We start from the raw sequence: 71,409 nt of genomic DNA on the forward strand, positions 1-71,409 counted from the left end.
CTCGGCTGAAAGTGTCTTTCCCGGTCGGATTCGCTGAACATATCCAAGATAACCTGACCAGAGATGAGAAAGAACAAAAGAACAATGAAAAGAAAAGAAAATTGGAACGCGTTCAATTCCTCTGTTTGCTTATTTGGTTTTTGTTTTTTCATTCCATGGCGCAAAATGAATGTAGCTAGTTTCGCCTGACTTGGGCGCTCTTCCTCTGATCTCGCGATTTGAGAAATTGTCCACTTTTGCGATCACCTAGCTACGACTCAGTATCTTCATTTTCCTTTCTTTTCGTTTTGTTTCTTGTTTTTCTTTCTCAATGACTGAAAATGTAACGAGCAATGCAGCTATAGTAATTAATATAAAATGAGCGATACTCACAAAGGACGCGTTCCTCGGTTTTTTCAAACGTACTTGTAGCCAGCTTCTGACCATGCCGCTCCAGCGAATGCGGCCTGGTGAAAAAAGATTTGGTCTCCTTCATGAATCTTTCCAAGTTTGGTGGGAGATCTGTAAGACGCAGGGCGTAAGCTGTTCTCTGCTTAGGAAGGGGGGCGACTAGAGGCTGTTCTGGCTCTTCTTCATCTCCATCATCTTCCTGCTCGTCATCGTCAGATGGTATGCTTATTACGACGGGTGGCGGTGCTGCAGGCATCGGTTCAGAATGATCAGATTCTTCCTGGTCGCTACAACTGGACGCCGACTCGCAACTAGACTCCGCAGACTGTGTCGAGGAGCGGGAGCTGTCATCTTCGGTACGCGCTCTCTTGATCTCGGGAGGACAGTTATCGCTATCGGTGGTGTTCTCCTGATCGTCCGGTTGCTGTGCATCACCGTCGTGCCTGAATCGATTGCCCGGAGAAAGAGGTCTCGCCATCGAACAGTAAATGTAGCTTTGATCGTCATCTCTATCGTCGTTATCAGACCCAGACGTCAGGTCATATTCCACAACAGTCACGCGCTTACCAAATGCCATCTTCAAAACTGTGCTATGTTCGACGCGCGTTCCCTTCTATAACTGATGCTAAGTGACGCTAACACGAGTCGCGTCCCCCCACCCGCCTCTAACAATAGCGAGTCTCTTGGGGACTGACGACTAATTACAACACCTCGGCGACTTCGGGCTAGTTAGGTCGGAATAGGAGGAGGGATCAATACTATTGAAAAATAAATCAGACTGTTTTTTTTTCTTTGTTTTCTAATTTTTTTCACAAATGCCCTCAAGAACCAGTGTACCCTCTATGAAGAGATCAAATGGGCTTAAAACGCCAGCCGTCAAAGTGCTAAAAAAATCTAACCGTCTGCCGTGCAAAATGCAATTTTTTTTTTTTTGACCGTCAACCGTCAAAAAGTTTCAAGCCACCTCAATCTTGCTTATTTTAGTATTTTAGCTGACCGTCATGGACTTCTGACTCCTGAAGAATCGCGCTCCAAACTGCCAAACAGTTCCCACGTTCTCAAAAAAATTCCTTTTAGACATCACAAGACCCAGTTAGAACTTGCGTAACTTCCGAAACTATTTAGAAACATATAACTTCAAGGCCAACATATTTTCAGAAAACATACTAACTTTCACAGTTTTAACTTACTGACAGTTAGTACAAATTTTCACCGCGCAAGGTAAGTTCCAGCAACCGATAAAAAATGCTTCGTTGTCGCAAAATTCATTCTTACTTGAAGCCGACATGCGAAGAAAGATACAGGGGCACCCAACGTCAATTTTCGGAAAATATCTGTTCGGAAGACGATTTGAGATCTAGAATTTTCCGCTCATTTTTTGTAAAATTTCTTGCTTGCCTACCTCTCCTAGGATTTTCGAACATCTAAAAATTGGTGTAATTGCCCATTTTTACCGAATTTTGGCGCTAAAAAGCTCACCTAGAATTTTCGGGAGCCTTTTTTCTGGCTGAAATTTTCGAAAAGGTAAGTTTTGATCCCTATGATTTTCGGATCTCGAGACTTTCAGCTAGGAACTCCGAACAGATAAAAAATTTTTAGGGGATAAAAATATGCCTATATCTACCGTTTAAATACTGAAATACGTTTAACAATGCTATGTTTAAGTGGTTTTGAACTATATTCTCGTTGGGTGCCCCTGAAGATAGGGAAGCCTTGAACAATGCGAAACTTTTATCATTCACCCCGATTAAATGATAAAAATATCTTCAGGAAATAGAATATATGGTTACCCCAGTTTTCCACTTGTACGCGTAAGAGATATGAAGAAACGCGGTGCATTGTTTTTTTCCGTGAATTGAAGGAAAAATTCATTCTTATTTGCAGCCGACATGCGGCGAAACATTGGGAACCCTTGATTCAAAAATTCTTAAACTACGCCAGTCTTATTTTCTTATTTTCTTGTCTTTGTTGTTGTTGCTGTTTTCTAAGTCCCTGGGTAACCGACCCCCCCTCCCCACCCCTCCCCAAAGTCACAAGGTGGTCAGAACCTCGATCCATGCGTCGTAAACAATGCGAAACTTTTATCGGTTACCCAGATTTAATGTTTAAAATGCTTTCAGGAAATATGTTTGGTTATCCCACTTTTCCAGCTCTACGCGTAGGATATCTCAAGAAACGCGGTACGTTGTATTTCCCGTGAATTGAACGAAAAATTCATTCTCACTGGAAGCCGACGGGGTGAAATTTTCAGTTGATTAATTCCTTCGCATCCATGTTAACGAAAACACAAGAAGAGAACCATTAGTTCGAACAAATTGCTTTTAATTTTAGTGTTTTTAAACACAGTTTTTGTCTTACAAGTCACGTCGCCTCAAATGCAGGGAATCCCCTGCGCTGTCAATCATCCATTGTCATCGCGCAGAATCTGCGCGGAAACAATGGTGCCATTTTTGGAAACTTGAAGCTATGATGTAATGTGGGGAAGAATCGAGAATCATGGCGTACGCATCGTTTTGAAGTGAATAACTCATTAAACCTGACCTAATACAGCGTCGTTTTTGAATTCCTTATTACATAATTGTTCTTACGTGTTCATAGCTTCTCTCTTTTCTCGGTTAGCTTCCTAAAATTCGCTCGAGGGTCCTAACTTTGATCGTAAATATTACCTCATCGAGAAAGAAATAAACCCCTGTTAATCTGATTAGTAATGATCTGTTTGGAGCTATGATGTAAACACTGTTATTTAAACACAGCCTAGCTGGGATCTTTAAATCATTCCCCATAACAACTTTTACTGTTAAGGTTCATTCAAAGATGCCGAGAATAAAGCGTACAAAAACAGCGGCGGAGAATCCAGCAAGAAGTTCGGAGCTGATCGAAACGCAAGCTGCGGAAACTAGCAGGTTGGTATTAAACGCCCTAAAAAACCTAGTAACTTTTCGCCCGGAAAACGCCAAGGATACTTTTGTAGAGTGGTCTGTTTTTTTTCCCCGAGGTGAAACACACGCAGTAAAATATTCACGCAGTAAAGTGTTCATTTGGAAAAATTTTATTTCCGTTTCTTTCTTTTCTGCATTGCACTTTGAACACTCCAGGATCCTATACACGCTCGATTTTTAATTGGTGTTCATAGTGAAAACTCTTTCACATTGCAGTTCCCGTGCTGCTGGCCCCGTTGAAGAAGATGACAGTCCAGGCGAGGAAAGGTATATTAAATTTTATTTAGTGGGCACATATTAGATTCTATCTACTCCTCCAGAGTTACTTATTGGGACAGGGAATGTCTGGTTTCTTTCTTTCTTTCTAGCAAAGTTTTCAAAAAATCCGAAGAAAACACAATCATAGCTCCCCCGTCCCCCCTCTTTTCTTTTATATACTTGAATCATGGAAGGGGTGCCCCTTCTGCATGGACACACCCGCCGGGAGTTGTTCAAGCAAAGCAGTAGTCTAAAAAACCAAATGACTGTGAAATTAAGTGAAATCCAGGAGTAATTGGACTTAGTTCCAGTGAGGTTGAGTCCTCAAGGTTCTAAATATTGCCACAAAAATTCACAGATCTCAAATATTTTTTTGTCAAATCGTTAGAATTAAAATGATGCCCTTGAAAATTTGCAGCCAATTAATTTGGTTTCAGTGTTCGAGAAATATTGTAGCATAATAAAAATAGCAGTAAAAACTTTTTTACTATTATTTTCATTATCATTATTATCATTATTATCATTATTATTATTATTATTATTATTATTATAGCTCTGTTAATATCATCATAATCCATGCCTTAGTAGTTCTCCAAAAAACGTGCTCATTGTATATATATATATCGATGGGGCTAAAATTGTCAGAGATAACTGAAATGGTTATGCTCTTTCAATATTCAAAAATTTTATTTCTTCATGAGATAATGATGAGCCAATGCTAATGACGCAAAAGATGTAAACAAGGATTCACCCATATTCAGAAATGAAACCGAAGTAGCTTTTAAGCATGGCAATTCATGTTTTTTTTTCCTCTAGCCGTGACGACGACTCACTCATCGATGATGGAACACAACCCCAGGACCCACCAATGTTCCACGTAGCCTTGGACAACCAACGTGAAAATCAGCCATCCACAAGCCGAAATGTTGCACCGGTCATTATCGTACCGTATTTCCCACTTGGACTGGCAGTATCACCAGAAGAGAGAATGCAGTTTAACTTCAATTTGTTTCTGTATGACAGCTTGCGTTTGCCCAATGGGCTTTTTCCTGATGATGGAGCTGGAGAAGTGGTGTTTGAAGACCTGCAGACATGCAGGGAGTATTGTTCACGCTATGTACAGAAAAGAGAGGAATGGTGCGGAAGAGAGCAGGTAGAGTCAGACCACTCGCAAGAAAGAAGAAATGAACTGTCCAAGGAGGAGATGTTTCTAACCGCAGGAGAACCCTTGGATGTAACCCTGAAATATGGCAACGAAGCATTCGACCGCAACTTGAACTTAATACGCCTTGACCTCTTTGGGAATGTCATGATCTTGAATGCTCCCCACTGGAGCGATGTCGCTGCACAGTTCACACATGGTTTCCCTCGTCGTCTTATCATTAACAGCCATCGTGGAATCTTGCCTGGCAACATCACTGTGGCAGCACGCATTTCAAACCAAGCAATTCGAAGTTTGTCCCCAGGTAACTGAGAAAAATGATAGTAATGAATATTAACCCTTTAAGTGCCAATAGTGACCAACATCAATTTTCTCCTAACGATATCCATAGATTGTCAAGTGCAGTCTAAGAGAATTAATAAAATGATCACAAAGAAAAATCTTTGATCTTTCATCAAATTCTCTCAACTAATATCTTAAGGAAATGTATGGAGATCAGTCTGGAGAATTTGTATGTAGATATTGGGGCTTAAAGGGTTGATAATACAGCACTATGATGAAAACATGTTTTAACAATTTTTTCTTCAAAAAACTCCTGGATGTAGCATGGGTATAGTATTTCATTGTATTGCATGTCTTCAGCAATCGCCCTTCACGAGAACAAAATAATCACTTTGTACAAAAGGTAATCAGATGCACTGCATCGAAAACACAAGATGTAATAACTGAGGTGAATTACTGAGGAATCCCAGGTTTGATTTTTCTTTGGTGCTAGCAGAGTTGTCATTATTACCTTTGACATTGACTCTCTTGCAGGTGACATAGCTGCTTTCACCTCCAAAAAAATGATGCAAGGTTTGGGATTGACCACAACAGAGCTGATGCTTGCGCGGGCTATGGCAATCAGATATGCAGGAAAAACAGACAAACCTGTACGTCTAATTGACATGATGGCACGCTTTGGAGTTGACTTCCTCACCATAACGCCACTGGTATCAGAACAAGTACAAGGGCTCCGACAGGCAAGTTCTTCACACTGGAGGCGTATGCTAGCTTCTGCTTCAGACGACAACCACAGCAGTTCAGATGAATCGGAGCTTTCTGTTAGCTGGGATGCTGCAGACGAAAGAGAGCCACTTCCATCACAAGGAACACCAGAATACAGTTCATCCGTGACCAGACATGTAGAAAATCTGCTGCAGTGCTATGTGTCTGTGTCCACGTCTACGCAGACAACAACTCAGGTAGGGTCTCTCATGTGATTAAGAGTAAGTCAGTCCATATCCGATCCCTGGTAAATAGAAGGGTTAGATATAGATGGTTTTCATAGTGACGTCATCAAATTGTAAGGTCAAAATAGCAAGGTTTCACGAGTTTCTCATTTACACTAGGTTGAAGACAAACAAAAAGTAAATCGTTGTACAAGTTTCCATTCCTGTAGCATGTTTCATTTCGAAAGTACAGCAATTTGAACTTCCGAGTTTTCACAGTCCGTGACACCAAAATAGGAATGCTGTCTCGTTGGAAAAAGTCTCTCCTCTTGATTTTCAGCTGTATAACCATTTCAAGTATTAGGTGCGCGAAACGTTTCGGCAAATAACTCAGAAACTTTGGGCCACAAAGACCTGAGACTTGGATAAATTGTTTAAAAATTAGTCTTTTAAAACATTTCATTTTCTTGGCTTCTTCCACTGGACGGTTTCCAATTTATTTTTTTGTTGCGTGACAGTGAAGACGATCTACATCTTGTTAGTTCTCTAAAACAAAGGTCTTGGATGATGAAAATGATCGTAAAATTAGTGTATTATGGTTATAACAGGCACTGCAAGTTACAGCGGAAGCAACACGAAGACCCAGTGGCAGTTCTGGGATGGTACGAAAAAGAAAGCAGAAAACTCCCAGACGTGTTGTACCCAGGACTACAGCATCCCAGGTCCCCGAGGGAGCACCAGCTGCCGACAACCAAAGACAGAGGGATGAAGAACCACGGCCGCAAGCAGTACCCAGCCCACGCGAGCGTCTGCTAGCACTACCAGGAATCGTAGCAACACGTATCCCCAACACTGAGTCATTGAACAGGCTTCAAAAGTTCCTGCAGGAGAACCAACCTTGCAACCCACAGCAGGTGAACTAAAATTAAAAAACATTAAAAAACTGCACATTGGTTTGACAAAATGATTTGATAGGTGCTAACTTCAAAAATATTAGATTGGCATTTGCTGATGGTTTGCATAATTTTTAATTTGCATCCTATTTCCTGTGAAAACAAATCATCTTGAGATGTATTTATAACAGGTCAAAGTTAAATTTGGGTCAAAATGTTTCTACCTAGGCTGATTTTCAATTTTCCTTTGTTCATAGCTCTAATTCATGAATAATTTGGGCCGGGAGACAAAGGAAATTGAGAGTCAATCTGACCTGTTAAAGAGACAAGGAAAATTGAGAATGAACCTAGGTAAAAAAATTTTCACCTGATTTTTATTTTGTTAAATTTTCACTGCTTGCACTTGTAAAGCACTTTTTATTATTTTTCATTTACTTCATTGATACAAAGCACCCAGTGAAAATAGTAGGATTGGAGACTTCTTAGTCCTTTAAAGTCGTGTAAATGCATTGACAGTACTTTCTGAAGAATGAACTTGAAATTCCCCATTCTGAAGAGCGTTAATTGTGTACTTCAACAGTTTAAAATTCATCAAAATTAATTCAATCCAACTCACCTGTTACTCTTTTTTTTTCCCTAGGTAGAACAGGCGAGATCTTCAGAAACACAGACTTTAGAAGAGGCTAGACAAACTGTAGCTCTTCGAGTATACACAGATGAACGTGAAGAAATAGTGCAGCAGCGAGTGTGCGATGTTTGGACAGCTTCTCGGTTGGACTGCACCTGCCTCGGAGAACCAGTGGCCAGAGATTCACAGGATGAAGGAGACCAGAATTGCCCATACTGTCTATGCCAGGAAGCAGGGGGAAATATCGCCAGTGTGAGAGGCAAATGTAGGAACCAAACCTGTGCTGTTTGCATGCTGATGAATAAGCTGGACCAACGCACAATGACTGCACTTGGCTTAAAACGCAATGAACGCCTGACTGCCATGCTAGAATTGGCACCCTTCATCACAGAATGTTTGAACACTGGAGACATGCCTGAAGATAGGAGGATTCAGGTTTCCAGGGCCTTTGAAGACATACTAAGTTGTAGCGCATCCAGACTGCGATATGTTGCAAACACTGGCATGCTAATCATGCTCTGTCCACGGCTACGACACCTTCTCTTGCAGAAAGGTTGGGGCAATGTCTGGTGTAACCTGTCTAAGATAGCTAGTGCAATTGGTCATCACAACGATCACCGCAGCCAAATTGCAGCTCTGATGTTCATCCGTCGCAGGTGCATACCAGACACCAATAGCAAATGGCTGTGGTTTCTTCAGTCAGAAGATCACGCTGAAGAAGAAGAAATTGACAGGAGTGTGTTCCAATAAGACCCAACTCTGGAAGATAGAAGAGATTTTAAGTCAGACTATGAACTTTAACTAGTATGTTCATTTTGGACTTCAATATGGGCCAGTGTGTTCCAGAAATGTTATGTTTGTAAGATTTTTAAAAAGTTTCTCACAAACCGTTGATAAATACTCGACGTACTGCAGTAGTGTTTCTTGAAGAAATTCATTTTTGTGACAATCATGATGGGTAGTTTTGCTCAAGTTTATAACAAAATGATGATCAGTGTGATACTGCCCCACCAAAAGTTAACATTTAAAATAAAATTGACATGATAGTTAGAGAAAATGTGTGCTTGTCCACTGCTATAATATTATTTTCAATAACCGCCACAAAAGGGAAGTAGGTCGCTGTGCCCCCAAAGGTGAGAACACACTCAAAAGTGTCTCCTTTAATTCTGGCTACCATCGCTATAAATGGAGCCTGCCAACCAACTGCAATAAAATATTCTTTTGCTTTCACCTGCATTTTGCTAAAAAGGTTTGCAGTTCAGAGAAAGGAATTGAACAACGATTAGACTGCCGACAAAACTCTGAACAGAGAAATTCAAATTCTTTTTTCAGTTCTCAGTCTGAGATCTCTTTTTAGAACACTTTCTATTTTGCCAAGTTTCAACCTCCATATTGAAAGGAAACAAATCCTCACTAAGAAAAGCAGTGCATTATAGTCTAAATACAAAGTTTTACCCAGACAGGTGGTAAGGGTTATTATTTAAGCAAATTCATTCCAAATGAATAGTTGCAGTGAGAAATCCACGCTCACCTACTTTTTCCGGCTAAAATTTTACCCTTGCGTTTTAAGGTTAGGGTTAGGGTTTCGCCATTATATAAAAAGACTGAATACATTCATTCAGTTTTTGACCCTCAATTTTAAATATGTGTGGCTCTAGATCTATACACCTATGCAGTCACGTTATCATGGGAGAATGGAAGAAGAAAATGGATTTTGAAACCGCCAAGAAGCAATACCTTAAGGCATATGTCAAATTAATTAAGCTTATGCTTGAAAGATTAAACAGCACTGCAAATTTTTTCACGACTATGGAAATTTCAGAACGTAACTTGCTTGGTAAATCAGTCTATTTGGCTTTATTCTTCGGTGTTCGTTTTGCTTTTTTCCCCTATGAAGATAAAAATTAGGTTTGCGTTTTGTTTACGTCTATCAAAATACTGATGTACGCGGGACAAAAATCCCTCGGACATTTGGCAAGCACTTACGATCTTCCAATAGAACATCGACTGATCGTGTTCTCTGTCTGTTTGCCAGAAAAAGCCTGAAAAGGTTCCATGAATCTTAAACTGAAAGTCTTCGACACCTGTTCTCATTTCCGCCATTTTGTCAACAAAGCGATACTTGTGTGTCTGAGGACTACCGCATAGCGGTAATCCTATTGGCTAACTAAACCAAGCGCTCCAAAATTAAAAACCGTATTGGTGAAAAATTTCGCTTTTTTGGCGATGGGGCAAAGTAACTACAAGTCGCAGAAAATGTGGGGGTTTAAATCGCGAAGATAAGACCCCTCTAACTCGGCAATCTGGGTTCCCTAAATTGCTGTCGTTTTTAAACATCTTTAATACAGCGAAACCTCAAAAAACCAAAAAAACCGGCTAAAACCCAGTGGAATGACCCCTTGTTAATATATGGAGGTTGCACTGTCCTGTTTTAATTCCCAAAGATGAAGGACAAAATCACACGCTCCTTTTGAAATAAATTATGGCACCAGTCTTTATTTTCAACAACAACAATATATATCTATTTATTTCATTATTACTGACTGCTGTACCTATTATCTCCGCCCGCCTCGACTAGCACCTGTTATTTGTGGGAGGAAATGGACTTTATGTAAATGTAGCTTGTTAATAATAATAATAATAACAACAATAAAGTGTATATTCTATAAGGAAAATTGAAAGGAGCCCAGTGCTCTGGGGCGTCAATAAAACCCGGAACATGAGGTAGCTGTGTGAGTAAAGCTTGAAAACCCCCCTCCTCGCGACCCATTTTAATATATTTTGAATTTAGAAGGAAGCCTTCACTCATTACTGTCATTTGCATGGACCTTCACTCGTCCAACAAATTATTTGCGACAAAATATTGTTTTCTCATACTCGGAGATGAGTTTCTTTTTCTTAATCATTTATTTATTTATTTACTTATTTATTTTTGTTATTTTATGTTATTTTGTTATTATTAATTTTTACAAAAACTATGTTATTATTATCATTTTATTTAATTAATTTTTTTTCATGAAAATTACTTTTATTTTTTCATGTTCCGGGATGTTCCGGAATGTTCCATGTTCCGGGTTTTATCGACGCCCAGTGCTCTGGTGTGGGGTTGGAAATACAGGGGTCAATTTAATAAAACTTTTACACCTGCAATTTAAAAGTGTAGCCATTGTCTTAGAGTCTGAAAACAATAGCTACACTTGTGAATCACACTTGTAAAAGCTTTATTAAATTTACCCTAGGTCACTTCTTCACAGGTAAGCATGGTACATGCCACATACATGAATGGCATTAAAAGTGACAGTGATTTGTATGAAATTGTCCACCCGAGCCTTGACCTAGTATTTTATGTTTGCTTACTGGAGCGGAATGCTGAAAAGGTCTATCAGATAGAGGGGAATCCGTGTGGTTTGGTAAGTTATGGATGGAGCACTGACCTGTACTCTTGACCTGTGGAATGTAACCTATACTTGTGACCTAGAGTAAAGCCCTGCTGAATAATAAATTTAGTGATAATAATAATGATGATGATGTAGACCAGGGAGCAAAATGTAAAATAACTGTTCTTGTTTACTCAATTCAGTTATGCAGTATTGTTTTCACGATAAAAAATTCAATGATTATTTACTACATGCATCTGGTTATGTATTTCTCTCTTTCTCTTGTTTTGGTCCTCAAATTTGCCTTTGAACCCTGCTCAATCCTTGATCGATGCACTTGACAGCTAGAACACAACACACAACAACAGTTCCTGCAGTGGCATTCTACCTGTTACAACTGAAGAAAAGAGAGAATGTTACTTATCTGCCTGACACAGATAAAAACTTCAAATCGTACCTCAAAAAGAATGAAAATTCCTAAAACCCGAACCTAGCTTCACACTGAATTCCTACACTTTTTGAGCAAATAATAACTAAACCAGTTTATGATAAATTGCCCGATCTTACGTACACACAGCTCCAAATGACAAATTAATGTTAAGGATTGATATGATAATTATTGATGGAGTTAAAAGTTTGTAATGGCTGTCGTTTCCATAGCAGAGGTCTAGAGCTTGCCGCAGACTGTTGTACTTGTAGCGCCAGGTTCCCACAAAGCCTACGCGCGTAGCACAATGGTGATCATAGCCTGTCGGGCGAAGGACAAGCTCTTGTCTGTTTGTGCAGTGAAGGAAATGTTATGTAGACAGGTAAATGGATGGAATATTTCAGAAATCTAGTAATGTAATTGACCATAATTACCTGCAGGCAACACAACAGCTGTTAAGAATGACAATAAACTTTATCAACATGTCTAGCTAGTATTTATGAAAATGATGACAAAATCATGACCAGTGATAAGAGCAAAGTGATTATACTGACTCACTTTAGTAATTTCCTCATGGCATCAAGAATTGTAGCAATCTGATGAACTTGTGAGCTGGATGACAGCTGTGAGGGAGTCAAGCAAAATTAAGTTAACATAAGGTAACTTGACCACAGTCGCCCTCTGGAGCGCGATACCTTACAAAGATCCTAACAAGACATTGCACATGGACAAGGAAAAACACTTGAATGAAATGCTTAGTTCTAAGACTAACACAAATTGTGGTCAATAAATTGCTACGGAAAGAAATATGTCCTAACATTTCCCGAGAGTACCAGCCCAAATCCTGATGTAGTTGTGACTGGTTCAACCTTTGTCCTTGGTATAAATTAATTTTTATTTGCCTTTGTTCTAAGCTCATTATCAGGGATGTACCCAAATACAAAAAGAGAACAAAAATTTAAACCAAGGATAAAATGGAACCACAACATGCGATCCGCCAAAAGGTTGTTTTTCAACCTTTCTGCTTGAGTGCTAACCCTGACTTCCCTCCATTGAAATTCAGTGCACAGTTTCATGCCAGTAGGCTTAACATCCAACTAAAGAAGTAAACTCACTGGAGATGTTGGCTATCTATTGTCTATTGATCAAGAGGTTCAGGCCTCATCAACAGTGAAACTCTCTCTACAAGACCACCTTTCGAAATGTTTTTTAAAACTATTGGAGTGATTTATTATTATTATTATTTATTTCATTGATTTGTTTATTTACTATTTTGGTGTCAACTGCAAAACATCTTTCGTAGCTGAGTCATTGGTAACATTGTATGCACTTTGTCGTACCTCACTGGGTGAATGTGCATGACTTCCTCCTCATCTTGCCTAGGGAAGGAAGGAAAAGCCGGGAAATTAACAGTGAGATTAAATTTGACAGCATACTTTTCATTAAAAACTATAACTGAATACCAGCGGCTCCACCTGACAACATTTAATTTACCAGCATTTAAGAGAAAGAATATTTATGAATGTACTTTGTGTTGTCAGTGGTACTTGCCTTATTACTGTTATTAAATGAGGTTGCTGACAACATGAAATCTCTCCTGACAATGTCAATAGGCAGTCAAGAGAAGAGGTAGTGAGAAGTAATGGAATGATCAGTGGAGGAAAGTTGAACAAATGCTGACAAGTTGTACCACCAGAGATGAATGAGAGGTGCAACTTTGAGAGGCTATCGTTGGCAGACCACTGTCCGATTGGAGATGGCAAACTGTTGAGGATGGTCCCACAAGGTCGACAAGTCCTGTCGCGCGTCGCAAAGTGAGCAGGATTGCTTCTCGGGGGGATGGCAGGGCATTGTTTGTGCAGAGGGGAAGGAGTGACATACACGAGCAGGTAGAGATGTTAATTTTGCAATGGTCTGTTTTCAGTTTGGTTAGTTATATCTGATAACTGGACGTCACAAAATACTAAACAGTACTATCGAATAACCGCGTAAACAAGCCACCAAACTGCATATTTTTTTTTGGGCTAATAATTGTAACAGGTGATCGATGTCAAGAGGAAAAATGACAAATGATGGTAACTTAGACACTAACTAACAAGAGGTAATTTTATGATGAGTTGAATTCACTCGATCGTCAATTACCACTTGCAGTGCCTCATAAACGGATGTGGAAGAAGGAAAAGAAATTATCCACCCGACCTCGGACTACTAAAGAGATCTTAGCTAAAATCAAATACGGACCGAGACAAACTCAAGACTCGAATCTCATCAGGTCTAATCAAGGCACTTATTTGAAGCTAGGGTTTCTTTACCGAAAAATGCAGGAATCGTGCAGCGAAGGATATTAAACTGGGTAAAGAAAACTATCACAAGGAATACTTCCAACATTGTACATGCTCATAGAACTGAAAAAATTGGGGTTGGTACCAGGGACATCCAAGACTGGATACGGTCCATTCCACATGAAAACAGAAAACATGACCAGTTTTTGAAATAAATTAATTACCCTTGGATTTGAGCTGCATAGCCAGAATGCATGAGGACTGAAGTTTTGAAAATCATCAGGAACGTAAGTGCAGATCCACCATTCCATACTGAGGGCAAACAACTGAGTTCAATGAAGATCATGAGCTGTTTAGTTCAACCATATCTCTGCATTAAAAACCACAGTATTTTCAAATTCCATTTTTTCGGAGAAATCAGTAACTGGCCAAACTATTGACACGAACGTGCGTGGAAATCGAAAGGACTTTTTTTTCTATCACAGCTGTTGTCTAAGCCGGATAGAAAAAAATAACACAAATTCTCTTTCATTTGACCAAGTAACATAACATCTGTGACAAAACAAAACAAAACAAAACAACAACAACAAAAAAAACCAGTCAGTTCCAAAAGGACACACAAAAAATTGGATGTTAAAATTATCTGTCATACTTCATGGATGTTACTTTCATGATGGACGTCACTTTAGGACAACAATAAATGCAGGAAGCTCACTAGGATAATATTATTGCCAAAAAAGCCTGGTTCTAACATCAATTTGATATAAATAAGAAAAGAATTTTTAAGAAGAGATCTATCACAAATCCCACTGATATCGAAGCGTTAAACAGCCTTGATGACTTTTCCCCGCTCACGTCGGTAAATCAACTGCTAGAAAGTGACATATCCCATCACTGTTCGTACTCTCTCAGGGATATAAAATAATATTACTGACTCCATCTACCGTCACTTTTCATAAGAGTTGTTGATACGGTTGCCAGTAAGGAGACGAGACTTGCAAGGCAGCTCGGTGTTGGGAAAGAGGTGGCTTTCAGAGGTCAAGGTGAACGGCCACGAGCTATTTTGATGAACCTGTACTAGGGACAGTTGAAAATCCTACACAGTGTGGCGATGTGGGCACAAAATGAATTACAAGTTTCTAATGGCCGTCATTTCCATAGCAGAGGTCGAGAGCTTGCCGCAGACTGTTGTACTTGTAGCACCAGGTGCCCAGTAAGCCTACGCGCGTAGCACAATGGTGTCAAGCGCACTACGGGCTCTGGTTTGTGCCAGAAAATGAGCTGAGATTTGTGCGATTCAAAGCACGTACATTGGTCTTATTAGAGCGACACGAAGCAATTTAGAAGTTAGCACAGAGCTATATTGACCATTTGATATGTTCACTTTAAAAGATGAAATACCTGATCATACACTTATAATGATTATTAAATTGTTGTCCCTATAATAATATTATTATTCATTGTTGTCTCCAGTAAGATTCTAAGTGCTGTCTTTATAACAACTCCATCATAATATTTGGCAATGCTGGATTACTATTGATATTTCTTTTTTCCCTGACTACTGTCGAGCTTGCTGCATTTGTTGTTGACACGATGTAACGTCCATAAAGGTAGCATCCAAGAGAAAATGGAATGGCATAATAATTATTGATCATTATGACTGTGTTTCTTTCCTCTTTCAAATGTTTGAAAAACGAAATTAGCAGTTAGCCTGCTGATAGGTGAATCGGTCTTGTCAGAAAGAAAACAGACTTTATCATGGATATTGTAATTTGTAAATTAATGATGCATTTCGGTCATTGATCTTAATGAAAAGAGTCTTTCTCAAATCATTACGGAGATCTCAGCGAAACAACACGGGCATTTCACTTTCAACCGAGTTTAGATTGCAGTGATCCCAAATTCGCAGATCTTCAGGAGTTCTAAATCTTCCAGTCTCTACTTTTACATTATGATTTCCAATCCTAAATTTGGAAGCTACAAGTCTACGTTCGGGATTCCTGATAGGATTGATGAATTCAGAGTAATTTGTTTCACTTTCGAGGACGGAGTAGAATTTTAGTTTTGTCTTTGTTCTCATCAAATTTAGCCCGGTGGTTTTTTTTTTTTCAGATGTTTGGACAAATTATTTCCAGCTTTGCATAGGAAACTAGACTCAAGGGCAATTCCACGCGAGACAATGAAATTTTGAATTTTTTAAAATAAAATTTTGCACAATGAAACTTAACCAACAGAAAGCTGAAACAATGGGCTGTTTGAAATGACTGAGATCTTGTGCGTCTTGTCCATGTGCTTCATGTGAGAAGGCTTAAAAAATCCAGAGAATTTGAATCTCACTATAGTTGGAATTTTCGGAGGGAAATTTTAAACAAAGTTTTAACATCTAAGAAAACATTACAGTTAACATAAAAGTATGTGTGTATTATAACCTTATAACCTATAAACTCCGCAACACAAACTTTTGTTTGTAGAATCACTGGAACATTAGGTTGCATGGAATTTTTTTTTTTTCGACAGTTGAAAAATCTAATTATTGTTACGTTTCGAAGGCACAATTATTTTCTGCTCAAGGTTAAAAATTCACAGGAAAATCTCTTTCAAGAAAGTTACTTTAAAAAGTGGTTGTTTAAACCGTAATGTCCGCGACACACTTTCTTCAACTCAGCCGTTCAAGGTCTTAAGAGCTAGCCAAAGCATCTTTTTATTAGGTACAAAGGGAACACTAACAATACTTTCTAGATATGTTTCAACACCCTTAATGAACATTTTGACATCTAAATTGGGGTTTAAAATGTCAAGTTAAAGTTAACTGATTGTTTGTTAACATTAAGTTGCATGCACAAAAGATTTGTTTCATTAATCAGCCCTGATTTACTTTCTTGGGCCATTTTATCCCATATGTTTCAGCAGAGTTTAGCGATGCTGTCGGGGGGTTGATTTTCAAGGTGAATCCAAAACTTGAAAATGTCCATTGCAAATTGAGGGAGAATCTGCCAAGTTCATCTCTTCAACCTAAACACATCTCACAAAAAGATGTACACGTGTTTTCTCAATGGAGTCTTCATCCCAGCGGCTATAATCACTTTTTTTCATAGATTCAGACCACACAATCAATCACAAGTTTTTACGAAACTCTCTTATAAAATTTTGTCTGGTCGTGCGAATGTTATTCTTAAATGCAACAGTTCCTTGCATTGTCATAAAAACGGCTGTTCTGAAAAAAATATGACTTGTAAACTAAAGCTGCAAAGAAAAGGAAACCGACTATTCTTACCAGAAGACGACACACCCGTGGCGACACGTGACACACTTGTACGTGTGTACAAATTGAGTTAGCACTGACCCATCGTCTGGACTTCTCCAACTCGGAGAGGTGCGTAGGGTGGCGATGACACTTCAAGAAATTAAAAAGGAAAAAAAAAAGCCGTCAATTTCCATTTCCTAAGGGGTCTGAAAGTGAATCGACTGCTGTTTTATCGCTGCGCGGGTGAAATTAGGTAGGTTGGCTTTCATGAGCTGCGATGGCTTGCTAGAGGCGTCACAGACATATCGCAAATGAATGAACATTACGCAAAGCTGCAAAGTAAGGTTGAAATCAACTTACAGCAGTCGAAAAGCCTTTGTTTCACGCCCGGACTCCAATGAATGATATACAGCACTACAGAGTCTCCAAAGGCCACACAAGCCGTCATTCTTTGGACAAGGTTACCTTGAACAGCGGTTATATCGACACCTACTGAGCAGGCGCGCACACCCTCGGGGGGGGGACCTTTCGCGGTAGCTTTACATGAACTATGGACGCAAATGCTCTGATAAATTTCTAGTCCAAGAGTTCGAAGCTCATAACTACTTATCTTTCCCAGGTAATTATGGATTCCAAATGATATTCTTATTTTTTTTTAAATTCCCTTCATATTAAGCTTAGCTCACCGTGGTGTAATCTGGCAGGAGTTTCACTTTTGGTTTCCTCCTGTCGAGTGTGTTATTTTTGGCAGAGGTGCAAATGAAATTCAGGTGAACATCTTATGGTAACCCGGGTTGATTGAAGTACATGTACGGGAAATTATCCCAAGGGCCATTTCTTTCGGTCATTCTCCCCCAACAACAGTTACCGTAACTGACCGACACACAGGAACATTCCTTTCACACTTTTATTTTACACACTCTTCGGGCGGAATTACAATTGGTATCAGCCAGCGGTCGACAACCTCTAGCTTCCGAAAATCTCCTCCACGAATGTCATTTTCCTCCCTTATCGTACATTTCTGTGTTAGAAAAAAAAGGAACAACTGGTCCTAGAGTTCTCATTTTGATCCTAGTGTTCATTTTCATCCTGTTTGAAAAAAAAGAAACATCCTAGACTTGTCATTTTGAACCTAGTGTTCATTTTCATCCTGTTTGAAAAAAGGAAACATCCGCGAGTTGTCATTTTGATCCTAGTGTTCTCATTTTTGATGCTAGAGTTCTCATTTTGTTTTGCTCTTCCTCTTCCGGCTTGCAGGTCAGGATTCCCGCGTCCCGTCCATGACTGCTTTGTGTATGGTGCGCAAGCTGGTCTTTAGACGTTGGCCATACGGACGCCCTTTGGCTGGAGCCACCTCCACGGGGACTAGCGACTCTTTCGACTCCACCCACTGTTCACCATCCAAGTGAGGGGTATAGACGCCACCTGCAGTGTTCCTGTACCACAGAAGGAGGACCTGGTGTTCTGGCAAGAATGCTTGGACACGCCCCAGGAAGATCGAGGGCTGCTGTAGGGTGCTGTCCTCAGCTACGAGTCCGACAAAGTCTCCAACCCTGATCTCCGGTTCGTCGGTGGCCCCCCGGTGGCTGGGCCCAGCAACCTCGAGGTCAGCTGGCCCTTCTTCGGCCTTCCGCCTGGCCAACTCCAGTCCCATGGTCTTTCTCTCGTTGGCGGTGCGTCGGTCGTACGTCTTCTGGGCTTGCTGTCGAGAGTGTCGGAGGCAGGCGGCAAGGCTCTCTTTCATGCGGTCGTCGCATTCGCTAGAGACAGAGGAAAGAACACAGACGGTTATCAGTGGCGTGGCTATAGTGTTTTAAAGCAACAGATCCCCAAAATTTGGGGGGCAACGGCGGGTCTCGGGGACCCACCACCTTTATGGCGACGTGCAGCTCAATAGTGATGCCGACCCACCTCTGTGAGTACGCCCAGGTCACGAACGACGACCTCAGCCCAAAGCTTGCCACCTTGTTCCCCGTCAGCTGTTCAAACATCTTCTGTAAACGTTGCGTGAAGGACGAACTCGAGAAGGGTGCACCTTTCGCATTCTGAAATGAAATGGAGAGGAGAATCGAAAGTCAGAGCTCGTCACTCCATTTTTTACACCTCACTACTGTGACCTACAGTTCTCAAGAGTCCTGTTTGGCCTAAAAATGCCTAATCAAGTTTCAAGTGCTATTTCACCAAGCTGGACAATTTTGCTGAGCTATAGCAGCTAACACGGATACTTACCAGAAACACGTAGTTGCTGGACGGTCGTGGGTGAAGCACGCTTCTGAATTGCGACACAAACTCTTTGAAGAGTCTGCAGAGTTCGCTGTCTGCCTGCGGGGAAGGAACAGAGAAAATTTACTTGAAGTCCAGTAATTTAAATTACTTTTAATGACGAATAATGCTATTTGAAGGGAAAAGATGCACCCCGTGGATCTGCTAAGTAGGCTGTTGTTATCATCCTTATTGATTCAGACACGTGCTTAAGAGCTTTTTGCTTTCCTCAGAACTTTATCCTTCCCTGGTCATTGATCGTAGCCATCAAGTTGTTTGGACTTTGATAGGGGAGGTAGGGGGTAATGCGATTTGTCGTCAGGAAAAATATGCCACAGGGAACTCTGCTTTTGTTCGCATAACTCGAAGAAGTAACGATAAGAATTACCTGTATTGGAATTGTTTCCGTGCCAGTGTGCTTGGCTGTTTTGAACATCCCCAGGTGGAGCATTATTCCTCCTTCTTTCTTGACGAGGGCCACATTTCTGTCACGATAGCGTGCCTGCTCAAAAGGCTCTTCGAGTTCGCGTTCCCAAACCAACTCCAATGTCCGGACCTCTAGGCCTCTGCTGGGTGGGAGGTGGGTGTAGAGTGACAAAATCAGCAGGTCACAGGCCTCCCGAGCCCGTTGCTGCCGGTCTTTGGCCAGCTCAAAGCGGCAACGCTGGGCTTCCCTGGCTTGGAGGACTTCATCCCTTAAGAGAAAGTGGGGAGACGTGATATGTTAACAAGCGAGTGGGTCATTAGTCATTAAAAGAGGCTGATTTCAAAATGTTGAGATCGATCTTTGTGTTGTTGTTTGAAACTTTGCAACGCATTCCACTTGGAAAAATAAGGTTCGGGTGCCTAGCCTTGGTAACACAACTATTTTCTTACTGGCATCAACGTCACTAGGGGATGCCATTCATTCATTTATTTATTTTATTGTTCTGCTCGGTTTTATACTAGCAGACTTACCAATGCAGCCACTTGCTCTGGGCCCTCAGTTCTTCAACCGTGCTCACCCTCTCCACATCCCCCTGTTTTTGAAGTACGGTAGCGGTTCTTCTGAGCTGGGATATCAGGGGGACACCTTCGAATTTTGGCCCTCTTTGCCGGTGGTAGTACTTGAGAGGGTATAGGAGACTGCTTGCGTGGTTGCTAGCGGTTGCGGCACTCAAATTCCTCTCCTCCTGATATAGAGATGAAATGGCAACATATCATCACCTATTCCGGAAGACCTCCCTTCCCGGAACAAGAACGAGAAGTCCAAAGACCACTGCAAAGCTGATTTAAAACAACGTGTATTGTTGTTTTTTTTGGGCGTTTTTTTTTAAAACAATATTTCGGCTGGCCATAGCAGCCTTCGTCAGGTTTACAGATGTTACTGAACTTATGCAGCAATCACAATAAAATATAGATGGAGACTGTCTCCATCTATATAATATTGTGATTGCTACATAAGTTCAGTGACATCTGTAAACCTGAAGAAGGCTGCTATGGCCAGCCGAAATATTGTTTAAAAAAAAACAACAACAAAAACAATACACGTTGTTTTAAATCAGCTTTGCAGTAGTCTTTGGACTTCTCGTTCTTGTCTTTATATTTTGGCTGATTTGATCTCTTTTCTAGAGATCCAACGTTCACAACTAGCAGGATCTTCGTCCACGGTTTTTGCAGTTAATTTCATCCCTTCCCGGGGCGTGGTTCTCAAAAAATAGCCTCACGACCTGGGGTACCGTATACATTGTTTCAAAGAAATCCTATAGACGGTTCTTTAGGTATGACAAAAAGACAAATTTCCACACTTCAGTTTTGTCGCAAAAATTCTGTCTACGGGATTTCTGCTTCTCCCTCCCCAAAACCAAATTATTTCTAAGTGCTAAATAAATCCTGGTTTCCAGTCCCCTTTTTTCGGCGCTCGGTCATTGTATTTCGCGTTATACTGCGCAATAGAATGTCTTTGGGAGGTAAACTGACAACCTACATCAATATTGCAGCGATTAACAGTTCAGTGGAGGTCTTCAGCTGCTAAAAAATGACCCAATTTGAAAAAGTCGTCTGTACTAAACTTCTGATGGGCTTAAACAGCAAAAGTCGAGGAAACTCCATAAAACAGTGGATATTATTTATCCTTTGAACTTCCATGAAACCAATTGATAACTCACAAATCCCATGTGGGGAATCTGTTAAATTGTTAACTTTCCTTGGCCATTTTTTTGCAACTCTTGTGATTGGCCAAAATGTTTTAACACAAAAAAAGACCCTTTCAAAATGGAGTTGAAATACATTTCATCGCGTAAACGGCCTTTCTGTTGGTTTATCCATTCTCTCTGTAAAAATCAGAACATTCCTATGCGGGAAAGCCCCTTGCCGCATATCGAAACAAAAAGGCCTCCCAATCATCGCTTTAAACTTCAGTTATTACGAATTTTTCATTAGTATTCATTCTTGACTTATGTTAGCAATGATTGCGAAGAACCGAAAATTAGGCTTCCTACTGACGCTTAAACAGAAATCTCCAGAATCAATAAGAGTACAGATGACTTCGTTTTCTTTCAGAGAATGAATTTCAACAGATATTCACACCATCGCGTGGGCATCATTCCCAGGATGAATACTAATGAAAAATCACCCTCGCTCAGAATGTATTGCGTTTTAAAACAAGCTTGATACCCACCTTTAGATAGTCTAGGTATCCTTCGATCAGATCCCCGCGATTGAAATCCTCGGCTGAAAGTGTCTTTCCCGGTCGGATTCGCTGAACATATCCAAGATAACCTGACCAGAGATGAGAAAGAACAAAAGAACAATGAAAAGAAAAGAAAATTGGAACGCGTTCAATTCCTCTGTTTGCTTATTTGGTTTTTGTTTTTTCATTCCATGGCGCAAAATGAATGTAGCTAGTTTCGCCTGACTTGGGCGCTCTTCCTCTGATCTCGCGATTTGAGAAATTGTCCACTTTTGCGATCACCTAGCTACGACTCAGTATCTTCATTTTCCTTTCTTTTCGTTTTGTTTCTTGTTTTTCTTTCTCAATGACTGAAAATGTAACGAGCAATGCAGCTATAGTAATTAATATAAAATGAGCGATACTCACAAAGGACGCGTTCCTCGGTTTTTTCAAACGTACTTGTAGCCAGCTTCTGACCATGCCGCTCCAGCGAATGCGGCCTGGTGAAAAAAGATTTGGTCTCCTTCATGAATCTTTCCAAGTTTGGTGGGAGATCTGTAAGACGCAGGGCGTAAGCTGTTCTCTGCTTAGGAAGGGGGGCGACTAGAGGCTGTTCTGGCTCTTCTTCATCTCCATCATCTTCCTGCTCGTCATCGTCAGATGGTATGCTTATTACGACGGGTGGCGGTGCTGCAGGCATCGGTTCAGAATGATCAGATTCTTCCTGGTCGCTACAACTGGACGCCGACTCGCAACTAGACTCCGCAGACTGTGTCGAGGAGCGGGAGCTGTCATCTTCGGTACGCGCTCTCTTGATCTCGGGAGGACAGTTATCGCTATCGGTGGTGTTCTCCTGATCGTCCGGTTGCTGTGCATCACCGTCGTGCCTGAATCGATTGCCCGGAGAAAGAGGTCTCGCCATCGAACAGTAAATGTAGCTTTGATCGTCATCTCTATCGTCGTTATCAGACCCAGACGTCAGGTCATATTCCACAACAGTCACGCGCTTACCAAATGCCATCTTCAAAACTGTGCTATGTTCGACGCGCGTTCCCTTCTATAACTGATGCTAAGTGACGCTAACACGAGTCGCGTCCCCCCACCCGCCTCTAACAATAGCGAGTCTCTTGGGGACTGACGACTAATTACAACACCTCGGCGACTTCGGGCTAGTTAGGTCGGAATAGGAGGAGGGATCAATACTATTGAAAAATAAATCAGACTGTTTTTTTTTCTTTGTTTTCTAATTTTTTTCACAAATGCCCTCAAGAACCAGTGTACCCTCTATGAAGAGATCAAATGGGCTTAAAACGCCAGCCGTCAAAGTGCTAAAAAAATCTAACCGTCTGCCGTGCAAAATGCAATTTTTTTTTTTTTGACCGTCAACCGTCAAAAAGTTTCAAGCCACCTCAATCTTGCTTATTTTAGTATTTTAGCTGACCGTCATGGACTTCTGACTCCTGAAGAATCGCGCTCCAAACTGCCAAACAGTTCCCACGTTCTCAAAAAAATTCCTTTTAGACATCACAAGACCCAGTTAGAACTTGCGTAACTTCCGAAACTATTTAGAAACATATAACTTCAAGGCCAACATATTTTCAGAAAACATACTAACTTTCACAGTTTTAACTTACTGACAGTTAGTACAAATTTTCACCGCGCAAGGTAAGTTCCAGCAACCGATAAAAAATGCTTCGTTGTCGCAAAATTCATTCTTACTTGAAGCCGACATGCGAAGAAAGATACAGGGGCACCCAACGTCAATTTTCGGAAAATATCTGTTCGGAAGACGATTTGAGATCTAGAATTTTCCGCTCATTTTTTGTAAAATTTCTTGCTTGCCTACCTCTCCTAGGATTTTCGAACATCTAAAAATTGGTGTAATTGCCCATTTTTACCGAATTTTGGCGCTAAAAAGCTCACCTAGAATTTTCGGGAGCCTTTTTTCTGGCTGAAATTTTCGAAAAGGTAAGTTTTGATCCCTATGATTTTCGGATCTCGAGACTTTCAGCTAGGAACTCCGAACAGATAAAAAATTTTTAGGGGATAAAAATATGCCTATATCTACCGTTTAAATACTGAAATACGTTTAACAATGCTATGTTTAAGTGGTTTTGAACTATATTCTCGTTGGGTGCCCCTGAAGATAGGGAAGCCTTGAACAATGCGAAACTTTTATCATTCACCCCGATTAAATGATAAAAATATCTTCAGGAAATAGAATATATGGTTACCCCAGTTTTCCACTTGTACGCGTAAGAGATATGAAGAAACGCGGTGCATTGTTTTTTTCCGTGAATTGAAGGAAAAATTCATTCTTATTTGCAGCCGACATGCGGCGAAACATTGGGAACCCTTGATTCAAAAATTCTTAAACTACGCCAGTCTTATTTTCTTATTTTCTTGTCTTTGTTGTTGTTGCTGTTTTCTAAGTCCCTGGGTAACCGACCCCCCCTCCCCACCCCTCCCCAAAGTCACAAGGTGGTCAGAACCTCGATCCATGCGTCGTAAACAATGCGAAACTTTTATCGGTTACCCAGATTTAATGTTTAAAATGCTTTCAGGAAATATGTTTGGTTATCCCACTTTTCCAGCTCTACGCGTAGGATATCTCAAGAAACGCGGTACGTTGTATTTCCCGTGAATTGAACGAAAAATTCATTCTCACTGGAAGCCGACGGGGTGAAATTTTCAGTTGATTAATTCCTTCGCATCCATGTTAACGAAAACACAAGAAGAGAACCATTAGTTCGAACAAATTGCTTTTAATTTTAGTGTTTTTAAACACAGTTTTTGTCTTACAAGTCACGTCGCCTCAAATGCAGGGAATCCCCTGCGCTGTCAATCATCCATTGTCATCGCGCAGAATCTGCGCGGAAACAATGGTGCCATTTTTGGAAACTTGAAGCTATGATGTAATGTGGGGAAGAATCGAGAATCATGGCGTACGCATCGTTTTGAAGTGAATAACTCATTAAACCTGACCTAATACAGCGTCGTTTTTGAATTCCTTATTACATAATTGTTCTTACGTGTTCATAGCTTCTCTCTTTTCTCGGTTAGCTTCCTAAAATTCGCTCGAGGGTCCTAACTTTGATCGTAAATATTACCTCATCGAGAAAGAAATAAACCCCTGTTAATCTGATTAGTAATGATCTGTTTGGAGCTATGATGTAAACACTGTTATTTAAACACAGCCTAGCTGGGATCTTTAAATCATTCCCCATAACAACTTTTACTGTTAAGGTTCATTCAAAGATGCCGAGAATAAAGCGTACAAAAACAGCGGCGGAGAATCCAGCAAGAAGTTCGGAGCTGATCGAAACGCAAGCTGCGGAAACTAGCAGGTTGGTATTAAACGCCCTAAAAAACCTAGTAACTTTTCGCCCGGAAAACGCCAAGGATACTTTTGTAGAGTGGTCTGTTTTTTTTCCCCGAGGTGAAACACACGCAGTAAAATATTCACGCAGTAAAGTGTTCATTTGGAAAAATTTTATTTCCGTTTCTTTCTTTTCTGCATTGCACTTTGAACACTCCAGGATCCTATACACGCTCGATTTTTAATTGGTGTTCATAGTGAAAACTCTTTCACATTGCAGTTCCCGTGCTGCTGGCCCCGTTGAAGAAGATGACAGTCCAGGCGAGGAAAGGTATATTAAATTTTATTTAGTGGGCACATATTAGATTCTATCTACTCCTCCAGAGTTACTTATTGGGACAGGGAATGTCTGGTTTCTTTCTTTCTTTCTAGCAAAGTTTTCAAAAAATCCGAAGAAAACACAATCATAGCTCCCCCGTCCCCCCTCTTTTCTTTTATATACTTGAATCATGGAAGGGGTGCCCCTTCTGCATGGACACACCCGCCGGGAGTTGTTCAAGCAAAGCAGTAGTCTAAAAAACCAAATGACTGTGAAATTAAGTGAAATCCAGGAGTAATTGGACTTAGTTCCAGTGAGGTTGAGTCCTCAAGGTTCTAAATATTGCCACAAAAATTCACAGATCTCAAATATTTTTTTGTCAAATCGTTAGAATTAAAATGATGCCCTTGAAAATTTGCAGCCAATTAATTTGGTTTCAGTGTTCGAGAAATATTGTAGCATAATAAAAATAGCAGTAAAAACTTTTTTACTATTATTTTCATTATCATTATTATCATTATTATCATTATTATTATTATTATTATTATTATTATAGCTCTGTTAATATCATCATAATCCATGCCTTAGTAGTTCTCCAAAAAACGTGCTCATTGTATATATATATATCGATGGGGCTAAAATTGTCAGAGATAACTGAAATGGTTATGCTCTTTCAATATTCAAAAATTTTATTTCTTCATGAGATAATGATGAGCCAATGCTAATGACGCAAAAGATGTAAACAAGGATTCACCCATATTCAGAAATGAAACCGAAGTAGCTTTTAAGCATGGCAATTCATGTTTTTTTTTCCTCTAGCCGTGACGACGACTCACTCATCGATGATGGAACACAACCCCAGGACCCACCAATGTTCCACGTAGCCTTGGACAACCAACGTGAAAATCAGCCATCCACAAGCCGAAATGTTGCACCGGTCATTATCGTACCGTATTTCCCACTTGGACTGGCAGTATCACCAGAAGAGAGAATGCAGTTTAACTTCAATTTGTTTCTGTATGACAGCTTGCGTTTGCCCAATGGGCTTTTTCCTGATGATGGAGCTGGAGAAGTGGTGTTTGAAGACCTGCAGACATGCAGGGAGTATTGTTCACGCTATGTACAGAAAAGAGAGGAATGGTGCGGAAGAGAGCAGGTAGAGTCAGACCACTCGCAAGAAAGAAGAAATGAACTGTCCAAGGAGGAGATGTTTCTAACCGCAGGAGAACCCTTGGATGTAACCCTGAAATATGGCAACGAAGCATTCGACCGCAACTTGAACTTAATACGCCTTGACCTCTTTGGGAATGTCATGATCTTGAATGCTCCCCACTGGAGCGATGTCGCTGCACAGTTCACACATGGTTTCCCTCGTCGTCTTATCATTAACAGCCATCGTGGAATCTTGCCTGGCAACATCACTGTGGCAGCACGCATTTCAAACCAAGCAATTCGAAGTTTGTCCCCAGGTAACTGAGAAAAATGATAGTAATGAATATTAACCCTTTAAGTGCCAATAGTGACCAACATCAATTTTCTCCTAACGATATCCATAGATTGTCAAGTGCAGTCTAAGAGAATTAATAAAATGATCACAAAGAAAAATCTTTGATCTTTCATCAAATTCTCTCAACTAATATCTTAAGGAAATGTATGGAGATCAGTCTGGAGAATTTGTATGTAGATATTGGGGCTTAAAGGGTTGATAATACAGCACTATGATGAAAACATGTTTTAACAATTTTTTCTTCAAAAAACTCCTGGATGTAGCATGGGTATAGTATTTCATTGTATTGCATGTCTTCAGCAATCGCCCTTCACGAGAACAAAATAATCACTTTGTACAAAAGGTAATCAGATGCACTGCATCGAAAACACAAGATGTAATAACTGAGGTGAATTACTGAGGAATCCCAGGTTTGATTTTTCTTTGGTGCTAGCAGAGTTGTCATTATTACCTTTGACATTGACTCTCTTGCAGGTGACATAGCTGCTTTCACCTCCAAAAAAATGATGCAAGGTTTGGGATTGACCACAACAGAGCTGATGCTTGCGCGGGCTATGGCAATCAGATATGCAGGAAAAACAGACAAACCTGTACGTCTAATTGACATGATGGCACGCTTTGGAGTTGACTTCCTCACCATAACGCCACTGGTATCAGAACAAGTACAAGGGCTCCGACAGGCAAGTTCTTCACACTGGAGGCGTATGCTAGCTTCTGCTTCAGACGACAACCACAGCAGTTCAGATGAATCGGAGCTTTCTGTTAGCTGGGATGCTGCAGACGAAAGAGAGCCACTTCCATCACAAGGAACACCAGAATACAGTTCATCCGTGACCAGACATGTAGAAAATCTGCTGCAGTGCTATGTGTCTGTGTCCACGTCTACGCAGACAACAACTCAGGTAGGGTCTCTCATGTGATTAAGAGTAAGTCAGTCCATATCCGATCCCTGGTAAATAGAAGGGTTAGATATAGATGGTTTTCATAGTGACGTCATCAAATTGTAAGGTCAAAATAGCAAGGTTTCACGAGTTTCTCATTTACACTAGGTTGAAGACAAACAAAAAGTAAATCGTTGTACAAGTTTCCATTCCTGTAGCATGTTTCATTTCGAAAGTACAGCAATTTGAACTTCCGAGTTTTCACAGTCCGTGACACCAAAATAGGAATGCTGTCTCGTTGGAAAAAGTCTCTCCTCTTGATTTTCAGCTGTATAACCATTTCAAGTATTAGGTGCGCGAAACGTTTCGGCAAATAACTCAGAAACTTTGGGCCACAAAGACCTGAGACTTGGATAAATTGTTTAAAAATTAGTCTTTTAAAACATTTCATTTTCTTGGCTTCTTCCACTGGACGGTTTCCAATTTATTTTTTTGTTGCGTGACAGTGAAGACGATCTACATCTTGTTAGTTCTCTAAAACAAAGGTCTTGGATGATGAAAATGATCGTAAAATTAGTGTATTATGGTTATAACAGGCACTGCAAGTTACAGCGGAAGCAACACGAAGACCCAGTGGCAGTTCTGGGATGGTACGAAAAAGAAAGCAGAAAACTCCCAGACGTGTTGTACCCAGGACTACAGCATCCCAGGTCCCCGAGGGAGCACCAGCTGCCGACAACCAAAGACAGAGGGATGAAGAACCACGGCCGCAAGCAGTACCCAGCCCACGCGAGCGTCTGCTAGCACTACCAGGAATCGTAGCAACACGTATCCCCAACACTGAGTCATTGAACAGGCTTCAAAAGTTCCTGCAGGAGAACCAACCTTGCAACCCACAGCAGGTGAACTAAAATTAAAAAACATTAAAAAACTGCACATTGGTTTGACAAAATGATTTGATAGGTGCTAACTTCAAAAATATTAGATTGGCATTTGCTGATGGTTTGCATAATTTTTAATTTGCATCCTATTTCCTGTGAAAACAAATCATCTTGAGATGTATTTATAACAGGTCAAAGTTAAATTTGGGTCAAAATGTTTCTACCTAGGCTGATTTTCAATTTTCCTTTGTTCATAGCTCTAATTCATGAATAATTTGGGCCGGGAGACAAAGGAAATTGAGAGTCAATCTGACCTGTTAAAGAGACAAGGAAAATTGAGAATGAACCTAGGTAAAAAAATTTTCACCTGATTTTTATTTTGTTAAATTTTCACTGCTTGCACTTGTAAAGCACTTTTTATTATTTTTCATTTACTTCATTGATACAAAGCACCCAGTGAAAATAGTAGGATTGGAGACTTCTTAGTCCTTTAAAGTCGTGTAAATGCATTGACAGTACTTTCTGAAGAATGAACTTGAAATTCCCCATTCTGAAGAGCGTTAATTGTGTACTTCAACAGTTTAAAATTCATCAAAATTAATTCAATCCAACTCACCTGTTACTCTTTTTTTTTCCCTAGGTAGAACAGGCGAGATCTTCAGAAACACAGACTTTAGAAGAGGCTAGACAAACTGTAGCTCTTCGAGTATACACAGATGAACGTGAAGAAATAGTGCAGCAGCGAGTGTGCGATGTTTGGACAGCTTCTCGGTTGGACTGCACCTGCCTCGGAGAACCAGTGGCCAGAGATTCACAGGATGAAGGAGACCAGAATTGCCCATACTGTCTATGCCAGGAAGCAGGGGGAAATATCGCCAGTGTGAGAGGCAAATGTAGGAACCAAACCTGTGCTGTTTGCATGCTGATGAATAAGCTGGACCAACGCACAATGACTGCACTTGGCTTAAAACGCAATGAACGCCTGACTGCCATGCTAGAATTGGCACCCTTCATCACAGAATGTTTGAACACTGGAGACATGCCTGAAGATAGGAGGATTCAGGTTTCCAGGGCCTTTGAAGACATACTAAGTTGTAGCGCATCCAGACTGCGATATGTTGCAAACACTGGCATGCTAATCATGCTCTGTCCACGGCTACGACACCTTCTCTTGCAGAAAGGTTGGGGCAATGTCTGGTGTAACCTGTCTAAGATAGCTAGTGCAATTGGTCATCACAACGATCACCGCAGCCAAATTGCAGCTCTGATGTTCATCCGTCGCAGGTGCATACCAGACACCAATAGCAAATGGCTGTGGTTTCTTCAGTCAGAAGATCACGCTGAAGAAGAAGAAATTGACAGGAGTGTGTTCCAATAAGACCCAACTCTGGAAGATAGAAGAGATTTTAAGTCAGACTATGAACTTTAACTAGTATGTTCATTTTGGACTTCAATATGGGCCAGTGTGTTCCAGAAATGTTATGTTTGTAAGATTTTTAAAAAGTTTCTCACAAACCGTTGATAAATACTCGACGTACTGCAGTAGTGTTTCTTGAAGAAATTCATTTTTGTGACAATCATGATGGGTAGTTTTGCTCAAGTTTATAACAAAATGATGATCAGTGTGATACTGCCCCACCAAAAGTTAACATTTAAAATAAAATTGACATGATAGTTAGAGAAAATGTGTGCTTGTCCACTGCTATAATATTATTTTCAATAACCGCCACAAAAGGGAAGTAGGTCGCTGTGCCCCCAAAGGTGAGAACACACTCAAAAGTGTCTCCTTTAATTCTGGCTACCATCGCTATAAATGGAGCCTGCCAACCAACTGCAATAAAATATTCTTTTGCTTTCACCTGCATTTTGCTAAAAAGGTTTGCAGTTCAGAGAAAGGAATTGAACAACGATTAGACTGCCGACAAAACTCTGAACAGAGAAATTCAAATTCTTTTTTCAGTTCTCAGTCTGAGATCTCTTTTTAGAACACTTTCTATTTTGCCAAGTTTCAACCTCCATATTGAAAGGAAACAAATCCTCACTAAGAAAAGCAGTGCATTATAGTCTAAATACAAAGTTTTACCCAGACAGGTGGTAAGGGTTATTATTTAAGCAAATTCATTCCAAATGAATAGTTGCAGTGAGAAATCCACGCTCACCTACTTTTTCCGGCTAAAATTTTACCCTTGCGTTTTAAGGTTAGGGTTAGGGTTTGGACTCAAGTGTGACCTTGCAAAAAATAATAAATACGAGGAAATTACTGCAGTAACGATGCTAAATACGTGCGACCCGGTCAGAAAATGCAAAATTATACAAGGGTCTTGAGCTAACGTGGCTTTTTCGCTAGGGTTGATGTTAGGGTTAGTACAGAAGGGTGGTTTTGATAAAACACCAACCAACCCTTAAGGGTTTTTTGGTGGAAATTTCAACCCTTGCCTAATTTCAACTAAAAACGTGGCAAAAGTGTGGGAATGATGCAAAAACGTTAGAAAACAAGCTTTTCGGAAGCTCACCTTGCCCTGCAGCGCTCGTTTACTCCGTCCTGGCGTCTTGAGCAGGCGAAAAATCAGGAAAATTCAGTCTTAACAGGTTGGCACGATGCGTCGGCCATGTTTTTTTGCACTGAACAGAGCGGGACTGGGCGACAGGCGCCGTATTGTGACGTTGAGTGACGTATCAGCCGAGGGAAGGTTCAAGAATATGGCGGGATTGCGGGATTGTAAATAAAATATTGGCCGTGTTTGGAGCAAAGTTTGCGCCGCCTGGTGGTGGAAGGACATCATTAAGTCCGGAAACCCGCAAGTCAACAGCATCCCTCGAAGAACTGAGGGATGTTCTGAGCCTTGTAAAGCACAACAGCGCTGTTTGGGCGCTCGTAGTGAAGGTTGTGCATCAAGTTCAGATCGATCCAGGCGGCAAGTCTAAGGCAGGTTTCTTGTCGAGAACTATGTCAGCGTGAGTTTTGCGGCCTGCCCTTGCCTGCTGGCTTGACGTAGTTGCCGAGAAGCGACCTGCTTTTAGACTTATAATATTTTCTTGCTTTTAGGGGGCCGGGGTTTCCCTGTCGAAAAATAGTCGGTGGCTCATGAATAATTCATGAGGTGACAAAAGGCCGTATTTGGGGGCTTGCCGTCAGCCGCTGCGTGACAGCAAGCCCGAGGCAAGTAGGACAGGAAGGAGAAAGCCTCGTTTGACCCGATTTTTGGGACTCGCTTGGCCCAGGAAAGCGTCGATTTAATTTGAGCGAGCTGGCCAACAAAGTGACCATCGATCTTAGGAAAACTAGAAGTGCAGGCACGCGCGATCTTCTGTTGACTTAGAGGGTTGTTGTAGCGTTTGCGACGATGAAAGGATTGTAGAAGTCAAGTCGGACAGTGCTTTACTTAGAGCGAAGGGCGCTGACAGGGAAAAACCGGGCAAAGTGTAGCGGCCGCCATGTTTTTTTTTTTCGCCGTTCCGGACCCGGACTGGACTCTGGGCCGGATACATGGGATCGACGGCCAAAAGGCTGTCACAGAAGTAGTTTTCCCAACTAACCCTTGACCCTAACCGCAAGCAAACTTGACTCGAAGCTAACCCTATGACCGCGGGTTAGCCGCGGCCTGGTCGCGGGTCAGGGTCGCGGGATACGGGTTAGGGTTGCGGGATGAGCCTTAACTTTGCTGTTTTGGGGATTTTGGGCGCGCGATGCGGGTTAGGGTTAGGGCACGCGGGTTAGGGTCACGGGATCATCATTGTCTTTCGGGACGGGATGCGGGATACGGGTTTAGGGATCGGATTTCGCGGGATTTGTCCATTTTTTGCTATTTTTGATGACGTTGGGCTCTCGGGGCGCGAGATCAGCGTCCCGCGACTCCAAACTGTCTGTGACATTGCAAAATACGAGGAAATCACTGCAGTACCATGCTAAATACGTGCGACCCTGTCAGAAAATGCAAAATTATACAAGGGTTTTGAGCTAACGTGGCTTTTTCGCCAGGGTGGATGTTAGGGTTAGGGTTTGGACTCAAGTGTGACCTTGCAAAAAATAATAAATACGAGGAAATTACTGCAGTAACGATGCTAAATACGTGCGACCCGGTCAGAAAATGCAAAATTATACAAGGGTCTTGAGCTAACGTGGCTTTTTCGCTAGGGTTGATGTTAGGGTTAGTACAGAAGGGTGGTTTTGATAAAACACCAACCAACCCTTAAGGGTTTTTTGGTGGAAATTTCAACCCTTGCCTAATTTCAACTAAAAACGTGGCAAAAGTGTGGGAATGATGCAAAAACGTTAGAAAACAAGCTTTTCGGAAGCTCACCTTGCCCTGCAGCGCTCGTTTACTCCGTCCTGGCGTCTTGAGCAGGCGAAAAATCAGGAAAATTCAGTCTTAACAGGTTGGCACGATGCGTCGGCCATGTTTTTTTGCACTGAACAGAGCGGGACTGGGCGACAGGCGCCGTATTGTGACGTTGAGTGACGTATCAGCCGAGGGAAGGTTCAAGAATATGGCGGGATTGCGGGATTGTAAATAAAATATTGGCCGTGTTTGGAGCAAAGTTTGCGCCGCCTGGTGGTGGAAGGACATCATTAAGTCCGGAAACCCGCAAGTCAACAGCATCCCTCGAAGAACTGAGGGATGTTCTGAGCCTTGTAAAGCACAACAGCGCTGTTTGGGCGCTCGTAGTGAAGGTTGTGCATCAAGTTCAGATCGATCCAGGCGGCAAGTCTAAGGCAGGTTTCTTGTCGAGAACTATGTCAGCGTGAGTTTTGCGGCCTGCCCTTGCCTGCTGGCTTGACGTAGTTGCCGAGAAGCGACCTGCTTTTAGACTTATAATATTTTCTTGCTTTTAGGGGGCCGGGGTTTCCCTGTCGAAAAATAGTCGGTGGCTCATGAATAATTCATGAGGTGACAAAAGGCCGTATTTGGGGGCTTGCCGTCAGCCGCTGCGTGACAGCAAGCCCGAGGCAAGTAGGACAGGAAGGAGAAAGCCTCGTTTGACCCGATTTTTGGGACTCGCTTGGCCCAGGAAAGCGTCGATTTAATTTGAGCGAGCTGGCCAACAAAGTGACCATCGATCTTAGGAAAACTAGAAGTGCAGGCACGCGCGATCTTCTGTTGACTTAGAGGGTTGTTGTAGCGTTTGCGACGATGAAAGGATTGTAGAAGTCAAGTCGGACAGTGCTTTACTTAGAGCGAAGGGCGCTGACAGGGAAAAACCGGGCAAAGTGTAGCGGCCGCCATGTTTTTTTTTTTCGCCGTTCCGGACCCGGACTGGACTCTGGGCCGGATACATGGGATCGACGGCCAAAAGGCTGTCACAGAAGTAGTTTTCCCAACTAACCCTTGACCCTAACCGCAAGCAAACTTGACTCGAAGCTAACCCTATGACCGCGGGTTAGCCGCGGCCTGGTCGCGGGTCAGGGTCGCGGGATACGGGTTAGGGTTGCGGGATGAGCCTTAACTTTGCTGTTTTGGGGATTTTGGGCGCGCGATGCGGGTTAGGGTTAGGGCACGCGGGTTAGGGTCACGGGATCATCATTGTCTTTCGGGACGGGATGCGGGATACGGGTTTAGGGATCGGATTTCGCGGGATTTGTCCATTTTTTGCTATTTTTGATGACGTTGGGCTCTCGGGGCGCGAGATCAGCGTCCCGCGACTCCAAACTGTCTGTGACATTGCAAAATACGAGGAAATCACTGCAGTACCATGCTAAATACGTGCGACCCTGTCAGAAAATGCAAAATTATACAAGGGTTTTGAGCTAACGTGGCTTTTTCGCCAGGGTGGATGTTAGGGTTAGGGTTTGGACTCAAGTGTGACCTTGCAAAAAATAATAAATACGAGGAAATTACTGCAGTAACGATGCTAAATACGTGCGACCCGGTCAGAAAATGCAAAATTATACAAGGGTCTTGAGCTAACGTGGCTTTTTCGCTAGGGTTGATGTTAGGGTTAGTACAGAAGGGTGGTTTTGATAAAACACCAACCAACCCTTAAGGGTTTTTTGGTGGAAATTTCAACCCTTGCCTAATTTCAACTAAAAACGTGGCAAAAGTGTGGGAATGATGCAAAAACGTTAGAAAACAAGCTTTTCGGAAGCTCACCTTGCCCTGCAGCGCTCGTTTACTCCGTCCTGGCGTCTTGAGCAGGCGAAAAATCAGGAAAATTCAGTCTTAACAGGTTGGCACGATGCGTCGGCCATGTTTTTTTGCACTGAACAGAGCGGGACTGGGCGACAGGCGCCGTATTGTGACGTTGAGTGACGTATCAGCCGAGGGAAGGTTCAAGAATATGGCGGGATTGCGGGATTGTAAATAAAATATTGGCCGTGTTTGGAGCAAAGTTTGCGCCGCCTGGTGGTGGAAGGACATCATTAAGTCCGGAAACCCGCAAGTCAACAGCATCCCTCGAAGAACTGAGGGATGTTCTGAGCCTTGTAAAGCACAACAGCGCTGTTTGGGCGCTCGTAGTGAAGGTTGTGCATCAAGTTCAGATCGATCCAGGCGGCAAGTCTAAGGCAGGTTTCTTGTCGAGAACTATGTCAGCGTGAGTTTTGCGGCCTGCCCTTGCCTGCTGGCTTGACGTAGTTGCCGAGAAGCGACCTGCTTTTAGACTTATAATATTTTCTTGCTTTTAGGGGGCCGGGGTTTCCCTGTCGAAAAATAGTCGGTGGCTCATGAATAATTCATGAGGTGACAAAAGGCCGTATTTGGGGGCTTGCCGTCAGCCGCTGCGTGACAGCAAGCCCGAGGCAAGTAGGACAGGAAGGAGAAAGCCTCGTTTGACCCGATTTTTGGGACTCGCTTGGCCCAGGAAAGCGTCGATTTAATTTGAGCGAGCTGGCCAACAAAGTGACCATCGATCTTAGGAAAACTAGAAGTGCAGGCACGCGCGATCTTCTGTTGACTTAGAGGGTTGTTGTAGCGTTTGCGACGATGAAAGGATTGTAGAAGTCAAGTCGGACAGTGCTTTACTTAGAGCGAAGGGCGCTGACAGGGAAAAACCGGGCAAAGTGTAGCGGCCGCCATGTTTTTTTTTTTCGCCGTTCCGGACCCGGACTGGACTCTGGGCCGGATACATGGGATCGACGGCCAAAAGGCTGTCACAGAAGTAGTTTTCCCAACTAACCCTTGACCCTAACCGCAAGCAAACTTGACTCGAAGCTAACCCTATGACCGCGGGTTAGCCGCGGCCTGGTCGCGGGTCAGGGTCGCGGGATACGGGTTAGGGTTGCGGGATGAGCCTTAACTTTGCTGTTTTGGGGATTTTGGGCGCGCGATGCGGGTTAGGGTTAGGGCACGCGGGTTAGGGTCACGGGATCATCATTGTCTTTCGGGACGGGATGCGGGATACGGGTTTAGGGATCGGATTTCGCGGGATTTGTCCATTTTTTGCTATTTTTGATGACGTTGGGCTCTCGGGGCGCGAGATCAGCGTCCCGCGACTCCAAACTGTCTGTGACATTGCAAAATACGAGGAAATCACTGCAGTACCATGCTAAATACGTGCGACCCTGTCAGAAAATGCAAAATTATACAAGGGTTTTGAGCTAACGTGGCTTTTTCGCCAGGGTGGATGTTAGGGTTAGGGTTTGGACTCAAGTGTGACCTTGCAAAAAATAATAAATACGAGGAAATTACTGCAGTAACGATGCTAAATACGTGCGACCCGGTCAGAAAATGCAAAATTATACAAGGGTCTTGAGCTAACGTGGCTTTTTCGCTAGGGTTGATGTTAGGGTTAGTACAGAAGGGTGGTTTTGATAAAACACCAACCAACCCTTAAGGGTTTTTTGGTGGAAATTTCAACCCTTGCCTAATTTCAACTAAAAACGTGGCAAAAGTGTGGGAATGATGCAAAAACGTTAGAAAACAAGCTTTTCGGAAGCTCACCTTGCCCTGCAGCGCTCGTTTACTCCGTCCTGGCGTCTTGAGCAGGCGAAAAATCAGGAAAATTCAGTCTTAACAGGTTGGCACGATGCGTCGGCCATGTTTTTTTGCACTGAACAGAGCGGGACTGGGCGACAGGCGCCGTATTGTGACGTTGAGTGACGTATCAGCCGAGGGAAGGTTCAAGAATATGGCGGGATTGCGGGATTGTAAATAAAATATTGGCCGTGTTTGGAGCAAAGTTTGCGCCGCCTGGTGGTGGAAGGACATCATTAAGTCCGGAAACCCGCAAGTCAACAGCATCCCTCGAAGAACTGAGGGATGTTCTGAGCCTTGTAAAGCACAACAGCGCTGTTTGGGCGCTCGTAGTGAAGGTTGTGCATCAAGTTCAGATCGATCCAGGCGGCAAGTCTAAGGCAGGTTTCTTGTCGAGAACTATGTCAGCGTGAGTTTTGCGGCCTGCCCTTGCCTGCTGGCTTGACGTAGTTGCCGAGAAGCGACCTGCTTTTAGACTTATAATATTTTCTTGCTTTTAGGGGGCCGGGGTTTCCCTGTCGAAAAATAGTCGGTGGCTCATGAATAATTCATGAGGTGACAAAAGGCCGTATTTGGGGGCTTGCCGTCAGCCGCTGCGTGACAGCAAGCCCGAGGCAAGTAGGACAGGAAGGAGAAAGCCTCGTTTGACCCGATTTTTGGGACTCGCTTGGCCCAGGAAAGCGTCGATTTAATTTGAGCGAGCTGGCCAACAAAGTGACCATCGATCTTAGGAAAACTAGAAGTGCAGGCACGCGCGATCTTCTGTTGACTTAGAGGGTTGTTGTAGCGTTTGCGACGATGAAAGGATTGTAGAAGTCAAGTCGGACAGTGCTTTACTTAGAGCGAAGGGCGCTGACAGGGAAAAACCGGGCAAAGTGTAGCGGCCGCCATGTTTTTTTTTTTCGCCGTTCCGGACCCGGACTGGACTCTGGGCCGGATACATGGGATCGACGGCCAAAAGGCTGTCACAGAAGTAGTTTTCCCAACTAACCCTTGACCCTAACCGCAAGCAAACTTGACTCGAAGCTAACCCTATGACCGCGGGTTAGCCGCGGCCTGGTCGCGGGTCAGGGTCGCGGGATACGGGTTAGGGTTGCGGGATGAGCCTTAACTTTGCTGTTTTGGGGATTTTGGGCGCGCGATGCGGGTTAGGGTTAGGGCACGCGGGTTAGGGTCACGGGATCATCATTGTCTTTCGGGACGGGATGCGGGATACGGGTTTAGGGATCGGATTTCGCGGGATTTGTCCATTTTTTGCTATTTTTGATGACGTTGGGCTCTCGGGGCGCGAGATCAGCGTCCCGCGACTCCAAACTGTCTGTGACATTGCAAAATACGAGGAAATCACTGCAGTACCATGCTAAATACGTGCGACCCTGTCAGAAAATGCAAAATTATACAAGGGTTTTGAGCTAACGTGGCTTTTTCGCCAGGGTGGATGTTAGGGTTAGGGTTTGGACTCAAGTGTGACCTTGCAAAAAATAATAAATACGAGGAAATTACTGCAGTAACGATGCTAAATACGTGCGACCCGGTCAGAAAATGCAAAATTATACAAGGGTCTTGAGCTAACGTGGCTTTTTCGCTAGGGTTGATGTTAGGGTTAGTACAGAAGGGTGGTTTTGATAAAACACCAACCAACCCTTAAGGGTTTTTTGGTGGAAATTTCAACCCTTGCCTAATTTCAACTAAAAACGTGGCAAAAGTGTGGGAATGATGCAAAAACGTTAGAAAACAAGCTTTTCGGAAGCTCACCTTGCCCTGCAGCGCTCGTTTACTCCGTCCTGGCGTCTTGAGCAGGCGAAAAATCAGGAAAATTCAGTCTTAACAGGTTGGCACGATGCGTCGGCCATGTTTTTTTGCACTGAACAGAGCGGGACTGGGCGACAGGCGCCGTATTGTGACGTTGAGTGACGTATCAGCCGAGGGAAGGTTCAAGAATATGGCGGGATTGCGGGATTGTAAATAAAATATTGGCCGTGTTTGGAGCAAAGTTTGCGCCGCCTGGTGGTGGAAGGACATCATTAAGTCCGGAAACCCGCAAGTCAACAGCATCCCTCGAAGAACTGAGGGATGTTCTGAGCCTTGTAAAGCACAACAGCGCTGTTTGGGCGCTCGTAGTGAAGGTTGTGCATCAAGTTCAGATCGATCCAGGCGGCAAGTCTAAGGCAGGTTTCTTGTCGAGAACTATGTCAGCGTGAGTTTTGCGGCCTGCCCTTGCCTGCTGGCTTGACGTAGTTGCCGAGAAGCGACCTGCTTTTAGACTTATAATATTTTCTTGCTTTTAGGGGGCCGGGGTTTCCCTGTCGAAAAATAGTCGGTGGCTCATGAATAATTCATGAGGTGACAAAAGGCCGTATTTGGGGGCTTGCCGTCAGCCGCTGCGTGACAGCAAGCCCGAGGCAAGTAGGACAGGAAGGAGAAAGCCTCGTTTGACCCGATTTTTGGGACTCGCTTGGCCCAGGAAAGCGTCGATTTAATTTGAGCGAGCTGGCCAACAAAGTGACCATCGATCTTAGGAAAACTAGAAGTGCAGGCACGCGCGATCTTCTGTTGACTTAGAGGGTTGTTGTAGCGTTTGCGACGATGAAAGGATTGTAGAAGTCAAGTCGGACAGTGCTTTACTTAGAGCGAAGGGCGCTGACAGGGAAAAACCGGGCAAAGTGTAGCGGCCGCCATGTTTTTTTTTTTCGCCGTTCCGGACCCGGACTGGACTCTGGGCCGGATACATGGGATCGACGGCCAAAAGGCTGTCACAGAAGTAGTTTTCCCAACTAACCCTTGACCCTAACCGCAAGCAAACTTGACTCGAAGCTAACCCTATGACCGCGGGTTAGCCGCGGCCTGGTCGCGGGTCAGGGTCGCGGGATACGGGTTAGGGTTGCGGGATGAGCCTTAACTTTGCTGTTTTGGGGATTTTGGGCGCGCGATGCGGGTTAGGGTTAGGGCACGCGGGTTAGGGTCACGGGATCATCATTGTCTTTCGGGACGGGATGCGGGATACGGGTTTAGGGATCGGATTTCGCGGGATTTGTCCATTTTTTGCTATTTTTGATGACGTTGGGCTCTCGGGGCGCGAGATCAGCGTCCCGCGACTCCAAACTGTCTGTGACATTGCAAAATACGAGGAAATCACTGCAGTACCATGCTAAATACGTGCGACCCTGTCAGAAAATGCAAAATTATACAAGGGTTTTGAGCTAACGTGGCTTTTTCGCCAGGGTGGATGTTAGGGTTAGGGTTTGGACTCAAGTGTGACCTTGCAAAAAATAATAAATACGAGGAAATTACTGCAGTAACGATGCTAAATACGTGCGACCCGGTCAGAAAATGCAAAATTATACAAGGGTCTTGAGCTAACGTGGCTTTTTCGCTAGGGTTGATGTTAGGGTTAGTACAGAAGGGTGGTTTTGATAAAACACCAACCAACCCTTAAGGGTTTTTTGGTGGAAATTTCAACCCTTGCCTAATTTCAACTAAAAACGTGGCAAAAGTGTGGGAATGATGCAAAAACGTTAGAAAACAAGCTTTTCGGAAGCTCACCTTGCCCTGCAGCGCTCGTTTACTCCGTCCTGGCGTCTTGAGCAGGCGAAAAATCAGGAAAATTCAGTCTTAACAGGTTGGCACGATGCGTCGGCCATGTTTTTTTGCACTGAACAGAGCGGGACTGGGCGACAGGCGCCGTATTGTGACGTTGAGTGACGTATCAGCCGAGGGAAGGTTCAAGAATATGGCGGGATTGCGGGATTGTAAATAAAATATTGGCCGTGTTTGGAGCAAAGTTTGCGCCGCCTGGTGGTGGAAGGACATCATTAAGTCCGGAAACCCGCAAGTCAACAGCATCCCTCGAAGAACTGAGGGATGTTCTGAGCCTTGTAAAGCACAACAGCGCTGTTTGGGCGCTCGTAGTGAAGGTTGTGCATCAAGTTCAGATCGATCCAGGCGGCAAGTCTAAGGCAGGTTTCTTGTCGAGAACTATGTCAGCGTGAGTTTTGCGGCCTGCCCTTGCCTGCTGGCTTGACGTAGTTGCCGAGAAGCGACCTGCTTTTAGACTTATAATATTTTCTTGCTTTTAGGGGGCCGGGGTTTCCCTGTCGAAAAATAGTCGGTGGCTCATGAATAATTCATGAGGTGACAAAAGGCCGTATTTGGGGGCTTGCCGTCAGCCGCTGCGTGACAGCAAGCCCGAGGCAAGTAGGACAGGAAGGAGAAAGCCTCGTTTGACCCGATTTTTGGGACTCGCTTGGCCCAGGAAAGCGTCGATTTAATTTGAGCGAGCTGGCCAACAAAGTGACCATCGATCTTAGGAAAACTAGAAGTGCAGGCACGCGCGATCTTCTGTTGACTTAGAGGGTTGTTGTAGCGTTTGCGACGATGAAAGGATTGTAGAAGTCAAGTCGGACAGTGCTTTACTTAGAGCGAAGGGCGCTGACAGGGAAAAACCGGGCAAAGTGTAGCGGCCGCCATGTTTTTTTTTTTCGCCGTTCCGGACCCGGACTGGACTCTGGGCCGGATACATGGGATCGACGGCCAAAAGGCTGTCACAGAAGTAGTTTTCCCAACTAACCCTTGACCCTAACCGCAAGCAAACTTGACTCGAAGCTAACCCTATGACCGCGGGTTAGCCGCGGCCTGGTCGCGGGTCAGGGTCGCGGGATACGGGTTAGGGTTGCGGGATGAGCCTTAACTTTGCTGTTTTGGGGATTTTGGGCGCGCGATGCGGGTTAGGGTTAGGGCACGCGGGTTAGGGTCACGGGATCATCATTGTCTTTCGGGACGGGATGCGGGATACGGGTTTAGGGATCGGATTTCGCGGGATTTGTCCATTTTTTGCTATTTTTGATGACGTTGGGCTCTCGGGGCGCGAGATCAGCGTCCCGCGACTCCAAACTGTCTGTGACATTGCAAAATACGAGGAAATCACTGCAGTACCATGCTAAATACGTGCGACCCTGTCAGAAAATGCAAAATTATACAAGGGTTTTGAGCTAACGTGGCTTTTTCGCCAGGGTGGATGTTAGGGTTAGGGTTTGGACTCAAGTGTGACCTTGCAAAAAATAATAAATACGAGGAAATTACTGCAGTAACGATGCTAAATACGTGCGACCCGGTCAGAAAATGCAAAATTATACAAGGGTCTTGAGCTAACGTGGCTTTTTCGCTAGGGTTGATGTTAGGGTTAGTACAGAAGGGTGGTTTTGATAAAACACCAACCAACCCTTAAGGGTTTTTTGGTGGAAATTTCAACCCTTGCCTAATTTCAACTAAAAACGTGGCAAAAGTGTGGGAATGATGCAAAAACGTTAGAAAACAAGCTTTTCGGAAGCTCACCTTGCCCTGCAGCGCTCGTTTACTCCGTCCTGGCGTCTTGAGCAGGCGAAAAATCAGGAAAATTCAGTCTTAACAGGTTGGCACGATGCGTCGGCCATGTTTTTTTGCACTGAACAGAGCGGGACTGGGCGACAGGCGCCGTATTGTGACGTTGAGTGACGTATCAGCCGAGGGAAGGTTCAAGAATATGGCGGGATTGCGGGATTGTAAATAAAATATTGGCCGTGTTTGGAGCAAAGTTTGCGCCGCCTGGTGGTGGAAGGACATCATTAAGTCCGGAAACCCGCAAGTCAACAGCATCCCTCGAAGAACTGAGGGATGTTCTGAGCCTTGTAAAGCACAACAGCGCTGTTTGGGCGCTCGTAGTGAAGGTTGTGCATCAAGTTCAGATCGATCCAGGCGGCAAGTCTAAGGCAGGTTTCTTGTCGAGAACTATGTCAGCGTGAGTTTTGCGGCCTGCCCTTGCCTGCTGGCTTGACGTAGTTGCCGAGAAGCGACCTGCTTTTAGACTTATAATATTTTCTTGCTTTTAGGGGGCCGGGGTTTCCCTGTCGAAAAATAGTCGGTGGCTCATGAATAATTCATGAGGTGACAAAAGGCCGTATTTGGGGGCTTGCCGTCAGCCGCTGCGTGACAGCAAGCCCGAGGCAAGTAGGACAGGAAGGAGAAAGCCTCGTTTGACCCGATTTTTGGGACTCGCTTGGCCCAGGAAAGCGTCGATTTAATTTGAGCGAGCTGGCCAACAAAGTGACCATCGATCTTAGGAAAACTAGAAGTGCAGGCACGCGCGATCTTCTGTTGACTTAGAGGGTTGTTGTAGCGTTTGCGACGATGAAAGGATTGTAGAAGTCAAGTCGGACAGTGCTTTACTTAGAGCGAAGGGCGCTGACAGGGAAAAACCGGGCAAAGTGTAGCGGCCGCCATGTTTTTTTTTTTCGCCGTTCCGGACCCGGACTGGACTCTGGGCCGGATACATGGGATCGACGGCCAAAAGGCTGTCACAGAAGTAGTTTTCCCAACTAACCCTTGACCCTAACCGCAAGCAAACTTGACTCGAAGCTAACCCTATGACCGCGGGTTAGCCGCGGCCTGGTCGCGGGTCAGGGTCGCGGGATACGGGTTAGGGTTGCGGGATGAGCCTTAACTTTGCTGTTTTGGGGATTTTGGGCGCGCGATGCGGGTTAGGGTTAGGGCACGCGGGTTAGGGTCACGGGATCATCATTGTCTTTCGGGACGGGATGCGGGATACGGGTTTAGGGATCGGATTTCGCGGGATTTGTCCATTTTTTGCTATTTTTGATGACGTTGGGCTCTCGGGGCGCGAGATCAGCGTCCCGCGACTCCAAACTGTCTGTGACATTGCAAAATACGAGGAAATCACTGCAGTACCATGCTAAATACGTGCGACCCTGTCAGAAAATGCAAAATTATACAAGGGTTTTGAGCTAACGTGGCTTTTTCGCCAGGGTGGATGTTAGGGTTAGGGTTTGGACTCAAGTGTGACCTTGCAAAAAATAATAAATACGAGGAAATTACTGCAGTAACGATGCTAAATACGTGCGACCCGGTCAGAAAATGCAAAATTATACAAGGGTCTTGAGCTAACGTGGCTTTTTCGCTAGGGTTGATGTTAGGGTTAGTACAGAAGGGTGGTTTTGATAAAACACCAACCAACCCTTAAGGGTTTTTTGGTGGAAATTTCAACCCTTGCCTAATTTCAACTAAAAACGTGGCAAAAGTGTGGGAATGATGCAAAAACGTTAGAAAACAAGCTTTTCGGAAGCTCACCTTGCCCTGCAGCGCTCGTTTACTCCGTCCTGGCGTCTTGAGCAGGCGAAAAATCAGGAAAATTCAGTCTTAACAGGTTGGCACGATGCGTCGGCCATGTTTTTTTGCACTGAACAGAGCGGGACTGGGCGACAGGCGCCGTATTGTGACGTTGAGTGACGTATCAGCCGAGGGAAGGTTCAAGAATATGGCGGGATTGCGGGATTGTAAATAAAATATTGGCCGTGTTTGGAGCAAAGTTTGCGCCGCCTGGTGGTGGAAGGACATCATTAAGTCCGGAAACCCGCAAGTCAACAGCATCCCTCGAAGAACTGAGGGATGTTCTGAGCCTTGTAAAGCACAACAGCGCTGTTTGGGCGCTCGTAGTGAAGGTTGTGCATCAAGTTCAGATCGATCCAGGCGGCAAGTCTAAGGCAGGTTTCTTGTCGAGAACTATGTCAGCGTGAGTTTTGCGGCCTGCCCTTGCCTGCTGGCTTGACGTAGTTGCCGAGAAGCGACCTGCTTTTAGACTTATAATATTTTCTTGCTTTTAGGGGGCCGGGGTTTCCCTGTCGAAAAATAGTCGGTGGCTCATGAATAATTCATGAGGTGACAAAAGGCCGTATTTGGGGGCTTGCCGTCAGCCGCTGCGTGACAGCAAGCCCGAGGCAAGTAGGACAGGAAGGAGAAAGCCTCGTTTGACCCGATTTTTGGGACTCGCTTGGCCCAGGAAAGCGTCGATTTAATTTGAGCGAGCTGGCCAACAAAGTGACCATCGATCTTAGGAAAACTAGAAGTGCAGGCACGCGCGATCTTCTGTTGACTTAGAGGGTTGTTGTAGCGTTTGCGACGATGAAAGGATTGTAGAAGTCAAGTCGGACAGTGCTTTACTTAGAGCGAAGGGCGCTGACAGGGAAAAACCGGGCAAAGTGTAGCGGCCGCCATGTTTTTTTTTTTCGCCGTTCCGGACCCGGACTGGACTCTGGGCCGGATACATGGGATCGACGGCCAAAAGGCTGTCACAGAAGTAGTTTTCCCAACTAACCCTTGACCCTAACCGCAAGCAAACTTGACTCGAAGCTAACCCTATGACCGCGGGTTAGCCGCGGCCTGGTCGCGGGTCAGGGTCGCGGGATACGGGTTAGGGTTGCGGGATGAGCCTTAACTTTGCTGTTTTGGGGATTTTGGGCGCGCGATGCGGGTTAGGGTTAGGGCACGCGGGTTAGGGTCACGGGATCATCATTGTCTTTCGGGACGGGATGCGGGATACGGGTTTAGGGATCGGATTTCGCGGGATTTGTCCATTTTTTGCTATTTTTGATGACGTTGGGCTCTCGGGGCGCGAGATCAGCGTCCCGCGACTCCAAACTGTCTGTGACATTGCAAAATACGAGGAAATCACTGCAGTACCATGCTAAATACGTGCGACCCTGTCAGAAAATGCAAAATTATACAAGGGTTTTGAGCTAACGTGGCTTTTTCGCCAGGGTGGATGTTAGGGTTAGGGTTTGGACTCAAGTGTGACCTTGCAAAAAATAATAAATACGAGGAAATTACTGCAGTAACGATGCTAAATACGTGCGACCCGGTCAGAAAATGCAAAATTATACAAGGGTCTTGAGCTAACGTGGCTTTTTCGCTAGGGTTGATGTTAGGGTTAGTACAGAAGGGTGGTTTTGATAAAACACCAACCAACCCTTAAGGGTTTTTTGGTGGAAATTTCAACCCTTGCCTAATTTCAACTAAAAACGTGGCAAAAGTGTGGGAATGATGCAAAAACGTTAGAAAACAAGCTTTTCGGAAGCTCACCTTGCCCTGCAGCGCTCGTTTACTCCGTCCTGGCGTCTTGAGCAGGCGAAAAATCAGGAAAATTCAGTCTTAACAGGTTGGCACGATGCGTCGGCCATGTTTTTTTGCACTGAACAGAGCGGGACTGGGCGACAGGCGCCGTATTGTGACGTTGAGTGACGTATCAGCCGAGGGAAGGTTCAAGAATATGGCGGGATTGCGGGATTGTAAATAAAATATTGGCCGTGTTTGGAGCAAAGTTTGCGCCGCCTGGTGGTGGAAGGACATCATTAAGTCCGGAAACCCGCAAGTCAACAGCATCCCTCGAAGAACTGAGGGATGTTCTGAGCCTTGTAAAGCACAACAGCGCTGTTTGGGCGCTCGTAGTGAAGGTTGTGCATCAAGTTCAGATCGATCCAGGCGGCAAGTCTAAGGCAGGTTTCTTGTCGAGAACTATGTCAGCGTGAGTTTTGCGGCCTGCCCTTGCCTGCTGGCTTGACGTAGTTGCCGAGAAGCGACCTGCTTTTAGACTTATAATATTTTCTTGCTTTTAGGGGGCCGGGGTTTCCCTGTCGAAAAATAGTCGGTGGCTCATGAATAATTCATGAGGTGACAAAAGGCCGTATTTGGGGGCTTGCCGTCAGCCGCTGCGTGACAGCAAGCCCGAGGCAAGTAGGACAGGAAGGAGAAAGCCTCGTTTGACCCGATTTTTGGGACTCGCTTGGCCCAGGAAAGCGTCGATTTAATTTGAGCGAGCTGGCCAACAAAGTGACCATCGATCTTAGGAAAACTAGAAGTGCAGGCACGCGCGATCTTCTGTTGACTTAGAGGGTTGTTGTAGCGTTTGCGACGATGAAAGGATTGTAGAAGTCAAGTCGGACAGTGCTTTACTTAGAGCGAAGGGCGCTGACAGGGAAAAACCGGGCAAAGTGTAGCGGCCGCCATGTTTTTTTTTTTCGCCGTTCCGGACCCGGACTGGACTCTGGGCCGGATACATGGGATCGACGGCCAAAAGGCTGTCACAGAAGTAGTTTTCCCAACTAACCCTTGACCCTAACCGCAAGCAAACTTGACTCGAAGCTAACCCTATGACCGCGGGTTAGCCGCGGCCTGGTCGCGGGTCAGGGTCGCGGGATACGGGTTAGGGTTGCGGGATGAGCCTTAACTTTGCTGTTTTGGGGATTTTGGGCGCGCGATGCGGGTTAGGGTTAGGGCACGCGGGTTAGGGTCACGGGATCATCATTGTCTTTCGGGACGGGATGCGGGATACGGGTTTAGGGATCGGATTTCGCGGGATTTGTCCATTTTTTGCTATTTTTGATGACGTTGGGCTCTCGGGGCGCGAGATCAGCGTCCCGCGACTCCAAACTGTCTGTGACATTGCAAAATACGAGGAAATCACTGCAGTACCATGCTAAATACGTGCGACCCTGTCAGAAAATGCAAAATTATACAAGGGTTTTGAGCTAACGTGGCTTTTTCGCCAGGGTGGATGTTAGGGTTAGGGTTTGGACTCAAGTGTGACCTTGCAAAAAATAATAAATACGAGGAAATTACTGCAGTAACGATGCTAAATACGTGCGACCCGGTCAGAAAATGCAAAATTATACAAGGGTCTTGAGCTAACGTGGCTTTTTCGCTAGGGTTGATGTTAGGGTTAGTACAGAAGGGTGGTTTTGATAAAACACCAACCAACCCTTAAGGGTTTTTTGGTGGAAATTTCAACCCTTGCCTAATTTCAACTAAAAACGTGGCAAAAGTGTGGGAATGATGCAAAAACGTTAGAAAACAAGCTTTTCGGAAGCTCACCTTGCCCTGCAGCGCTCGTTTACTCCGTCCTGGCGTCTTGAGCAGGCGAAAAATCAGGAAAATTCAGTCTTAACAGGTTGGCACGATGCGTCGGCCATGTTTTTTTGCACTGAACAGAGCGGGACTGGGCGACAGGCGCCGTATTGTGACGTTGAGTGACGTATCAGCCGAGGGAAGGTTCAAGAATATGGCGGGATTGCGGGATTGTAAATAAAATATTGGCCGTGTTTGGAGCAAAGTTTGCGCCGCCTGGTGGTGGAAGGACATCATTAAGTCCGGAAACCCGCAAGTCAACAGCATCCCTCGAAGAACTGAGGGATGTTCTGAGCCTTGTAAAGCACAACAGCGCTGTTTGGGCGCTCGTAGTGAAGGTTGTGCATCAAGTTCAGATCGATCCAGGCGGCAAGTCTAAGGCAGGTTTCTTGTCGAGAACTATGTCAGCGTGAGTTTTGCGGCCTGCCCTTGCCTGCTGGCTTGACGTAGTTGCCGAGAAGCGACCTGCTTTTAGACTTATAATATTTTCTTGCTTTTAGGGGGCCGGGGTTTCCCTGTCGAAAAATAGTCGGTGGCTCATGAATAATTCATGAGGTGACAAAAGGCCGTATTTGGGGGCTTGCCGTCAGCCGCTGCGTGACAGCAAGCCCGAGGCAAGTAGGACAGGAAGGAGAAAGCCTCGTTTGACCCGATTTTTGGGACTCGCTTGGCCCAGGAAAGCGTCGATTTAATTTGAGCGAGCTGGCCAACAAAGTGACCATCGATCTTAGGAAAACTAGAAGTGCAGGCACGCGCGATCTTCTGTTGACTTAGAGGGTTGTTGTAGCGTTTGCGACGATGAAAGGATTGTAGAAGTCAAGTCGGACAGTGCTTTACTTAGAGCGAAGGGCGCTGACAGGGAAAAACCGGGCAAAGTGTAGCGGCCGCCATGTTTTTTTTTTTCGCCGTTCCGGACCCGGACTGGACTCTGGGCCGGATACATGGGATCGACGGCCAAAAGGCTGTCACAGAAGTAGTTTTCCCAACTAACCCTTGACCCTAACCGCAAGCAAACTTGACTCGAAGCTAACCCTATGACCGCGGGTTAGCCGCGGCCTGGTCGCGGGTCAGGGTCGCGGGATACGGGTTAGGGTTGCGGGATGAGCCTTAACTTTGCTGTTTTGGGGATTTTGGGCGCGCGATGCGGGTTAGGGTTAGGGCACGCGGGTTAGGGTCACGGGATCATCATTGTCTTTCGGGACGGGATGCGGGATACGGGTTTAGGGATCGGATTTCGCGGGATTTGTCCATTTTTTGCTATTTTTGATGACGTTGGGCTCTCGGGGCGCGAGATCAGCGTCCCGCGACTCCAAACTGTCTGTGACATTGCAAAATACGAGGAAATCACTGCAGTACCATGCTAAATACGTGCGACCCTGTCAGAAAATGCAAAATTATACAAGGGTTTTGAGCTAACGTGGCTTTTTCGCCAGGGTGGATGTTAGGGTTAGGGTTTGGACTCAAGTGTGACCTTGCAAAAAATAATAAATACGAGGAAATTACTGCAGTAACGATGCTAAATACGTGCGACCCGGTCAGAAAATGCAAAATTATACAAGGGTCTTGAGCTAACGTGGCTTTTTCGCTAGGGTTGATGTTAGGGTTAGTACAGAAGGGTGGTTTTGATAAAACACCAACCAACCCTTAAGGGTTTTTTGGTGGAAATTTCAACCCTTGCCTAATTTCAACTAAAAACGTGGCAAAAGTGTGGGAATGATGCAAAAACGTTAGAAAACAAGCTTTTCGGAAGCTCACCTTGCCCTGCAGCGCTCGTTTACTCCGTCCTGGCGTCTTGAGCAGGCGAAAAATCAGGAAAATTCAGTCTTAACAGGTTGGCACGATGCGTCGGCCATGTTTTTTTGCACTGAACAGAGCGGGACTGGGCGACAGGCGCCGTATTGTGACGTTGAGTGACGTATCAGCCGAGGGAAGGTTCAAGAATATGGCGGGATTGCGGGATTGTAAATAAAATATTGGCCGTGTTTGGAGCAAAGTTTGCGCCGCCTGGTGGTGGAAGGACATCATTAAGTCCGGAAACCCGCAAGTCAACAGCATCCCTCGAAGAACTGAGGGATGTTCTGAGCCTTGTAAAGCACAACAGCGCTGTTTGGGCGCTCGTAGTGAAGGTTGTGCATCAAGTTCAGATCGATCCAGGCGGCAAGTCTAAGGCAGGTTTCTTGTCGAGAACTATGTCAGCGTGAGTTTTGCGGCCTGCCCTTGCCTGCTGGCTTGACGTAGTTGCCGAGAAGCGACCTGCTTTTAGACTTATAATATTTTCTTGCTTTTAGGGGGCCGGGGTTTCCCTGTCGAAAAATAGTCGGTGGCTCATGAATAATTCATGAGGTGACAAAAGGCCGTATTTGGGGGCTTGCCGTCAGCCGCTGCGTGACAGCAAGCCCGAGGCAAGTAGGACAGGAAGGAGAAAGCCTCGTTTGACCCGATTTTTGGGACTCGCTTGGCCCAGGAAAGCGTCGATTTAATTTGAGCGAGCTGGCCAACAAAGTGACCATCGATCTTAGGAAAACTAGAAGTGCAGGCACGCGCGATCTTCTGTTGACTTAGAGGGTTGTTGTAGCGTTTGCGACGATGAAAGGATTGTAGAAGTCAAGTCGGACAGTGCTTTACTTAGAGCGAAGGGCGCTGACAGGGAAAAACCGGGCAAAGTGTAGCGGCCGCCATGTTTTTTTTTTTCGCCGTTCCGGACCCGGACTGGACTCTGGGCCGGATACATGGGATCGACGGCCAAAAGGCTGTCACAGAAGTAGTTTTCCCAACTAACCCTTGACCCTAACCGCAAGCAAACTTGACTCGAAGCTAACCCTATGACCGCGGGTTAGCCGCGGCCTGGTCGCGGGTCAGGGTCGCGGGATACGGGTTAGGGTTGCGGGATGAGCCTTAACTTTGCTGTTTTGGGGATTTTGGGCGCGCGATGCGGGTTAGGGTTAGGGCACGCGGGTTAGGGTCACGGGATCATCATTGTCTTTCGGGACGGGATGCGGGATACGGGTTTAGGGATCGGATTTCGCGGGATTTGTCCATTTTTTGCTATTTTTGATGACGTTGGGCTCTCGGGGCGCGAGATCAGCGTCCCGCGACTCCAAACTGTCTGTGACATTGCAAAATACGAGGAAATCACTGCAGTACCATGCTAAATACGTGCGACCCTGTCAGAAAATGCAAAATTATACAAGGGTTTTGAGCTAACGTGGCTTTTTCGCCAGGGTGGATGTTAGGGTTAGGGTTTGGACTCAAGTGTGACCTTGCAAAAAATAATAAATACGAGGAAATTACTGCAGTAACGATGCTAAATACGTGCGACCCGGTCAGAAAATGCAAAATTATACAAGGGTCTTGAGCTAACGTGGCTTTTTCGCTAGGGTTGATGTTAGGGTTAGTACAGAAGGGTGGTTTTGATAAAACACCAACCAACCCTTAAGGGTTTTTTGGTGGAAATTTCAACCCTTGCCTAATTTCAACTAAAAACGTGGCAAAAGTGTGGGAATGATGCAAAAACGTTAGAAAACAAGCTTTTCGGAAGCTCACCTTGCCCTGCAGCGCTCGTTTACTCCGTCCTGGCGTCTTGAGCAGGCGAAAAATCAGGAAAATTCAGTCTTAACAGGTTGGCACGATGCGTCGGCCATGTTTTTTTGCACTGAACAGAGCGGGACTGGGCGACAGGCGCCGTATTGTGACGTTGAGTGACGTATCAGCCGAGGGAAGGTTCAAGAATATGGCGGGATTGCGGGATTGTAAATAAAATATTGGCCGTGTTTGGAGCAAAGTTTGCGCCGCCTGGTGGTGGAAGGACATCATTAAGTCCGGAAACCCGCAAGTCAACAGCATCCCTCGAAGAACTGAGGGATGTTCTGAGCCTTGTAAAGCACAACAGCGCTGTTTGGGCGCTCGTAGTGAAGGTTGTGCATCAAGTTCAGATCGATCCAGGCGGCAAGTCTAAGGCAGGTTTCTTGTCGAGAACTATGTCAGCGTGAGTTTTGCGGCCTGCCCTTGCCTGCTGGCTTGACGTAGTTGCCGAGAAGCGACCTGCTTTTAGACTTATAATATTTTCTTGCTTTTAGGGGGCCGGGGTTTCCCTGTCGAAAAATAGTCGGTGGCTCATGAATAATTCATGAGGTGACAAAAGGCCGTATTTGGGGGCTTGCCGTCAGCCGCTGCGTGACAGCAAGCCCGAGGCAAGTAGGACAGGAAGGAGAAAGCCTCGTTTGACCCGATTTTTGGGACTCGCTTGGCCCAGGAAAGCGTCGATTTAATTTGAGCGAGCTGGCCAACAAAGTGACCATCGATCTTAGGAAAACTAGAAGTGCAGGCACGCGCGATCTTCTGTTGACTTAGAGGGTTGTTGTAGCGTTTGCGACGATGAAAGGATTGTAGAAGTCAAGTCGGACAGTGCTTTACTTAGAGCGAAGGGCGCTGACAGGGAAAAACCGGGCAAAGTGTAGCGGCCGCCATGTTTTTTTTTTTCGCCGTTCCGGACCCGGACTGGACTCTGGGCCGGATACATGGGATCGACGGCCAAAAGGCTGTCACAGAAGTAGTTTTCCCAACTAACCCTTGACCCTAACCGCAAGCAAACTTGACTCGAAGCTAACCCTATGACCGCGGGTTAGCCGCGGCCTGGTCGCGGGTCAGGGTCGCGGGATACGGGTTAGGGTTGCGGGATGAGCCTTAACTTTGCTGTTTTGGGGATTTTGGGCGCGCGATGCGGGTTAGGGTTAGGGCACGCGGGTTAGGGTCACGGGATCATCATTGTCTTTCGGGACGGGATGCGGGATACGGGTTTAGGGATCGGATTTCGCGGGATTTGTCCATTTTTTGCTATTTTTGATGACGTTGGGCTCTCGGGGCGCGAGATCAGCGTCCCGCGACTCCAAACTGTCTGTGACATTGCAAAATACGAGGAAATCACTGCAGTACCATGCTAAATACGTGCGACCCTGTCAGAAAATGCAAAATTATACAAGGGTTTTGAGCTAACGTGGCTTTTTCGCCAGGGTGGATGTTAGGGTTAGGGTTTGGACTCAAGTGTGACCTTGCAAAAAATAATAAATACGAGGAAATTACTGCAGTAACGATGCTAAATACGTGCGACCCGGTCAGAAAATGCAAAATTATACAAGGGTCTTGAGCTAACGTGGCTTTTTCGCTAGGGTTGATGTTAGGGTTAGTACAGAAGGGTGGTTTTGATAAAACACCAACCAACCCTTAAGGGTTTTTTGGTGGAAATTTCAACCCTTGCCTAATTTCAACTAAAAACGTGGCAAAAGTGTGGGAATGATGCAAAAACGTTAGAAAACAAGCTTTTCGGAAGCTCACCTTGCCCTGCAGCGCTCGTTTACTCCGTCCTGGCGTCTTGAGCAGGCGAAAAATCAGGAAAATTCAGTCTTAACAGGTTGGCACGATGCGTCGGCCATGTTTTTTTGCACTGAACAGAGCGGGACTGGGCGACAGGCGCCGTATTGTGACGTTGAGTGACGTATCAGCCGAGGGAAGGTTCAAGAATATGGCGGGATTGCGGGATTGTAAATAAAATATTGGCCGTGTTTGGAGCAAAGTTTGCGCCGCCTGGTGGTGGAAGGACATCATTAAGTCCGGAAACCCGCAAGTCAACAGCATCCCTCGAAGAACTGAGGGATGTTCTGAGCCTTGTAAAGCACAACAGCGCTGTTTGGGCGCTCGTAGTGAAGGTTGTGCATCAAGTTCAGATCGATCCAGGCGGCAAGTCTAAGGCAGGTTTCTTGTCGAGAACTATGTCAGCGTGAGTTTTGCGGCCTGCCCTTGCCTGCTGGCTTGACGTAGTTGCCGAGAAGCGACCTGCTTTTAGACTTATAATATTTTCTTGCTTTTAGGGGGCCGGGGTTTCCCTGTCGAAAAATAGTCGGTGGCTCATGAATAATTCATGAGGTGACAAAAGGCCGTATTTGGGGGCTTGCCGTCAGCCGCTGCGTGACAGCAAGCCCGAGGCAAGTAGGACAGGAAGGAGAAAGCCTCGTTTGACCCGATTTTTGGGACTCGCTTGGCCCAGGAAAGCGTCGATTTAATTTGAGCGAGCTGGCCAACAAAGTGACCATCGATCTTAGGAAAACTAGAAGTGCAGGCACGCGCGATCTTCTGTTGACTTAGAGGGTTGTTGTAGCGTTTGCGACGATGAAAGGATTGTAGAAGTCAAGTCGGACAGTGCTTTACTTAGAGCGAAGGGCGCTGACAGGGAAAAACCGGGCAAAGTGTAGCGGCCGCCATGTTTTTTTTTTTCGCCGTTCCGGACCCGGACTGGACTCTGGGCCGGATACATGGGATCGACGGCCAAAAGGCTGTCACAGAAGTAGTTTTCCCAACTAACCCTTGACCCTAACCGCAAGCAAACTTGACTCGAAGCTAACCCTATGACCGCGGGTTAGCCGCGGCCTGGTCGCGGGTCAGGGTCGCGGGATACGGGTTAGGGTTGCGGGATGAGCCTTAACTTTGCTGTTTTGGGGATTTTGGGCGCGCGATGCGGGTTAGGGTTAGGGCACGCGGGTTAGGGTCACGGGATCATCATTGTCTTTCGGGACGGGATGCGGGATACGGGTTTAGGGATCGGATTTCGCGGGATTTGTCCATTTTTTGCTATTTTTGATGACGTTGGGCTCTCGGGGCGCGAGATCAGCGTCCCGCGACTCCAAACTGTCTGTGACATTGCAAAATACGAGGAAATCACTGCAGTACCATGCTAAATACGTGCGACCCTGTCAGAAAATGCAAAATTATACAAGGGTTTTGAGCTAACGTGGCTTTTTCGCCAGGGTGGATGTTAGGGTTAGGGTTTGGACTCAAGTGTGACCTTGCAAAAAATAATAAATACGAGGAAATTACTGCAGTAACGATGCTAAATACGTGCGACCCGGTCAGAAAATGCAAAATTATACAAGGGTCTTGAGCTAACGTGGCTTTTTCGCTAGGGTTGATGTTAGGGTTAGTACAGAAGGGTGGTTTTGATAAAACACCAACCAACCCTTAAGGGTTTTTTGGTGGAAATTTCAACCCTTGCCTAATTTCAACTAAAAACGTGGCAAAAGTGTGGGAATGATGCAAAAACGTTAGAAAACAAGCTTTTCGGAAGCTCACCTTGCCCTGCAGCGCTCGTTTACTCCGTCCTGGCGTCTTGAGCAGGCGAAAAATCAGGAAAATTCAGTCTTAACAGGTTGGCACGATGCGTCGGCCATGTTTTTTTGCACTGAACAGAGCGGGACTGGGCGACAGGCGCCGTATTGTGACGTTGAGTGACGTATCAGCCGAGGGAAGGTTCAAGAATATGGCGGGATTGCGGGATTGTAAATAAAATATTGGCCGTGTTTGGAGCAAAGTTTGCGCCGCCTGGTGGTGGAAGGACATCATTAAGTCCGGAAACCCGCAAGTCAACAGCATCCCTCGAAGAACTGAGGGATGTTCTGAGCCTTGTAAAGCACAACAGCGCTGTTTGGGCGCTCGTAGTGAAGGTTGTGCATCAAGTTCAGATCGATCCAGGCGGCAAGTCTAAGGCAGGTTTCTTGTCGAGAACTATGTCAGCGTGAGTTTTGCGGCCTGCCCTTGCCTGCTGGCTTGACGTAGTTGCCGAGAAGCGACCTGCTTTTAGACTTATAATATTTTCTTGCTTTTAGGGGGCCGGGGTTTCCCTGTCGAAAAATAGTCGGTGGCTCATGAATAATTCATGAGGTGACAAAAGGCCGTATTTGGGGGCTTGCCGTCAGCCGCTGCGTGACAGCAAGCCCGAGGCAAGTAGGACAGGAAGGAGAAAGCCTCGTTTGACCCGATTTTTGGGACTCGCTTGGCCCAGGAAAGCGTCGATTTAATTTGAGCGAGCTGGCCAACAAAGTGACCATCGATCTTAGGAAAACTAGAAGTGCAGGCACGCGCGATCTTCTGTTGACTTAGAGGGTTGTTGTAGCGTTTGCGACGATGAAAGGATTGTAGAAGTCAAGTCGGACAGTGCTTTACTTAGAGCGAAGGGCGCTGACAGGGAAAAACCGGGCAAAGTGTAGCGGCCGCCATGTTTTTTTTTTTCGCCGTTCCGGACCCGGACTGGACTCTGGGCCGGATACATGGGATCGACGGCCAAAAGGCTGTCACAGAAGTAGTTTTCCCAACTAACCCTTGACCCTAACCGCAAGCAAACTTGACTCGAAGCTAACCCTATGACCGCGGGTTAGCCGCGGCCTGGTCGCGGGTCAGGGTCGCGGGATACGGGTTAGGGTTGCGGGATGAGCCTTAACTTTGCTGTTTTGGGGATTTTGGGCGCGCGATGCGGGTTAGGGTTAGGGCACGCGGGTTAGGGTCACGGGATCATCATTGTCTTTCGGGACGGGATGCGGGATACGGGTTTAGGGATCGGATTTCGCGGGATTTGTCCATTTTTTGCTATTTTTGATGACGTTGGGCTCTCGGGGCGCGAGATCAGCGTCCCGCGACTCCAAACTGTCTGTGACATTGCAAAATACGAGGAAATCACTGCAGTACCATGCTAAATACGTGCGACCCTGTCAGAAAATGCAAAATTATACAAGGGTTTTGAGCTAACGTGGCTTTTTCGCCAGGGTGGATGTTAGGGTTAGGGTTTGGACTCAAGTGTGACCTTGCAAAAAATAATAAATACGAGGAAATTACTGCAGTAACGATGCTAAATACGTGCGACCCGGTCAGAAAATGCAAAATTATACAAGGGTCTTGAGCTAACGTGGCTTTTTCGCTAGGGTTGATGTTAGGGTTAGTACAGAAGGGTGGTTTTGATAAAACACCAACCAACCCTTAAGGGTTTTTTGGTGGAAATTTCAACCCTTGCCTAATTTCAACTAAAAACGTGGCAAAAGTGTGGGAATGATGCAAAAACGTTAGAAAACAAGCTTTTCGGAAGCTCACCTTGCCCTGCAGCGCTCGTTTACTCCGTCCTGGCGTCTTGAGCAGGCGAAAAATCAGGAAAATTCAGTCTTAACAGGTTGGCACGATGCGTCGGCCATGTTTTTTTGCACTGAACAGAGCGGGACTGGGCGACAGGCGCCGTATTGTGACGTTGAGTGACGTATCAGCCGAGGGAAGGTTCAAGAATATGGCGGGATTGCGGGATTGTAAATAAAATATTGGCCGTGTTTGGAGCAAAGTTTGCGCCGCCTGGTGGTGGAAGGACATCATTAAGTCCGGAAACCCGCAAGTCAACAGCATCCCTCGAAGAACTGAGGGATGTTCTGAGCCTTGTAAAGCACAACAGCGCTGTTTGGGCGCTCGTAGTGAAGGTTGTGCATCAAGTTCAGATCGATCCAGGCGGCAAGTCTAAGGCAGGTTTCTTGTCGAGAACTATGTCAGCGTGAGTTTTGCGGCCTGCCCTTGCCTGCTGGCTTGACGTAGTTGCCGAGAAGCGACCTGCTTTTAGACTTATAATATTTTCTTGCTTTTAGGGGGCCGGGGTTTCCCTGTCGAAAAATAGTCGGTGGCTCATGAATAATTCATGAGGTGACAAAAGGCCGTATTTGGGGGCTTGCCGTCAGCCGCTGCGTGACAGCAAGCCCGAGGCAAGTAGGACAGGAAGGAGAAAGCCTCGTTTGACCCGATTTTTGGGACTCGCTTGGCCCAGGAAAGCGTCGATTTAATTTGAGCGAGCTGGCCAACAAAGTGACCATCGATCTTAGGAAAACTAGAAGTGCAGGCACGCGCGATCTTCTGTTGACTTAGAGGGTTGTTGTAGCGTTTGCGACGATGAAAGGATTGTAGAAGTCAAGTCGGACAGTGCTTTACTTAGAGCGAAGGGCGCTGACAGGGAAAAACCGGGCAAAGTGTAGCGGCCGCCATGTTTTTTTTTTTCGCCGTTCCGGACCCGGACTGGACTCTGGGCCGGATACATGGGATCGACGGCCAAAAGGCTGTCACAGAAGTAGTTTTCCCAACTAACCCTTGACCCTAACCGCAAGCAAACTTGACTCGAAGCTAACCCTATGACCGCGGGTTAGCCGCGGCCTGGTCGCGGGTCAGGGTCGCGGGATACGGGTTAGGGTTGCGGGATGAGCCTTAACTTTGCTGTTTTGGGGATTTTGGGCGCGCGATGCGGGTTAGGGTTAGGGCACGCGGGTTAGGGTCACGGGATCATCATTGTCTTTCGGGACGGGATGCGGGATACGGGTTTAGGGATCGGATTTCGCGGGATTTGTCCATTTTTTGCTATTTTTGATGACGTTGGGCTCTCGGGGCGCGAGATCAGCGTCCCGCGACTCCAAACTGTCTGTGACATTGCAAAATACGAGGAAATCACTGCAGTACCATGCTAAATACGTGCGACCCTGTCAGAAAATGCAAAATTATACAAGGGTTTTGAGCTAACGTGGCTTTTTCGCCAGGGTGGATGTTAGGGTTAGGGTTTGGACTCAAGTGTGACCTTGCAAAAAATAATAAATACGAGGAAATTACTGCAGTAACGATGCTAAATACGTGCGACCCGGTCAGAAAATGCAAAATTATACAAGGGTCTTGAGCTAACGTGGCTTTTTCGCTAGGGTTGATGTTAGGGTTAGTACAGAAGGGTGGTTTTGATAAAACACCAACCAACCCTTAAGGGTTTTTTGGTGGAAATTTCAACCCTTGCCTAATTTCAACTAAAAACGTGGCAAAAGTGTGGGAATGATGCAAAAACGTTAGAAAACAAGCTTTTCGGAAGCTCACCTTGCCCTGCAGCGCTCGTTTACTCCGTCCTGGCGTCTTGAGCAGGCGAAAAATCAGGAAAATTCAGTCTTAACAGGTTGGCACGATGCGTCGGCCATGTTTTTTTGCACTGAACAGAGCGGGACTGGGCGACAGGCGCCGTATTGTGACGTTGAGTGACGTATCAGCCGAGGGAAGGTTCAAGAATATGGCGGGATTGCGGGATTGTAAATAAAATATTGGCCGTGTTTGGAGCAAAGTTTGCGCCGCCTGGTGGTGGAAGGACATCATTAAGTCCGGAAACCCGCAAGTCAACAGCATCCCTCGAAGAACTGAGGGATGTTCTGAGCCTTGTAAAGCACAACAGCGCTGTTTGGGCGCTCGTAGTGAAGGTTGTGCATCAAGTTCAGATCGATCCAGGCGGCAAGTCTAAGGCAGGTTTCTTGTCGAGAACTATGTCAGCGTGAGTTTTGCGGCCTGCCCTTGCCTGCTGGCTTGACGTAGTTGCCGAGAAGCGACCTGCTTTTAGACTTATAATATTTTCTTGCTTTTAGGGGGCCGGGGTTTCCCTGTCGAAAAATAGTCGGTGGCTCATGAATAATTCATGAGGTGACAAAAGGCCGTATTTGGGGGCTTGCCGTCAGCCGCTGCGTGACAGCAAGCCCGAGGCAAGTAGGACAGGAAGGAGAAAGCCTCGTTTGACCCGATTTTTGGGACTCGCTTGGCCCAGGAAAGCGTCGATTTAATTTGAGCGAGCTGGCCAACAAAGTGACCATCGATCTTAGGAAAACTAGAAGTGCAGGCACGCGCGATCTTCTGTTGACTTAGAGGGTTGTTGTAGCGTTTGCGACGATGAAAGGATTGTAGAAGTCAAGTCGGACAGTGCTTTACTTAGAGCGAAGGGCGCTGACAGGGAAAAACCGGGCAAAGTGTAGCGGCCGCCATGTTTTTTTTTTTCGCCGTTCCGGACCCGGACTGGACTCTGGGCCGGATACATGGGATCGACGGCCAAAAGGCTGTCACAGAAGTAGTTTTCCCAACTAACCCTTGACCCTAACCGCAAGCAAACTTGACTCGAAGCTAACCCTATGACCGCGGGTTAGCCGCGGCCTGGTCGCGGGTCAGGGTCGCGGGATACGGGTTAGGGTTGCGGGATGAGCCTTAACTTTGCTGTTTTGGGGATTTTGGGCGCGCGATGCGGGTTAGGGTTAGGGCACGCGGGTTAGGGTCACGGGATCATCATTGTCTTTCGGGACGGGATGCGGGATACGGGTTTAGGGATCGGATTTCGCGGGATTTGTCCATTTTTTGCTATTTTTGATGACGTTGGGCTCTCGGGGCGCGAGATCAGCGTCCCGCGACTCCAAACTGTCTGTGACATTGCAAAATACGAGGAAATCACTGCAGTACCATGCTAAATACGTGCGACCCTGTCAGAAAATGCAAAATTATACAAGGGTTTTGAGCTAACGTGGCTTTTTCGCCAGGGTGGATGTTAGGGTTAGGGTTTGGACTCAAGTGTGACCTTGCAAAAAATAATAAATACGAGGAAATTACTGCAGTAACGATGCTAAATACGTGCGACCCGGTCAGAAAATGCAAAATTATACAAGGGTCTTGAGCTAACGTGGCTTTTTCGCTAGGGTTGATGTTAGGGTTAGTACAGAAGGGTGGTTTTGATAAAACACCAACCAACCCTTAAGGGTTTTTTGGTGGAAATTTCAACCCTTGCCTAATTTCAACTAAAAACGTGGCAAAAGTGTGGGAATGATGCAAAAACGTTAGAAAACAAGCTTTTCGGAAGCTCACCTTGCCCTGCAGCGCTCGTTTACTCCGTCCTGGCGTCTTGAGCAGGCGAAAAATCAGGAAAATTCAGTCTTAACAGGTTGGCACGATGCGTCGGCCATGTTTTTTTGCACTGAACAGAGCGGGACTGGGCGACAGGCGCCGTATTGTGACGTTGAGTGACGTATCAGCCGAGGGAAGGTTCAAGAATATGGCGGGATTGCGGGATTGTAAATAAAATATTGGCCGTGTTTGGAGCAAAGTTTGCGCCGCCTGGTGGTGGAAGGACATCATTAAGTCCGGAAACCCGCAAGTCAACAGCATCCCTCGAAGAACTGAGGGATGTTCTGAGCCTTGTAAAGCACAACAGCGCTGTTTGGGCGCTCGTAGTGAAGGTTGTGCATCAAGTTCAGATCGATCCAGGCGGCAAGTCTAAGGCAGGTTTCTTGTCGAGAACTATGTCAGCGTGAGTTTTGCGGCCTGCCCTTGCCTGCTGGCTTGACGTAGTTGCCGAGAAGCGACCTGCTTTTAGACTTATAATATTTTCTTGCTTTTAGGGGGCCGGGGTTTCCCTGTCGAAAAATAGTCGGTGGCTCATGAATAATTCATGAGGTGACAAAAGGCCGTATTTGGGGGCTTGCCGTCAGCCGCTGCGTGACAGCAAGCCCGAGGCAAGTAGGACAGGAAGGAGAAAGCCTCGTTTGACCCGATTTTTGGGACTCGCTTGGCCCAGGAAAGCGTCGATTTAATTTGAGCGAGCTGGCCAACAAAGTGACCATCGATCTTAGGAAAACTAGAAGTGCAGGCACGCGCGATCTTCTGTTGACTTAGAGGGTTGTTGTAGCGTTTGCGACGATGAAAGGATTGTAGAAGTCAAGTCGGACAGTGCTTTACTTAGAGCGAAGGGCGCTGACAGGGAAAAACCGGGCAAAGTGTAGCGGCCGCCATGTTTTTTTTTTTCGCCGTTCCGGACCCGGACTGGACTCTGGGCCGGATACATGGGATCGACGGCCAAAAGGCTGTCACAGAAGTAGTTTTCCCAACTAACCCTTGACCCTAACCGCAAGCAAACTTGACTCGAAGCTAACCCTATGACCGCGGGTTAGCCGCGGCCTGGTCGCGGGTCAGGGTCGCGGGATACGGGTTAGGGTTGCGGGATGAGCCTTAACTTTGCTGTTTTGGGGATTTTGGGCGCGCGATGCGGGTTAGGGTTAGGGCACGCGGGTTAGGGTCACGGGATCATCATTGTCTTTCGGGACGGGATGCGGGATACGGGTTTAGGGATCGGATTTCGCGGGATTTGTCCATTTTTTGCTATTTTTGATGACGTTGGGCTCTCGGGGCGCGAGATCAGCGTCCCGCGACTCCAAACTGTCTGTGACATTGCAAAATACGAGGAAATCACTGCAGTACCATGCTAAATACGTGCGACCCTGTCAGAAAATGCAAAATTATACAAGGGTTTTGAGCTAACGTGGCTTTTTCGCCAGGGTGGATGTTAGGGTTAGGGTTTGGACTCAAGTGTGACCTTGCAAAAAATAATAAATACGAGGAAATTACTGCAGTAACGATGCTAAATACGTGCGACCCGGTCAGAAAATGCAAAATTATACAAGGGTCTTGAGCTAACGTGGCTTTTTCGCTAGGGTTGATGTTAGGGTTAGTACAGAAGGGTGGTTTTGATAAAACACCAACCAACCCTTAAGGGTTTTTTGGTGGAAATTTCAACCCTTGCCTAATTTCAACTAAAAACGTGGCAAAAGTGTGGGAATGATGCAAAAACGTTAGAAAACAAGCTTTTCGGAAGCTCACCTTGCCCTGCAGCGCTCGTTTACTCCGTCCTGGCGTCTTGAGCAGGCGAAAAATCAGGAAAATTCAGTCTTAACAGGTTGGCACGATGCGTCGGCCATGTTTTTTTGCACTGAACAGAGCGGGACTGGGCGACAGGCGCCGTATTGTGACGTTGAGTGACGTATCAGCCGAGGGAAGGTTCAAGAATATGGCGGGATTGCGGGATTGTAAATAAAATATTGGCCGTGTTTGGAGCAAAGTTTGCGCCGCCTGGTGGTGGAAGGACATCATTAAGTCCGGAAACCCGCAAGTCAACAGCATCCCTCGAAGAACTGAGGGATGTTCTGAGCCTTGTAAAGCACAACAGCGCTGTTTGGGCGCTCGTAGTGAAGGTTGTGCATCAAGTTCAGATCGATCCAGGCGGCAAGTCTAAGGCAGGTTTCTTGTCGAGAACTATGTCAGCGTGAGTTTTGCGGCCTGCCCTTGCCTGCTGGCTTGACGTAGTTGCCGAGAAGCGACCTGCTTTTAGACTTATAATATTTTCTTGCTTTTAGGGGGCCGGGGTTTCCCTGTCGAAAAATAGTCGGTGGCTCATGAATAATTCATGAGGTGACAAAAGGCCGTATTTGGGGGCTTGCCGTCAGCCGCTGCGTGACAGCAAGCCCGAGGCAAGTAGGACAGGAAGGAGAAAGCCTCGTTTGACCCGATTTTTGGGACTCGCTTGGCCCAGGAAAGCGTCGATTTAATTTGAGCGAGCTGGCCAACAAAGTGACCATCGATCTTAGGAAAACTAGAAGTGCAGGCACGCGCGATCTTCTGTTGACTTAGAGGGTTGTTGTAGCGTTTGCGACGATGAAAGGATTGTAGAAGTCAAGTCGGACAGTGCTTTACTTAGAGCGAAGGGCGCTGACAGGGAAAAACCGGGCAAAGTGTAGCGGCCGCCATGTTTTTTTTTTTCGCCGTTCCGGACCCGGACTGGACTCTGGGCCGGATACATGGGATCGACGGCCAAAAGGCTGTCACAGAAGTAGTTTTCCCAACTAACCCTTGACCCTAACCGCAAGCAAACTTGACTCGAAGCTAACCCTATGACCGCGGGTTAGCCGCGGCCTGGTCGCGGGTCAGGGTCGCGGGATACGGGTTAGGGTTGCGGGATGAGCCTTAACTTTGCTGTTTTGGGGATTTTGGGCGCGCGATGCGGGTTAGGGTTAGGGCACGCGGGTTAGGGTCACGGGATCATCATTGTCTTTCGGGACGGGATGCGGGATACGGGTTTAGGGATCGGATTTCGCGGGATTTGTCCATTTTTTGCTATTTTTGATGACGTTGGGCTCTCGGGGCGCGAGATCAGCGTCCCGCGACTCCAAACTGTCTGTGACATTGCAAAATACGAGGAAATCACTGCAGTACCATGCTAAATACGTGCGACCCTGTCAGAAAATGCAAAATTATACAAGGGTTTTGAGCTAACGTGGCTTTTTCGCCAGGGTGGATGTTAGGGTTAGGGTTTGGACTCAAGTGTGACCTTGCAAAAAATAATAAATACGAGGAAATTACTGCAGTAACGATGCTAAATACGTGCGACCCGGTCAGAAAATGCAAAATTATACAAGGGTCTTGAGCTAACGTGGCTTTTTCGCTAGGGTTGATGTTAGGGTTAGTACAGAAGGGTGGTTTTGATAAAACACCAACCAACCCTTAAGGGTTTTTTGGTGGAAATTTCAACCCTTGCCTAATTTCAACTAAAAACGTGGCAAAAGTGTGGGAATGATGCAAAAACGTTAGAAAACAAGCTTTTCGGAAGCTCACCTTGCCCTGCAGCGCTCGTTTACTCCGTCCTGGCGTCTTGAGCAGGCGAAAAATCAGGAAAATTCAGTCTTAACAGGTTGGCACGATGCGTCGGCCATGTTTTTTTGCACTGAACAGAGCGGGACTGGGCGACAGGCGCCGTATTGTGACGTTGAGTGACGTATCAGCCGAGGGAAGGTTCAAGAATATGGCGGGATTGCGGGATTGTAAATAAAATATTGGCCGTGTTTGGAGCAAAGTTTGCGCCGCCTGGTGGTGGAAGGACATCATTAAGTCCGGAAACCCGCAAGTCAACAGCATCCCTCGAAGAACTGAGGGATGTTCTGAGTCTTGTAAAGCACAACAGCGCTGTTTGAGCGCTCGTAGTGAAGGTTGTGCATCAAGTTCAGATCGATCCAGGCGGCAAGTCTAAGGCAGGTTTCTTGTCGAGAACTATGTCAGCGTGAGTTTTGCGGCCTGCCCTTGCCTGCTGGCTTGACGTAGTTGCCGAGAAGCGACCTGCTTTTAGACTTATAATATTTTCTTGCTTTTGGGGGGCCGGGGTTTCCCTGTCGAAAAATAGTCGGTGGCTCATGAATAATTCATGAGGTGACCAAAGGCCGTATTTGGGGGCTTGCCGTCAGCCGCTGCGTGACAGCAAGCCCGAGGCAAGTAGGACAGGAAGGAGAAAGCCTCGTTTGACCCGATTTTTGGCACTCGCTTGGCCCAGGAAAGCGTCGATTTAATTTGAGCGAGCTGGCCAACAAAGTGACCATCGATCTTAGGAAAACTAGAAGTGCAGGCACGCGCGATCTTCTGTTGACTTAGAGGGTTGTTGTAGCGTTTGCGACGATGAAAGGATTGTAGAAGTCAAGTCGGACAGTGCTTTACTTAGAGCGAAGGGCGCTGACAGGGAAAAACCGGGCAAAGTGTAGCGGCCGCCATGTTTTTTTTTTTCGCCGTTCCGGACCCGGACTGGACTCTGGGCCGGATACATGGGATCGACGGCCAAAAGGCTGTCACAGAAGTAGTTTTCCCAACTAACCCTTGACCCTAACCGCAAGCAAACTTGACTCGAAGCTAACCCTATGACCGCGGGTTAGCCGCGGCTTGGTCGCGGGTCAGGGTCGCGGGATACGGGTTAGGGTTGCGGGATGAGCCTTAACTTTGCTGTTTTGGGGATTTTGGGCGCGCGATGCGGGTTAGGGTTAGGGGACGCGGGTTAGGGTCACGGGATCATCATTGTCTTTCGGGACGGGATGCGGGATACGGGTTTAGGGATCGGATTTCGCGGGATTTGTCCATTTTTTGCTATTTTTGATGACGTTGGGCTCTCGGGGCGCGAGATCAGCGTCCCGCGACTCCAAACTGTCTGTGACATTGCAAAATACGAGGAAATCACTGCAGTACGATGCTAAATACGTGCGACCCTGTCAGAAAATGCAAAATTATACAAGGGTTTTGAGCTAACGTGGCTTTTTCGCCAGGGTGGATGTTAGGGTTAGGGTTTGGACTCAAGTGTGACCTTGCAAAAAATAATAAATACGAGGAAATTACTGCAGTAACGATGCTAAATACGTGCGACCCGGTCAGAAAATGCAAAATTATACAAGGGTCTTGAGCTAACGTGGCTTTTTCGCTAGGGTTGATGTTAGGGTTAGTACAGAAGGGTGGTTTTGATAAAACACCAACCAACCCTTAAGGGTTTTTTGGTGGAAATTTCAACCCTTGCCTAATTTCAACTAAAAACGTGGCAAAAGTGTGGGAATGATGCAAAAACGTTAGAAAACAAGCTTTTCGGAAGCTCACCTTGCCCTGCAGCGCTCGTTTACTCCGTCCTGGCGTCTTGAGCAGGCGAAAAATCAGGAAAATTCAGTCTTAACAGGTTGGCACGATGCGTCGGCCATGTTTTTTTGCACTGAACAGAGCGGGACTGGGCGACAGGCGCCGTATTGTGACGTTGAGTGACGTATCAGCCGAGGGAAGGTTCAAGAATATGGCGGGATTGCTGTAAATAAAATATTGGCCGTGTTTGGAGCAAAGTTTGCGCCGCCTGGTGGTGGAAGGACATCATTAAGTCCGGAAACCCGCAAGTCAACAGCATCCCTCGAAGAACTGAGGGATGTTCTGAGTCTTGTAAAGCACAACAGCGCTGTTTGAGCGCTCGTAGTGAAGGTTGTGCATCAAGTTCAGATCGATCCAGGCGGCAAGTCTAAGGCAGGTTTCTTGTCGAGAACTATGTCAGCGTGAGTTTTGCGGCCTGCCCTTGCCTGCTGGCTTGACGTAGTTGCCGAGAAGCGACCTGCTTTTAGACTTATAATATTTTCTTGCTTTTGGGGGGCCGGGGTTTCCCTGTCGAAAAATAGTCGGTGGCTCATGAATAATTCATGAGGTGACCAAAGGCCGTATTTGGGGGCTTGCCGTCAGCCGCTGCGTGACAGCAAGCCCGAGGCAAGTAGGACAGGAAGGAGAAAGCCTCGTTTGACCCGATTTTTGGCACTCGCTTGGCCCAGGAAAGCGTCGATTTAATTTGAGCGAGCTGGCCAACAAAGTGACCATCGATCTTAGGAAAACTAGAAGTGCAGGCACGCGCGATCTTCTGTTGACTTAGAGGGTTGTTGTAGCGTTTGCGACGATGAAAGGATTGTAGAAGTCAAGTCGGACAGTGCTTTACTTAGAGCGAAGGGCGCTGACAGGGAAAAACCGGGCAAAGTGTAGCGGCCGCCATGTTTTTTTTTTTCGCCGTTCCGGACCCGGACTGGACTCTGGGCCGGATACATGGGATCGACGGCCAAAAGGCTGTCACAGAAGTAGTTTTCCCAACTAACCCTTGACCCTAACCGCAAGCAAACTTGACTCGAAGCTAACCCTATGACCGCGGGTTAGCCGCGGCTTGGTCGCGGGTCAGGGTCGCGGGATACGGGTTAGGGTTGCGGGATGAGCCTTAACTTTGCTGTTTTGGGGATTTTGGGCGCGCGATGCGGGTTAGGGTTAGGGGACGCGGGTTAGGGTCACGGGATCATCATTGTCTTTCGGGACGGGATGCGGGATACGGGTTTAGGGATCGGATTTCGCGGGATTTGTCCATTTTTTGCTATTTTTGATGACGTTGGGCTCTCGGGGCGCGAGATCAGCGTCCCGCGACTCCAAACTGTCTGTGACATTGCAAAATACGAGGAAATCACTGCAGTACGATGCTAAATACGTGCGACCCTGTCAGAAAATGCAAAATTATACAAGGGTTTTGAGCTAACGTGGCTTTTTCGCCAGGGTGGATGTTAGGGTTAGGGTTTCGCCATTATATAAAAAGACTGAATACATTCATTCAGTTTTTGACCCTCAATTTTAAATATGTGTGGCTCTAGATCTATACACCTATGCAGTCACGTTATCATGGGAGAATGGAAGAAGAAAATGGATTTTGAAACCGCCAAGAAGCAATACCTTAAGGCATATGTCAAATTAATTAAGCTTATGCTTGAAAGATTAAACAGCACTGCAAATTTTTTCACGACTATGGAAATTTCAGAACGTAACTTGCTTGGTAAATCAGTCTATTTGGCTTTATTCTTCGGTGTTCGTTTTGCTTTTTTCCCCTATGAAGATAAAAATTAGGTTTGCGTTTTGTTTACGTCTATCAAAATACTGATGTACGCGGGACAAAAATCCCTCGGACATTTGGCAAGCACTTACGATCTTCCAATAGAACATCGACTGATCGTGTTCTCTGTCTGTTTGCCAGAAAAAGCCTGAAAAGGTTCCATGAATCTTAAACTGAAAGTCTTCGACACCTGTTCTCATTTCCGCCATTTTGTCAACAAAGCGATACTTGTGTGTCTGAGGACTACCGCATAGCGGTAATCCTATTGGCTAACTAAACCAAGCGCTCCAAAATTAAAAACCGTATTGGTGAAAAATTTCGCTTTTTTGGCGATGGGGCAAAGTAACTACAAGTCGCAGAAAATGTGGGGGTTTAAATCGCGAAGATAAGACCCCTCTAACTCGGCAATCTGGGTTCCCTAAATTGCTGTCGTTTTTAAACATCTTTAATACAGCGAAACCTCAAAAAACCAAAAAAACCGGCTAAAACCCAGTGGAATGACCCCTTGTTAATATATGGAGGTTGCACTGTCCTGTTTTAATTCCCAAAGATGAAGGACAAAATCACACGCTCCTTTTGAAATAAATTATGGCACCAGTCTTTATTTTCAACAACAACAATATATATCTATTTATTTCATTATTACTGACTGCTGTACCTATTATCTCCGCCCGCCTCGACTAGCACCTGTTATTTGTGGGAGGAAATGGACTTTATGTAAATGTAGCTTGTTAATAATAATAATAATAACAACAATAAAGTGTATATTCTATAAGGAAAATTGAAAGGAGCCCAGTGCTCTGGGGCGTCAATAAAACCCGGAACATGAGGTAGCTGTGTGAGTAAAGCTTGAAAACCCCCCTCCTCGCGACCCATTTTAATATATTTTGAATTTAGAAGGAAGCCTTCACTCATTACTGTCATTTGCATGGACCTTCACTCGTCCAACAAATTATTTGCGACAAAATATTGTTTTCTCATACTCGGAGATGAGTTTCTTTTTCTTAATCATTTATTTATTTATTTACTTATTTATTTTTGTTATTTTATGTTATTTTGTTATTATTAATTTTTACAAAAACTATGTTATTATTATCATTTTATTTAATTAATTTTTTTTCATGAAAATTACTTTTATTTTTTCATGTTCCGGGATGTTCCGGAATGTTCCATGTTCCGGGTTTTATCGACGCCCAGTGCTCTGGTGTGGGGTTGGAAATACAGGGGTCAATTTAATAAAACTTTTACACCTGCAATTTAAAAGTGTAGCCATTGTCTTAGAGTCTGAAAACAATAGCTACACTTGTGAATCACACTTGTAAAAGCTTTATTAAATTTACCCTAGGTCACTTCTTCACAGGTAAGCATGGTACATGCCACATACATGAATGGCATTAAAAGTGACAGTGATTTGTATGAAATTGTCCACCCGAGCCTTGACCTAGTATTTTATGTTTGCTTACTGGAGCGGAATGCTGAAAAGGTCTATCAGATAGAGGGGAATCCGTGTGGTTTGGTAAGTTATGGATGGAGCACTGACCTGTACTCTTGACCTGTGGAATGTAACCTATACTTGTGACCTAGAGTAAAGCCCTGCTGAATAATAAATTTAGTGATAATAATAATGATGATGATGTAGACCAGGGAGCAAAATGTAAAATAACTGTTCTTGTTTACTCAATTCAGTTATGCAGTATTGTTTTCACGATAAAAAATTCAATGATTATTTACTACATGCATCTGGTTATGTATTTCTCTCTTTCTCTTGTTTTGGTCCTCAAATTTGCCTTTGAACCCTGCTCAATCCTTGATCGATGCACTTGACAGCTAGAACACAACACACAACAACAGTTCCTGCAGTGGCATTCTACCTGTTACAACTGAAGAAAAGAGAGAATGTTACTTATCTGCCTGACACAGATAAAAACTTCAAATCGTACCTCAAAAAGAATGAAAATTCCTAAAACCCGAACCTAGCTTCACACTGAATTCCTACACTTTTTGAGCAAATAATAACTAAACCAGTTTATGATAAATTGCCCGATCTTACGTACACACAGCTCCAAATGACAAATTAATGTTAAGGATTGATATGATAATTATTGATGGAGTTAAAAGTTTGTAATGGCTGTCGTTTCCATAGCAGAGGTCTAGAGCTTGCCGCAGACTGTTGTACTTGTAGCGCCAGGTTCCCACAAAGCCTACGCGCGTAGCACAATGGTGATCATAGCCTGTCGGGCGAAGGACAAGCTCTTGTCTGTTTGTGCAGTGAAGGAAATGTTATGTAGACAGGTAAATGGATGGAATATTTCAGAAATCTAGTAATGTAATTGACCATAATTACCTGCAGGCAACACAACAGCTGTTAAGAATGACAATAAACTTTATCAACATGTCTAGCTAGTATTTATGAAAATGATGACAAAATCATGACCAGTGATAAGAGCAAAGTGATTATACTGACTCACTTTAGTAATTTCCTCATGGCATCAAGAATTGTAGCAATCTGATGAACTTGTGAGCTGGATGACAGCTGTGAGGGAGTCAAGCAAAATTAAGTTAACATAAGGTAACTTGACCACAGTCGCCCTCTGGAGCGCGATACCTTACAAAGATCCTAACAAGACATTGCACATGGACAAGGAAAAACACTTGAATGAAATGCTTAGTTCTAAGACTAACACAAATTGTGGTCAATAAATTGCTACGGAAAGAAATATGTCCTAACATTTCCCGAGAGTACCAGCCCAAATCCTGATGTAGTTGTGACTGGTTCAACCTTTGTCCTTGGTATAAATTAATTTTTATTTGCCTTTGTTCTAAGCTCATTATCAGGGATGTACCCAAATACAAAAAGAGAACAAAAATTTAAACCAAGGATAAAATGGAACCACAACATGCGATCCGCCAAAAGGTTGTTTTTCAACCTTTCTGCTTGAGTGCTAACCCTGACTTCCCTCCATTGAAATTCAGTGCACAGTTTCATGCCAGTAGGCTTAACATCCAACTAAAGAAGTAAACTCACTGGAGATGTTGGCTATCTATTGTCTATTGATCAAGAGGTTCAGGCCTCATCAACAGTGAAACTCTCTCTACAAGACCACCTTTCGAAATGTTTTTTAAAACTATTGGAGTGATTTATTATTATTATTATTTATTTCATTGATTTGTTTATTTACTATTTTGGTGTCAACTGCAAAACATCTTTCGTAGCTGAGTCATTGGTAACATTGTATGCACTTTGTCGTACCTCACTGGGTGAATGTGCATGACTTCCTCCTCATCTTGCCTAGGGAAGGAAGGAAAAGCCGGGAAATTAACAGTGAGATTAAATTTGACAGCATACTTTTCATTAAAAACTATAACTGAATACCAGCGGCTCCACCTGACAACATTTAATTTACCAGCATTTAAGAGAAAGAATATTTATGAATGTACTTTGTGTTGTCAGTGGTACTTGCCTTATTACTGTTATTAAATGAGGTTGCTGACAACATGAAATCTCTCCTGACAATGTCAATAGGCAGTCAAGAGAAGAGGTAGTGAGAAGTAATGGAATGATCAGTGGAGGAAAGTTGAACAAATGCTGACAAGTTGTACCACCAGAGATGAATGAGAGGTGCAACTTTGAGAGGCTATCGTTGGCAGACCACTGTCCGATTGGAGATGGCAAACTGTTGAGGATGGTCCCACAAGGTCGACAAGTCCTGTCGCGCGTCGCAAAGTGAGCAGGATTGCTTCTCGGGGGGATGGCAGGGCATTGTTTGTGCAGAGGGGAAGGAGTGACATACACGAGCAGGTAGAGATGTTAATTTTGCAATGGTCTGTTTTCAGTTTGGTTAGTTATATCTGATAACTGGACGTCACAAAATACTAAACAGTACTATCGAATAACCGCGTAAACAAGCCACCAAACTGCATATTTTTTTTTGGGCTAATAATTGTAACAGGTGATCGATGTCAAGAGGAAAAATGACAAATGATGGTAACTTAGACACTAACTAACAAGAGGTAATTTTATGATGAGTTGAATTCACTCGATCGTCAATTACCACTTGCAGTGCCTCATAAACGGATGTGGAAGAAGGAAAAGAAATTATCCACCCGACCTCGGACTACTAAAGAGATCTTAGCTAAAATCAAATACGGACCGAGACAAACTCAAGACTCGAATCTCATCAGGTCTAATCAAGGCACTTATTTGAAGCTAGGGTTTCTTTACCGAAAAATGCAGGAATCGTGCAGCGAAGGATATTAAACTGGGTAAAGAAAACTATCACAAGGAATACTTCCAACATTGTACATGCTCATAGAACTGAAAAAATTGGGGTTGGTACCAGGGACATCCAAGACTGGATACGGTCCATTCCACATGAAAACAGAAAACATGACCAGTTTTTGAAATAAATTAATTACCCTTGGATTTGAGCTGCATAGCCAGAATGCATGAGGACTGAAGTTTTGAAAATCATCAGGAACGTAAGTGCAGATCCACCATT

The 71,409-nt window shown here is 45.2% G+C and overlaps 2 protein-coding genes across 2 annotated transcripts; both read left to right on the forward strand.

Annotated features, from left to right (window-relative positions):
• The first annotated feature begins 3,100 nt into the window (after nt 1–3,100).
• Nucleotides 3,101–8,667, forward strand: LOC140941043 (uncharacterized). The gene is made up of 6 exons (XM_073390000.1): nt 3,101–3,293; nt 3,546–3,596; nt 4,404–5,053; nt 5,566–5,993; nt 6,569–6,874; nt 7,494–8,667. Exons 1-6 carry the CDS (start codon nt 3,205–3,207, stop codon nt 8,229–8,231), a joined length of 2,262 nt encoding a protein of 753 aa, XP_073246101.1. The 5' UTR covers nt 3,101–3,204; the 3' UTR covers nt 8,232–8,667.
• Nucleotides 8,668–24,879: 16,212 nt separating this feature from the next.
• LOC140941051 (uncharacterized) lies at nt 24,880–30,447 on the forward strand. Its single transcript, XM_073390010.1, has 6 exons — nt 24,880–25,073; nt 25,326–25,376; nt 26,184–26,833; nt 27,346–27,773; nt 28,349–28,654; nt 29,274–30,447. The coding sequence occupies exons 1-6, from the start codon at nt 24,985–24,987 to the stop codon at nt 30,009–30,011; spliced, it is 2,262 nt and encodes a 753-aa protein (XP_073246111.1). The 5' UTR covers nt 24,880–24,984; the 3' UTR covers nt 30,012–30,447.
• Nucleotides 30,448–71,409: the final 40,962 nt, after the last annotated feature.

The sequence above is a fragment of the Porites lutea genome, chromosome 1 (assembly GCF_958299795.1).
Source record: "Porites lutea chromosome 1, jaPorLute2.1, whole genome shotgun sequence".
Classification (NCBI taxonomy): Eukaryota; Metazoa; Cnidaria; class Anthozoa; order Scleractinia; family Poritidae; genus Porites; species Porites lutea.

What these genes read in the sequence shown, in the direction of transcription:
- LOC140941043 (XM_073390000.1), top strand. Translation starts at nt 3,205, where the DNA reads ATGCCGAGAATAAAGCGTACAAAAACAGCGGCGGAGAATCCAGCAAGA. An exon ending in GACAGTCCAGGCGAGGAAAG is followed by an intron (nt 3,597 to 4,403) that starts GTATATTAAATT and finishes TTTTTCCTCTAG; the next exon opens with CCGTGACGACGACTCACTCA. An exon ending in CTACGCAGACAACAACTCAG is followed by an intron (nt 5,994 to 6,568) that starts GTAGGGTCTCTC and finishes TGGTTATAACAG; the next exon opens with GCACTGCAAGTTACAGCGGA.
- LOC140941051 (XM_073390010.1), top strand. Translation starts at nt 24,985, where the DNA reads ATGCCGAGAATAAAGCGTACAAAAACAGCGGCGGAGAATCCAGCAAGA. An exon ending in AATTCGAAGTTTGTCCCCAG is followed by an intron (nt 26,834 to 27,345) that starts GTAACTGAGAAA and finishes ACTCTCTTGCAG; the next exon opens with GTGACATAGCTGCTTTCACC. An exon ending in AACCTTGCAACCCACAGCAG is followed by an intron (nt 28,655 to 29,273) that starts GTGAACTAAAAT and finishes TTTTTTCCCTAG; the next exon opens with GTAGAACAGGCGAGATCTTC.